Source organism: Mytilus galloprovincialis, chromosome 7 (assembly GCF_965363235.1).
Source record: "Mytilus galloprovincialis chromosome 7, xbMytGall1.hap1.1, whole genome shotgun sequence".
Classification (NCBI taxonomy): Eukaryota; Metazoa; Mollusca; class Bivalvia; order Mytilida; family Mytilidae; genus Mytilus; species Mytilus galloprovincialis.
Window position 1 is genome coordinate 34,795,770 of NC_134844.1, and position 58,956 is coordinate 34,854,725.

General features: G+C 32.3%; 3 protein-coding genes across 4 annotated transcripts; 2 read left to right on the plus strand and 1 right to left on the minus strand.

Annotated features, from left to right (window-relative positions):
• Window positions 1–1,917: 1,917 nt before the first annotated feature.
• On the plus strand, window positions 1,918–5,075 carry LOC143081650 (uncharacterized). The gene is made up of 3 exons (XM_076257415.1): window positions 1,918–2,197; window positions 2,506–2,637; window positions 3,278–5,075. Exons 1-3 carry the CDS (start codon window positions 1,946–1,948, stop codon window positions 3,413–3,415), a joined length of 522 nt encoding a protein of 173 aa, XP_076113530.1. The 5' UTR covers window positions 1,918–1,945; the 3' UTR covers window positions 3,416–5,075.
• Window positions 5,076–10,235: 5,160 nt separating this feature from the next.
• LOC143082851 (uncharacterized) lies at window positions 10,236–18,420 on the plus strand. 2 transcript variants are annotated; one of them, XM_076258808.1, is made up of 4 exons: window positions 10,236–10,359; window positions 14,149–14,399; window positions 17,149–17,280; window positions 17,669–18,420. In XM_076258808.1, the coding sequence occupies exons 2-4, from the start codon at window positions 14,172–14,174 to the stop codon at window positions 17,825–17,827; spliced, it is 519 nt and encodes a 172-aa protein (XP_076114923.1). In that variant the 5' UTR covers window positions 10,236–10,359; window positions 14,149–14,171; the 3' UTR covers window positions 17,828–18,420. The 2 variants fall into 2 exon arrangements, with proteins under 2 accessions (XP_076114923.1, XP_076114924.1); XM_076258809.1 differs by having other exon boundaries at window positions 10,260–10,282.
• A 2,842-nt stretch (window positions 18,421–21,262) lies between these two features.
• Window positions 21,263–38,675, minus strand: LOC143082853 (proline-rich transmembrane protein 1-like). Its single transcript, XM_076258810.1, has 4 exons — window positions 38,439–38,675; window positions 32,129–32,373; window positions 25,929–26,066; window positions 21,263–21,852 (listed from the first exon to the last, which is right to left on the minus strand). The coding sequence occupies exons 1-4, from the start codon at window positions 38,455–38,457 to the stop codon at window positions 21,685–21,687; spliced, it is 570 nt and encodes a 189-aa protein (XP_076114925.1). The 5' UTR covers window positions 38,458–38,675; the 3' UTR covers window positions 21,263–21,684.
• Between the last annotated feature and the right edge of the window lie 20,281 nt (window positions 38,676–58,956).

Consider the following 58,956-nt stretch of genomic DNA (forward strand, 5'->3'; position numbering starts at 1 on the left):
ACAAGCTTGTGTGAAAGGGATAGATATTTATGTCAAATTTATCATTAACATTGTTGACAGCCGTTTTTACTGCTTTACTGTTTGCCAATCGATATTCTTCGTCTGCTTTTGATAGCGGTTCTGATGAAGTTCTTACTGTCGTCTATAATGAATAATGTGATTCTTTATGTGTTACAAGGCTTTGTTGTGCAATAAAATATTGTCATGACTTGTTTTGTGTTTTGATTTTGAATTTTAAAGTGGATGTGTGATTTTAGACGGGGAATTAAGGTACTTTGACATCAATTAGAGTATAAAGGTATTTATCAGAGAAGTTTTTTTGTTGTTTTAGAAAATGCATTTTACACATGTGCTTGATTTCTTACTGCTGATATGGTGCAAACATTTATGTATTGGTGTTGTCACATTCTAAAAATGATTACATTTATTGTTATCATTATTATTTAGATGTTTTCGTTTATTGTAAGAACACTGTCCAATTCTCTCGTTTCATCTGATAATTTATTATTGTGCATGTGACTATTTTTAAAAACAACTTAACATTAGATGTACGTGATAATCTTTTATACCATACCGTTGAATCGACAACATATTTATTGAGTTAGGTGAAAAGAAATTTCAACAGACAATCGGAATGCTAATTGGTCATTTGTGTGAACCAGTAGTACAAGCAGACTTGTTTGTGTTCAGATATTTAATCAGAAATCGCACAAAAGCTTCTCATTTACTGTACGAAAGAAACAAAAAACATTTTGCATAGTTCTTAAAAAAAGAAAAATCATAAAAATAATAAACTCCGAGGAAAATTCAAAACGAAAAGTCCCTGATCAAATAGTTAAATCAAAGACTCCAACATATAAAACGAAGGACAACAACTGTCCTATTACTGGCATTTTCTTAAGTAGAGAAAAGGTGGATCAAACCTTGGTTTATAGCTGATTAAACCTCTCCCTTGTATGACAGTCGCATTAAAATCTATTATATCGATAACGATGTGTGAACAAAACTCACAAACACAAAAGGTAAAAATGTCAAAATCTGGATATAGCAGTCAGCATCATGTTTTAATCTTAATCACTATACAAACAAACAAATATGTAAACAAGCATCTACCATGGCACAATAACACAATGACGGGGTGTATAAGTACAGAGCAACATCATATGTATCAAAGAAACTCAAAAAGTCATGTAGAGAAAGCATATGAACAATCCCAATAACATAGTGACGGATGCATAAATACAGAGCCACGTCATATTTAACAAAGAAACATAAAAAATGATATACAAGAATACAAAAAAAAAAAAAAAAAAATAACAGAAAAATAAACAATGACGGGATGTACAAGTACAGTGCCACATCAAATGGATACCATCAAAACAGTCGTAAAATAAGATTTATTAGACAAATACAAGAATACTATAACCTTTTTTACATGTAAGATGATAAACAACGTCAGTATCCAGATTCTACACTACAAGACCATCGTGTTTTATTTGTGATTTAGATTCTGATAATTTGTCAACAAGGTATTGGTACCTTTTTTAACTTAAAGAAAAATACAGTTTAGGAAGGAGTTTTTCTCTTACAAGGCTTTACCACAGCTGTGACAATGACTGCACTCTATATAGGTGTCGATTGTGTAATGTTTGTTAACATATTGATTCTTTTGTTCACCTAAATATTTGACTGCATTATATATAATGCCGTATATTGAAAAATTAAATCGAAGGCAATATTGGTCAAATTCATAAAATTGAAACTACCAAATCAATGCTACTAATAAATGTTAAGAGCCATATGTTACGTCATCAGTTAATATATATTATGAATTGTTTGCAAGTTATTTTCTTACTTAAAATATTTATGTGTTTTTCTCTTTTCTCTCTGAAACATATTTATTCACTTTAATAGAAATTACAGGGGTTCCAATAGCAGCTGAAGCATGGCGAGCTCTTCTGAACAACCACCGCCATATTCGCCACCCGATCAACAACAAGGGCAACAACCAAGACAACAACCAGAACAACAACCAGGGCAACAATATATTCACAGATTTGTTCAACAGAACCCACTGGGTTTCTTTCAATCCAATCCTCCCAAAGAAGGATACAGTGATATTTCCAGTGGCTATGGATATACTCAGCAACCCCAGATGGCGCCACCAATGATGAATACCACAACTACTAATGTAGTAGTAAGTACTGTTTTGAATACCAGAAGGCTGCAATGGTAGCAATTTTGATGATTATATATTTTGTATGTATTGATACTTTGAAAATTGTGATTATTCTATAATTTGAATGCATTATTTTTTCACGCATTATTATCTAGATTGAATAAAACGTAAAGCTAAAGAGTTGTATACTGATATATGAATTGATGAAAATTAAAATTAAAAAATGAAAGTTTAGGTTGTATTTAATACTTGGTCATGGCTATATTGAAATACATCGAAATAACTTCCACAGTGAAAATTAATATCATGATTTTTTAATTCGACAGGTGTGTCAGCCACAAGCAGGACAAACAATAATCATAAATCCAGCTCCGTACAGCTATATGACACCAGCAGTTTTGACCTGTTTGTTTTGTTGCTGGGTCACTGGTATTGGAGCTATCGTTGCGGCATCTATGGTAATAAATAAATCATGTTAATTTAATATCAAATTAATTTTATCAAGCAAACAAATAAGACGATATCAAAATCATTAGTTGAAGAATTACGAAATCCTTATGAACATGAAAGGACAAAAGGAAACCCCAAAACAAAAATCAACAAATCTTTTAATAATAAACATTATGACAAAGATAACTGTTTGAAAGTTTCACATTCACTAAATACAAGAACATGCCAACGAGGTAATAAAAAAATATAATTTGAAATAATGAAAAACCACAGAAAAATGAGCATAACACAAATTACAAAAAAAACCCTGAAATTAAGATTTCAGAAACCAGAATTGGATTGTGAGTGATTTTGCATGGTAACTAATTTCCTTTACAATATATTTGTACGACATGTTGTTATTCATAGTCAAAATTCGACAATAGATTGTACTCAAACAACGAAAACAATAGAACATTTTTGTACCTACTACAAGTCGAACATATCCATTGTCATGTGTGACACAGAATTTCATAACGGTCTAATGCTTTAAAGTTTTATTGTTCTTGGGCAAATAATGTTTTATCGAAACAACGTAGTATTCTCCCTTTTGTAGTCATTTTTTGTCAACAGTTGTTATTACATGTAACTCTCCTTTATTATTTACAGTCTCAAAGTCAAGCTATTGAAATGAAATACGACGAGGCAAGAAAGTCAGCGGCCATAGCTAGAATCCTTACTCTTGTGACCATTTGTTGTGGTATTGGTGGTTATATTATTCTTATAGCAGTGACAGCAACCAAGTAATACAGCTGAATTGGAGTTAGCCCGGTGATTCTGTTTTAGACAACAGAAATCTCATTGTTATAAAAGTAACATTTAATTAATGGAAATGTTATTTGACTAATTTGTAAATAGTCGAATTGTTGATGTTTCCGTAACAACACGTGCATGTGTGCAAATGTTAAAACATTTTTGGGTGTAAATAGTGTCACATTTCAAAATTGTTTTATTCTGCAATCATCAAACTTTTTTCAGAAATAAGGATACAAATAAATGTAAGGCGTTTTTTATTTTTATTTTTTCTTGTAAATATAATATTTTGTTATCAAACTCCTATGTAGGAAGAGCCTTAATATTACTGCTAAAATCTCAGTTCATTTTGGAATCGTCTTTGGAATACATGATTGTTTTATGCCTATTTTTTTTTTTTAAGGAAAATAGTTCAAAACTAAAAACAATGCAAAACATTACATAGAAATTGCAGGATGAAATAAATGTCAAAGCGGAAAATACATTAAATCTGACTTGTTTCGAAAGTCTCGCTTTGTTTATTAAGGTGGTACCCAACACTTTCAATAAAGTTAATTTGGCTCCTTTAATTTTCAAAAAAAATTGTCAAAGTATTTACTTTGACCCTCTAACAAAAATATAAAAATTTCAAAAAATTTGAACCAACCGTTTTGTCAGAAAAATTACACTGGTTATGTAGCAATTTGACAAACACCCATTTTGATCATTGAGAAGCTTAATATTCCTTTTACAACACAACGTAATTAAAACGATTAGCTGACTTTACAGATTTATCTTCCTGTAGTGTAAGGTATCATCTTAAGCTAAAGATAGTACACATACATCTTATATTTTCAGACAAAGCACAGATATTATATATATGTTTTTCCTAGAAAATTAATATTCAATCTTACAATATTTTAATAATGTCTTGAAATTGGGTTTTTTTTAATATGTAGAGTATTTCATCATACTATTATTTGTATATACATGAAGAGGATAAGACGACAGTGGAATAAACCGTATGACAGCCAATATAATGATAATTGAACTCGTACTTTGTTATTTTTAAAAGAGAACGATTTCTTTTTAAAGACAAATTGAAAACTGTAATTCATATTCAATTTAACTGATATTTTTTTTAATTGAAGTCAAGTCATGCATGTTACTTCAAAAAATGTTTAATTGTTTAATCATGTCAATTGTTCAAAATGTCTTAATATAATTTGAAGTCATATGATATCGCAATTATAAAATTTAGATTATGAAATCGGTTTTTTTCAAATGATATTATTTGTGACTGTACTAATTGTTTGGATTGTAATTTGAATGGTATTTCTCGCTGCTGAATTGGTTATGTTGGGTTTATTGTTATTTGTTAAATTGTCATATCTTTATATCGTTATTTGCTGTTTATAATGTTAAATTACTTGAAACACTAAGGTTGTTCTGAGCTCTGGTATAGATTGTTTAAATGATATGTGATCACGACTTTTTCGGAATCTGCAACTTCGAGATGTTACCTTCCAATGTGTTGAATAAAGCGTCACTTATGAGTCAAATTATTATCCTGGTATTTTATTATACGGTACCATACAGGTATATCACTGTAATTTCTTATATGTACTTTCTCATTCCACTGATCCAGATTTGATATGGAAAGGCTGAGATGTCAAAGTCTAGTATGGAAGTGTCTTGTATAGTCCCAAATATCGATAGTGGAATTATTATAGTGTGTTGTTCTTAAAATGGAATATCTTCTTCATTATCTCCTGACTTCATTTACAACATTTTAAGATCTACATCATATATATTATATTTCTATGGTTTGTTCATTGATTGGCTGATTTAATAGATGATTGGTTTATTGCAAATTATGTTAAGCATTTACGGACGAGATCAAATGAAAGTTAAAATGAAATATATGTTTTGTCGATCTGGATATTAACGAGCTGAATATTTTGGCTGCTTTGAAACGGAGACTATACCGCTATGGGTTCAAAACCATAAAAACATTTGTCTAATTACACATCAGTGTATAACACAAATGGAAAGGTTAATTGTTGTGTGCAGTTACCTCAAATATTGTCAATAGCATATCAACCCACAGTTTGATCGAAGGTAGATAAATCAAGAAACTTATAAATGAGTCTTAGAGAGAAACAAAAACCCACACCAGACAAAAAGGAAAGCCCAATTTCCCCAAAAAAACATCTACATATAACCTTAGATTTAAAAACAGCGAATTACACCAAAATCCTTGGGAAATCCTAATGTTGCTCATAGTGAGATAGTTCAAACCCGGTAAAAAGTAAAATGTGTTAGAAGAGGAAGGGATTGTTGTAACGACAATACGATAGTTTCGGGATACGATAGCTAGTTTAATCTGTCGTGTGACTTCAATCATCAGAATGACCAGAATGTAGACGTCATCACTTCCAACACATTTTGACCGTACGGTTGAAAACAATTGATGCTCATGAATAAATTAATTTAAGACAATTTGTTTTCTTATTTGAATTGTTTTACGTGTTATCAGGCTCATTGTTGAATGCAGTAAAGTGCTGCTGAACATTTTTTTCTAATTGCAATTGCAAGTCATACAACATCTCCTTATTTTGATATTAGAACTTATTACACATTAAAAAGTAATTATTTCGTTCTAAACAATGGTTTCTTTCTATAAAAAAATAACACTATTCTAATTTGCAAAAATGTTGATAAAATCATTTGGAACAGAGAAATGGAAACAGTATCTGTTTGAGAGTATTTTCAGAAAATAATTTTCACTTTACGTGACAAAATACACAAACATGTTTGCTTGGTTATAAAATATAATAAAAAAAACTCCTATAGTTAAAACATCCTTTTCTGTATGTTTTGGGGTGAAAATTGAATCATAGTATCTGATTTATTATTGTTTGTTTTATTCGCATTGGAAAACATTCCATGCATACTCAGGAGCATAGTAAATTAACAATAGACCAGGATGAAGGGTTTTTGGGATAGAGAATATAAACTTCGACTGTTAATAAAGCAATATTGGATAAGGGCACACATTTAGCATAAACAAATCCTAAAGGAGGTGTTCCAAAAGTTCTATACCATGTGTGGCACTTTTTCTATTAAACGCATTGAGTTTTCCATCCCCATCCTGGCTGCATACTCATGATATAGTAATCAAGGAACCATATATCATATGTATTTACTTTATAAATGCATTGTATTGAAAAAAGGGCAAATGAACCCATGTTTAGTTGACCCTGTTAGCAAATGGTATAAGGCAAAAGTGTTATATTTGGCGGACAGTTCATAATCATATATCATATGTAATATTTATATTTAATGCATCATTGTAGAATAAATTCGACTTACAATCAAATGGGATATCAATGATTTTTATTTATCAAATTGATTTTGACTGTTTTGGGAAGTGGGATAAGGAATAGATCAGCTATGAGCAGACCTACGAATTCAACAACATTATGTAGCCAATATAGTAGTATATTTATATAAATATCAATGTATATCCTTTGAGAATTGTAAGAAAATTGGCCTCACCAAAACGTTAGTGTTCACATCGCTTAGATTTGCATGTGAAGCGATGACCTTATTCATTCTATTTTTCGTCTTCAGCGCAGAATATTCCGGAAGGGAAGCACAATATCTGAGGAATGTTCAAACTCTAAGTCGAAAAAAAAACTGACAATGTCCGGACACAAATCGAAAAACAAAGATTAAGAAGCATGCATTTAAAGACTGTCATTCCTCTTTATTTAATCAGTTGGTGTATCATAGTTTGTTTGTATGAATAAATCTAAAAGATATATCAAATAAAATTTTGGCAATGGTTCAAAACACATTTACAAAATATAAAAATATAATAGAAGACTACAGTTCTGTCAACAAAATCTTATTTATAAATATAGATTATACAGACGGTATAAATTGTTAAAACCTTCGTGCTTCATCAAACAAAAATTGTTCAATTGAATAGAAGTTACGAAGTATTTGCAGGTATTGGGGTCTAATTTGTGATTTAAGTTTGGTTCACAAGCGGTTATGTGTTTTTTTATTGGAAACTGTAAATGTAAAATAATGATTTAAAACTGCAGTTTCACGAGATTAAGAAAAAATTACATTATCCATTAAAAAAACCACCAAAAGCCCAGCTGACCATTCAAAAACATCTTATATCTCCCCCACTTTTTTCTGTGGTCCTGTGTTTACTTTGATGACCTTGAGTTTTGTGCACTTGTTTGTTTTTTCAAAGTTTTTTGCGACGTCTGTACTAAAGCGTTTTTATTTCCTCTCTGTATCTTTTGTTTACTGTTACATAGATCATTCAAAAGTTAAGACATTTATATTAGATGAACAGGGGAATGTGAAACTGTTTTTTGTATTCAAACAAATTTTATAAAATAAACGTTTATTTCCATGTATTTATCAAATGTGTGTTTTGACTACAGATGAGATAACTACCAAAATAGAATCCCACATGAACACAGCCAATACCGTAAAGTCAACTTTTCGTGTGGATTTCTTTTCTTGATAAGAACGATGAGTTTGATCTAATCAATTTAAGCATGCCTAAAGAACTTTTGAGTTGATGCTAGGGGTAAGATTTATAATTTTTATGCAATAACAGGTGTTAATGTACTTCCCAGTATGTCCTGTGATATAACACAAATACTGGTTGGAAAAAGTTCCAAATCCTGTTAAGCAGTACACTGTAATCAGTGAAAAATCTTTCGATTTATAGTGTTATACGTATGTATCCCCTTGGACTTGGAATTACTTTTATTCTTGATGTTTTTTCCTCAATTTGTTCCACAAGCAAGTATCTCATACAAATTTAAAACTTTCACGGATATAGCAAGTAGAGCAAGGCATATTTCATCTGAAAATACTTCAATCAGTCAGTCTATTGAAAAAAGATTTAACCAAAATGTATTACAATTATGTTTAAGTTATGTAAATAGTGATAAGCCTTTATCATTAATCTCCTTGAATTTCCGGTCGGATAGGCCAACTTTTTAGAATGTATTAATAAACCTATTGGCATATGTATTGAATAAATCTCAATTCATAATTGTAATATGAAAATAGAATAATTGGTTGATAATTATTTTACAACCCGTTTAACTATATATGTAAACGTTCTTACATTTCAAATTTTCAAGATACAAGATACAAGTAACACTGAAAATGTAGGTATGTTGCATGTGTAGCTGAACCCTTTTAAAGTGTTTTACCTCCACCCTTTTCCATCCCCCCAAAAAAAACAAAAGAAGGGTTTTTATTTGAAGGAAAATTTATTTTTACATATGAAACATTGATATTTGAAATTTAATGATCCCATGACAACAGCAGTAATGAGAATTCTTAACCCGACAATAGAACAGACATTAGCAGAAGGTCACCAATAGGTCTTCAATGCAAAGAGAAACTCCCGCACCAGGAGGTGTCCTTCAACTAGCCCCTAACCAAATATCTTTACTAGTTCAGTGATAATGGACGTCATACTAAACTAACACTTATGAATACATGTACATGTATTTTAAAATGTGAAATTAATGTAAATAAAATATCAATGTGCTAAGGATTTTTACGCATTTGGTAGAGTCAGCATGAGTTTTGATTTTTGCTTGTAATAGATGCCTCTGTAGAAAAAGAAAATGGTTGATGATTTTCGACTATAAGCGTTTCCTCAATCATTCAGTTCTGCCTTATCTAAGGATCTCGTCCATAGAAAATGATTTTAATTGTTTTGTCTCCTTTCCTTAGTGTTTCGTGATAGTTGAAAGAACACCATTTCCTTTGGTTGTATGGTTGTTATGGTTGTATCGTTTGTATTTATGTTGGCGTTTGTTTTTGTTGCAGTTCAAGTGATCTGTTTCAATAGGGTTTTGTTTTTAACCCACATTTGTTTTTTTCTCTTAATCGTTTAATCACTTTTGAATAGCGATATACTACTTTTAATACCTTTCTTTGGTAGATTAGATGTTTGTTTTTTTTAATGTTTCATATTTTCTCATTAAGCTGAAAAATTTACGTCTTGGCTGCTTCTGATAGTTAGTGGTCCAGGTAATGTAGTTTGTTCGCTAATAAAAAGGAAAAGTCAATATCGGACATATTATATTAACATCTACAATGTACATATAATAGGCACCATACGTGTGTTTCAGTTGTAATAAATTGTCTTATTTTGTCTTGTCCTGAAATACTTGACCTTTGATCTAAGTTGTAAGATAAGATTTTGTTCTGGTCAGCAGAAGCTAATCCAATGACGATCTCATTTCACCAATGAAAAAGTATCTTACATCTAATACCTTATTTATTATATGTCCGTTATCTAACGAAAAATGATGCTTGTAATTCTGAATGCCAGACGCACATTTCTTCTATAAAAGATAAATCAGTGACTCTCGAATAAAGGAAATTGAAAGACTTAATCAAGTACTAAGTTGAATAGAAGTAAGCTAAAAAAAACCGACAGGGCTGGCCAAAATACAACTATGGTAATCTAGTCTATTGTAGAATATCTTTAGTTTTCAGAAAAATTCAAAGGTTTTTTAAAAAGTTATGCTACCAGTGCAGAACATTATTATTTTAACAAGATTACGCATGACAGTTTGGGAAAATATTTCATATTCTATTTCTTTTTGTTAGGATTTTGTATGAGCTATTTTCATAACATTAACATACTAGAATTTACCTGTTACTCAGTCTTTATTGTATTATATTTTGTTAGTTTGCCTAAATTTTAAAAGATAATTATCAAATCTAGGCATGGGTTCAAAACACATTCATATAAGGTTTTACTAGAAAGTCTGCAGTTCTTTTGGAAGACTATTTTATTGGCGAATTAATGTAACACAGGTACGAGATTTATACGCAGTTGTGAATCATTAAACAAACAATCTTCGTTTGAAATACAAGTTACGTTCTATCTTCAGGTAGGGTTTTAATTCCTTATTTGAGTCTTATTAATTGAAATTAATATTGCATGGCTTTTTTTCATGCGAATCCATAATTATGATTTGAAACTTCAGTTTCGGCAATTGTAAGTTTAGGAAAATCTCGAGTTTCAATCGAAGAAACAAATACATTGTATACAATGTTGACATTAGTTGATTAATATCTGCTGGTTCTTCGTGCAACGTCGTGGAAATATTTTTTCTTTTCGTCGTTTCTTGACAAAGTATTTTTTCTAATTATCTAGAGTTTTGAGTTTTAAATTCCCCTAAGAGGCATCAGTGGCCAAGTGTGCTAAGTAACTTTACTGTACTCCCTTGCCGGGCACACTGATGTTGTGAGTTATGATCCCGCTCTTGCAGATGCACACTACTCCCATCGTAATTTATTAGAATTGTCACTTTTCCTATCGAAGGCCGGTGTTTTTTCCGGCCATTCCGGTTTCCTCCAGCAGTAAAAACTGGCAACCACGAAAAAGCCCAAAAGCGGCGCTAAATAATGGCGTTAAAACACCAACAATCAATTAATAAATGTCTACTTGGTATATTCTGTCTCTTTTTCATGCACACCATAGCAGTTCGCAAACATAGAGATTCATTAATTTCTTATTCGAACAAATATATATTACAAGAACATTTAAACATATTAAAACGGTTTTAAGCGTAATTTATGATAAGAATTGGGAATCTGTTTTTATGGAAGTATGTGCTACAGTTTTGAAAATACTTCCATTAATTATTTAAACTGCAATTGCTGTCAACCTAATTAAAAGACCATCAAATCACGATATGTATCTAGGAGATTGTATTGTGACAGAGAATTACTGTTTTAATATTTTTTCTGTAAAACTTAATACTTAGCTGGGGACGGAGAAATTTCTACCACTATGGCCAGCGACATCAAACCTGCAGTTGTTGAACGATCTAATACTAATGTTTTTTTTTAAAGAAGCCAAACTGGAGGAGTTCGCATCCTTTTCAAAGCCAACCAATTATGAAGTTTAAGATTATTGAACCTAGAAATTATAAATAGACCTGTTCTAAATCTGTTTAAGGCCGTTTGTTTTCTTCGAAGAACAATGTCTTTATAGCAAAGTTGATCATGAGCTAAAATGAATTTAGCTATCTCTATTCAACTGCTATAAGTCTTAAACAGTTTTGATAATGTATACATCATTTTATATGTCTAGCTTTCATATTTTGATTGAGGTAAATCTAGAAAAAACAAAAAGTAAACATTGCAAGGAATCGTTTAAGAAAATAGCCCCTGTCTGCAATAAATTAATGGAAAGTTAACTCTTTAATTATTCAGTTTGTATAGCTAAATTATTTTTATTCTATAGAAAAATGAAACATATATTTCAATTGAACGTTGCCGTATTTTTTCAATTGAATACAGTTTTCATGCTTCAAGGGTTTCAAATATCTTTTTTGCACTGAGACATCAAATTCAAAGGACTGGTGTACTTCCTTGTTCACTGAACCAAAGCTTATGTTTGCCAATAACAAACGATTGATCGATAGATAAATATGCTTACAAATTATAATGTAACCTTTACGTAAGTAAGTCGGATAAAATAATATATATCTATTAGCTTATATCTTTGATTTTTGCGATTAAATGTTCCCAATTTACCACAATAGACATAGTTATCTTATGATCTTTTTTTTTAAGTGCTTCGGATCTATACGTTATTCAGTTGTTTTAAAAAAAAATCCAGTAATGTAATGAACATAAAGAAGAAACACAAGTTAGATATCTTGCAAAAGAAGTTTACTTTTGATGAATATTGTATTTCCTTCTATTAAGTTCTTTTTGGTCATTTGGTCATATAGATCAAAACGTTTGTATGTATTTATACAACCCTTACCGTCACATATCATGTTGTCCGAGTTCCCGGTGATAGTTAACAAAGAATACATGTATTTTACTTGTTATAAAATTATTTTCTTTTACTTCTGAAATTGTACGTGTGTTTTCAACATTAGATTGGAGTTTATTTTTAAAATATTAAACCGATTTCACTTTAACGCATTACAGTTCTATTTGAGATCGATTGCGAATATTTAAGTGATCAGAACTTGTTTCAAAATATATGATTTTCTAATAGAAGTAATCGTGATTATTTTTTGATAAAAAGGCAACATCTTTAATTTTCCCAGTTAAGATGTACTTTTTTATCATGTGGTTTTCCATGTTGTTATGTTATGCTATTGTTTCAGAAAAAGGGAGAAGGTTTAGTACCATTAAAACTTTAATCCCGCTGCAAATGTTTGCCCCTGTCCTTAGTCAGGAATCTGATGTACAGTAATTGTCGTTTGTTTATGTAATTAATACGTGTTTCTCGTTTCTCGTTTTTTATATAGATAAGACCGTTGTTTTTTTTTTCGTTTGAATGGTTTTACACTAGTAAATTTGGGGCCCTTTATAGCTTTTTGTTCGGTGTGAGCCAAGGCTCCGTGTTGAAGGCCGTACATTGACCTAAAATGGTTTACTTTTATAAATTGTTATTTGGATGGAGGGTTGTCTCACTGGCACTCACACCACATCTTCCTATATCTATTTTCATACAATTTCAAAATTGTCTTAAACTTTTAAAAAAAATCTGGTAATTGTGTATAAGCCTTTATACATATATTTAGTAGGGAACACTCCCAGGAAGAAAGTAAAATATTGGTTCTCTATATAGCTTTTTAACCTAGGGTTTGTTCTGTGTATTTGGAGGACGTGTTTTCAATAAACAAACAACGTTTACCCTAAAACCAAGTTGCCTAACTAATAAACTGTTTTGGAACAGAAGTGTACTATTGTGTTTTTTTTTGTTTCGTTCTAAATATGCTATTCCTGATGCAATAATTCAAACTAGAAATATTTTAAAACAGTCAATATGTGTCTGACCAACTTAACAACTAATAACTTACGAGCGGTTGAACAAACATAAAGTTATTACGTTAATTAGTATACGGGAAAATGTTGACTACAAATGATATGTTCATTTAACATTTAGAAACGTTCCAGTTTTGACAAGCAGGTAAAAGATATTTGGAAGATCTGTACAATGTGTTGCTTACATGTACTTCTTCTAAAGAATGTAAAGTGATAAATATATATATATATTTATATAGCCCCCCATTTCAATTTCATTTAACTTCATTTACCGGTATACAAATAATGCCCTTTTACTGAGTAATTCAAAGGATGCTCGAAATAAAAGATATCACAGATACAGTAAAGACTGGCTGATATCGGAATTTGCAAAAATTTGTATCACAAATGAAAATAGATACGCTCTACTTGTCGTCTATGGTTTTTCTTAAATTGTGATATTCCCAAATCCAAATTATAATCGTAGTTTTTGAAATTGAAATGTGCCACACGACTGGTTCAACTGCTAGTAGAGGAGTTGCTTACCTTACGATTTGTGTTTTGTCATTACTAAAGGTCTTTAAGTCGCATTTCTCTTTGTTCATGTCGTTGTTTGTTAATTTTAACCCTTCTTTTTAAATATGTATTGGACCATGGTATTTTCCTAAATGTAAAATCATGGTAGGGGTTTAACAATATAGAGAAATAGTTTCAACATTGGATTACAAAACCTTTTAATCAAGTGATTATATGCACCAATCCAATAGGCTTATTTTTTTCTTTCTGATATATCATATCTAGAATATTCTCACTACTGAGATTGTGTTGATTGCCGGAATTCATTATTTGTTATTCTCTTTGATATATCTTGACATGAATTTAAAAAAAATTTAAACCATGAATAGGAAGTCAAACGGCAACTAAAGACATGGCAACACCTTCTCAACAACCTCCACCTTATGGCTCACCAAACCAGCCACCATTACAACAGCAAGGGCAACAATATGTTCACCAATATGTTCAACAGAACCCACATGGATTCGTTCAATCACAGCCCCCACGAGAAGGATTCAGTGATATTTCCGGTGGATATGGATATAACCAACCACCCCATTCACCCCAACCAATGGTAAACACATCATCGACTAGTGTAGTGGTAAGTACAAGGGAAAACAAACAATACAACATGACAGAAAACAAAATGTATCAGTCTATCAATATGCACAGTTTTTCGTGGACAGAATCGACTAGCATACAAAATATTTAACCGGATGTCATTGATGAGATACATAACTTACATAACTGGATTTGTTTGTGTTAATTTTTTTAACTTTCGACTCAAGGACTATAAAACTTAGAATAGAAATGAGAAATGAGTCAAAACAAGTAATAACCCAACCAAAGATCAAGAAACAGCCGAAAGCCGCTAAAGGGTCTTCAACATAGCGGGAAAAAAATCCCGTTTCCGGAGGCGGGCTTTAGCTGGTTCCTCAACAAATATGTGTATTAGTTCTTTGAAAATTGACTTCACACTAGACGCCAAAACGTATAAATGGACTTAAATTAAAGAAAACATACAAGACTAGCAATGACCAGATGTTCATGACTATATTACAATCAATATGTTCGTCCATTCATTCGTTCAACAAATACTTATTACCCCTCACTTAAATACTACTGAACACAACTCATATTTGGTACGAGGTTGCCAGTGGAGATTTATATTTACTAATTGATGATACCTTTTATTTTTCAATATGGTGAATGATTTCTTTTTGAAAATGTCGTCAGCATTTTACCCATTAAACTAGAAGGACTTCGTATTTGGCAAGCAGTGGTAATTTTAAACCTGTATCTGCTTTTTGAATGTATCAAACACCTAATTCCCTATTTCAGACACTTTGACATACACATGTACAAATAAGGGTGCTACTCTTAGTACGACAATGTGTGATTTCTTGTTTATTTGACCTTCAAACGAGTGCTTCTGAAGATTCTTGAGTACAAAAGTATGTGACAGATATCTTTAATTAGGAATAGTATTTATGTACTTTTTTGTACAACTAACCTCCAGGAAACCATTGCAATCGAATATGTAATTTAAAATTTAAGTTGAATTTTTCAGCAAAAGTCATGGTACGGTATAGTTTTGGCATAAAATGACTACCACATTTTTTAGACTTATGGGAAAGTAGCAAGTAATGCTTAAGATTCCAGATTTAACAAAGAAAGCCGTTGATTAGTGATTTTTTTCCGTTGTACTAGTATATGGGGATTGAAAATGCATTCGGTTGTATTTTTATTGTGATTAATAAAAGCTAAAAGCATAAAAGCAGCATAAGACGTTCATGGACTAAAGATGTTTTTGTACCTTTTGATTAATCCTTACTTTGTAGGATATATTAAAATACAATTTGCTTTATAGAATATATAGAAGTACATGTAAGATCCTTTTCAAAAATTATCTGTCACCTTTTATGTGAAAGTTTTGTTTAAATATGCATTCACATATTTCTGTACCAAAAACCCAGAAAACATTATTGTTTAATAAACTGAATGTGACTTTTTTCCTTTTTAAACTGGTTATGTTAAGCATTCCTGTCAAGTTTTGTCATAATCAGTTCAATAGTTTTAGAAATATATAGTTTAATAAAAGGCGACATCTACAGCGATTCGAGCAAAATTTCTCCGACAAATCAAAATCAATCCGCATCATGATAGAATATGGTGTTGACCAATAAATGATCAAATATTTATCTGATCATCTGCCTACAAACAGTTGAATATGATACGAAAGATGATTTTAGGGAGATAAATACCACTAATGAACCTCTTTGTCTTCTTTACAATGTCTCTTTCGGTCTATTTATACCTCTCATTTCATCAAAATTTCAACTTTTCAGGTCATTAAATCAAAATAATGGGGTAACTTTCACTCATTTATGATAGACTTGTTATAGGAAATGAGTAGTTGAAGTATTTAAGCAGAATGAACGAACAATCCGTATAAAAGTTAACTGTCTTCAAGGAGGTTTCAATAAGTCCTTACGTAAAAAAATAACTTACGCCGCATTCCAGAGAGGGACACAAAAGGCCTCTCTTTTAGTAAATAATTTGTTTTACAGCATTAAAAAAAAAATTATAACAGTTACTATATATTTATTCAATTATTTCTTAGGAAAATGTTCTATCATAGTATAATATAAGAAATAAGGAGATAAAGCTCCCCAAAACACTAAGTATGGCTTATTCTGTGAACTGAATATTCATGATAGAGTTCTATTTCATGGAAATTTTCTAATAAAATGTGTTTTGGAGACTCAATCCACTCAGAATATTTCATTTTTTGTAATATATAACTTAAATGACAAGAAATTTTAACACATAAGAGTACTCACAAGGTCAAAGGTGTATGTATAATTTCCCATATTAGGTGTAATACCATGATTTCTCCTATTAGTCTTTGTTAAATTTGCACTTTTCAAAAAAATGTGCAGAATTTATCTTTGTTTCAGATAAGAAATTCTTTGCATGAGTAAAGTTTTATTCTGTCCAGTACTATAGAACAATTTCACAGAACATTTCATTGCGTATAAGAAAATAACGATCACTGGAAGTTGACCAATTAAAGTTCCTCCTTATTAAACCTGTGTACAAGTTTTAGTAACCATGCAAGCTCAAGTTTACAAAATATTCTAAAGAAACCTATAAACAAATAATGGTGCTCTGAAATACCAAGACATATTTTAATGGCAAAGAAAATGTTTTACTACAATAAAATGTAAGATTAATTACCTACAACTGTCAAATTCATGGAAATATTTTTTTTCGACCTAACTTTGTATAAAGCCGGATGTACCATGATTTGGTGGTATTACACCTACCAGAAACTTTTCTTTTTACAGGTTTCACAACCACAATGTGGACCAACTATACTTGTTAACCCTGCTCCGTACAGCTACATGACACCAGCAGTATTGACCTGCATATTTTGTTGTTGGATCACTGGGATTGGAGCTATCATTGCGGCAGCTATGGTAATGCATACATAATTTATCAGTTAAAAATGTTGCATGTTATTTTACAAATGTTTGTATTAATCCTGTAAAACGATATGCAACTGTCATGCGGGAATACATATCACAATGCAATTTAAAAAAAAAGCAAAGAAAAGGAACAGCATAAAGGAAAAAAAAAAACACATTGAAAATAATTGTTTGCACACTATACAGAAACTTCAATTTAGACTTGGCTTAACAAATTAAATTAAAAAAAACACCAATCTATTTCATGCATTTTTAAATTTTGTTGACTGGTTTCATTAAAAGAAAACTTGGATAGCATTTTCGAGAAATTAAATTCTTTTGAATAAATTTGTAACTGTTCATAACATCAATAAAACCTAATATTATATTTAATTTACAGTCCCAAGGTCAAGCCAGTGAAATGAAATATGACGAGGCGAGAAAATCAGCTACCATAGCTAAAATACTTACTCTCGTAACCTTATGCTGCGGTATTGGTGGTTATGTTATCTGTATTGTTGTTGCAGTGGCAGGCAGTAGCAATAAAGATGGGTACTAAGAGAACATTGTTTTGCTGATTTATAAACATATAACTATAGGACAAGGAAATAATTACATGTGTTGTGTGATTAAGTTAGTGTACATAGTTGAAAGCATGGGTTTGTCTTCCCCGGTTTAACGCTATTTTATGTATATTTCTTGGGATTTTGGCTGGAATCACGCCATATGTCATTAACATATCAACCGATATTGATTTTTTGTCTAAAGCTGTTTTAGCAGGCTTTAAATTATTCGAGAAAAAATATCAACAAATAAGAGGACGAGTCACCCTTGTGAACAATATTACTTCTTTTCAATTATCTTTTACATCACTTAGTGTAAACACCTTTGCTTTAAGGTTACCTATTTCGCAATATTTCTGATTATATTAATTAACTTGCATCACATATCATAATAGCATTTTTTAAGCTTAACTTTTTACTTAGTATGCTACACATAAAAAGAAGATGTGGTAGTTCATTTTACTATTTTAACTTTGCTAAACTCATTACATTGATATCTTGCTTGATTCATTTTCTTTGTATTTTACCATAACATGCATTTGTGTATTTAGTTTGTGATAGATTTTCAATAAATGGATTGTTTATCTAAGTCTTCTGCGAGTTAAATTAGAGAGGGCTCCGCTGCATTATGTTCACCTGTTTTCATGAACAACTTTATCAATTGACATTTTTGGAAGATGGAATTTAAGAAAAATTCTTTGACCAAAACAATCCACTTTTATTTATTAATTAGTTTCCCACATTTAAATATATCAATACTTACGCAGTAATTTTTAGTCAAACGAATATTCAATGCTTTCCATAACTAAAAAAAAGCGCCGTATCCAATGTCACTAACAGAAACTAGAATCGACACCATGCGGGACAGGACAATTTGTCGCTTCAAACGAGACCCCCCCCCCTCAAAAAAAAAACAAAAAACAAACAAACAAACAACCAAAACTACAACAAGAAAAATATTAATTAGTCCAATTTTAGTAAATAAAAAGCATTGCGCGAATGCACATGCAAAGTATTACTAGAACCAAGTTTGCACATATACATTGTACAGGAAATAGAAGAATACTCCCACAATGCATTGGCATTCCTTTCAAGTTTCAAAGCCTTATGGAGCTGATATCGGGTCTGATATCAGGTCATCTTGCGTTAAAAAGGTTGTCAAATTTTTTATCAACAACCACTACTAGGAAGAACAACTGTTTAGTTACATTACACTTAATTTTATAGTTGTCTAAAAACAAATAGTTGTAATTTATGCATGGGGACGGGTAAGGAGTTACGAGGGGACACTAATTGCTATATTAATTTGGTCAGAATAACTCGACAGTTTCATCATTTCTTTTCTAAAGTGTCCTTTTGATGAGGGCCTTGATGGGGTTTACAGTATACAACTATAAAGACACAAATGACCTCAAATGGAAAAGAATAGTTCAAACTTGCCTCTTAATTCACTACAAACCATTAAAAGTCTGAAATGGCCTATATCTGTACTCGACTGTACTGAGTTTTACTCGACCAGTCTGAATTCGTCTGAGATTTACTTGATAATACTCGACTGAATTCTGAACCATACTTAACAGTCTGAATGTGTACTTGACCAGTACTTAACCATTTTATACGAGTCTAAACTGTACTCGACCAGGTCTGAACCGTACTCGACCTAGTCTGAACCATACTCGACCTAGTCTGAACCATGCTTGACCTAGTCTCAACCATACTCGACCAAGTCTTAACCAAACTAGACCTATTCTTTGTATCTATTAACTGAATTTTATCAATTTAGGATTTTTTTTAATAAAAATGAAATTTAAACAACAACTTGAAATTAAAAATGTATTCAATACAGTATTGAAATTAAAATTTCACAATAATCAATCATAATATAACTTCAACTCAATATTAATCAACACTTACATAATAATGTATATCAACTTTTAAAATATAAATGAAACAAGCTGATCAAATTATCTAAAAAAATGAATTGTGACTAATATTTTCAATATTATTCTAATCTTATGAATATTTCGGAAGTATTTTATGGTAATTGGACTATTTGCACCATTAACTTAAGCCTAGTATAGATTTATGTTGTCTGTTGACTTAATGCAGTGAATGTTTTTTTATTAAGATATATATAAAATAGTATATAAAACAACTTAATAAATTTTTAAAAAATGAGAGCTTAATTGTTTTGTTTTATTAAACCAAGAATTTAATATAATCATTATAATAGAATTTCCCTAGCAATCCTTGATAGCCTTTTTAAAAAAGGAAATGTATTCCAAAGTAACAATAAACATTTTTTTAAATTAATTTAAGTATTTTTTGTCAAATTAACATAGCATACATAAAACACTTTAATATGTTCTAATTAACTCAGTACATGTGTGTTTTACAGGTAAAAAGAAAGCCCTATTTTCTTAAATTCGTGTATTACTTATCTAGTACATACATGTATATTCGAAAGGCCTTGTTATTTAATTTAAACAGGATGTTGCAATTTTGAATCAATGTTATTTAGAATTTAATACCTCTAACCAGGTGTGATCTTATTTATGAGCTTGCCCCAAGCAGAGGTTATACTTTATATTTCACCACTAATCAGAAAAATAATTTTCTTTATTTATTCAATTTTATCCCTTTTTTGATATAAGTTATATATAATATATTTTTTTTTAACCTAAATATAATCAGAGATATATTTCTTATATAAGGTTAAAATCTTTTATAAATTTTGTTGGCTGTTGTTATATATATGTCAGTTAAAAAAAGATTTATTTAAACAGTTAAAAAAGTAGAGGGTTTTTGGTCTAGTATGGTTCAGACTGGTCGAGTATTGTTCAGACCTTTGGTTAAGTATGGTTTAGACTGAAAAAATAGGTCGAGTACATGTCAAGAATGGGTTAAGACTGTTTCAGACTGGTCGAGTAATAGTTCAGACTATTTTCAACAGCAAAGATAAGGGTCAAGTATGATTCAGTACAGTCAAGTATGGTTCAGACTGGGGTCGAGTAATGTCAAGTAAAAGTCAGACCAATTCAGACTGGTCGAGTAAAAATCAGTACAGTCGAGTACAGATATAGGCCATTTCAGACTTTAATGGTTTGTAGTGATTGAAAGAGCAGAAAAGCATAGTTTGTTAAAATATGAGGAATAGATAACAATAGGCGAAATAAGACTGCAGAAAACGACCAGACAACTTAAAGAGATCACTGAACTGTGACTAAGTAAACATAAAAGGAAATGTCAATATACTTATTGACATACGCACGAAGCTGGAAATTACTGGAAAACATTACGACTTGATGTTATGTTTTACACATAGAAGATCCAGATAAAAACTAATTCGAATATTATATCTATTTTCACTTATTTTTTGAAACTGCACGATTTTTAAATGTGGTATTTGGTATTTCAAAAATACAAAACGGTTCAGGAAGATTTTCTTCATTAAATTTTCTGTACTTCATTGGTGGCACACATTTTGGTTTTTGACACGCTTACTCTTCATTTGAACAGTTTGACAAAACTTTATGTTGTTTAAATACCTTGATAAAAATTTTGAATTTGTATAAAACCTTTTATATAACAAATATACCAAAATACAAAAGTTTATAAAACTATATTCAGCTTTAACAATTGCATCAATTTAAATGTAAATAATGTATTGTACAACAATATTATACAATATAGTGTCATTAAAAATTATCAATAGAAACCTCATGCATATAAAATTTATAAAAAGGTATTATAACAGTGTACGAGATTAAATGTTACCAAAAGGTAATATAACATGCATCTATATATGTGTATTGTAACATAGACTTTGATTCAAGTACTGCTGCTTCCTTTCTCATTTATAGTACTGATGTTGGGTTGGTGAATATATCACAACCCTTAACACTATAACACCGACGACACAAATTGCACCTAGGACAACAGTTAGTATTGTCAGGTTTCTGGCTGTCCTGGCTGACTTCTCAGCACTCTGCATGTTTCCACTATCGGCGGCACTGTTGGACTGAAAAATAGATAATATCACCATGAAATATCTTCCTGTGAACTTTTTCGATCGAATTTTTATTGAATATTGAGAATACATCTGGTCAGTTTTTTATCCTTAATTGGTGCTTTGAGCGGGAAATTACCAAATTGGTATACGAGTTTAGCTCACTTAATATTAAAGGAACAGCTTTCAACACTATAATATTAAAATTCACTGTCGTAAAAATCATCGTGTTTATTTTTCATACATAGATCTTATTCTTTGATCCAGTTTGGCATTCCTATTGGTCCTTTTTTTGATTATATTAGCTTTTGTTACGTTTCTATTAGGCCACGATTTTCAATCACCGGAAGAGGGGTGAAACTTAAAGGGAAACAAGTAGTTCAAGCGGATCGTTAAAGAATATGCATCGAGTAGACAGATCAGTATTAATCAATTTTACGTATCTCAAAATATATTTGACATTCTAGATAGTGCTAGAGCATGTTTCGCTATTTAAAGATGACCAAAATGGCCGAGAGAGATAAGTAACAATATCTAATCTTTTTGTTTTCTCAAACATCCGTTTAAGTGTTCTATTTGTAATATATGATTCTTTTCTTTATACATTGTATAATTGAAAACTGGACTTAGATACATGATGTTTTGTTTGAGTTGTTAGTGGCTTAGAACTAGCTGTCAGTAACTGCGATCTGTACTTGGTGTCTTTTTGTTGTTGTGATGTACAAGTACCCGGCCACGTCAACTTGTATTTGTAGCATTTGTATTTTATCCATCTGATGGTTTAATCCTTTTTCAACTGATTTTTATAGTTCGTTCCTATGTTGTACTGTTTCACCACTGTCCAAGGTAAATGGAGGGTTAGGATCTCGCTAACATGTTTAACCCCGCCACAAATTCTATAAATTTGTCTGTCCCTAGCCAGAAGCCTGTAATTCAGTGGTTGTCGTTTGTTTATGTGTTACATATTTGTTTTCGTTAAATTTTGTACATAAATTAGGCCGTTTTAATTGTTTTACAATGTCATGTAGGGGCCTTTTATAGCTGATTAATTTTATGGGCTTTGCTCATTGTTGAAGGCTGTACAGTGATATATAGTTGTTGATGTCTGTGTCAGTTTGGTCTCTTTGTAAAGTTGTCTCATTGGCAATCATACCACATCGCTTTATTATTTTTTATATTAGATGACTAATTCCTCTATATAGCTGTGCTGGATACATGCCTAAAATGATTCAATGTCAGAGGAAATTGTTCATATTTCATAGGTTACATTTTGTATTAGTCTTATATAAAACCCCATTAAACATGAGTCTCATAGAGATCAAGAGACATATACTCAAGTTATTGTCCAGAAACCAGATTTGTTACTCTTTTTGGCGCCTTAATTCCTAAATAGTTTTGTCCATAATTACCAAAATTAATCCAACCCTTTCTTTTTAAGACATGGGACCTTGTCTATCAATTCCATAGATATCCATACTCTTGTACACAAATTATTGTCATAATACTAGTCAAATGATTGTTTTATCCCTTATTCCTAATATTTAGGACAATAATGCGTGAATAAATCCATCTTTCTTTTTGCGGTGTAGAATCTTGTGGTATAATTTCATAGTGATCTATTAACTTATACTCGATTTATTGTCTGGAAACTAAATGTGTTTGGAAATGAACGACAACGTCATGACATGAATTCTGGTATCTTTGATGAGTTTATTGACAACTACTGGTTTAATGCAACTGCTGGCGGAGTATTAGTTCCCCGAAAAGATTACCTGAGTTGTATTTGGCAAAATTGTTAGGAATCTTTGGTCCTCAATGCTTTTCAATTTTATTTGGGTTTTTTTTTTTAATTTTTTATTCGAGCGTCACTGATGAGTCTTTTGTTAACGAAACGCGTGTCTGGCGTTAATAAGATATTTCAATTCTGGTATATATGATGAGTTTATTTATATGAAACGACCAAAATTTTGCAGAAATTTTGTTGTCGTATAACAAAAACTCCATAGAACTTGTGTCTTTCATCTAGGTCTTTGTCTGTGAATGATCAGCAATAGACACTTTCCAACCTTGTCGACAATAATGGAATTCATTAGAAAAATAACTATTGTGTTGATCTTGTATCGCTTATCATTTTGTCTGTTTAATTTATCTTTATCTTCTTAGTTTTTGCTCAAAACACAAATGAGGGTGATAAATCATCACTCTAGGGCAATCACTACTATACATAGTCTACTAACTATATCGGCAAAACTTGATCTGTTTCTGGATTTTGCCTTGCTTCCCAATTTTTTTATTTTCAAAGCTATTTTTTACCCGTTATATTTTTATCATGAAAGACAAGATGTAAAATGGTTGGTAAAATTCGCCTTCAAAGGGCAAAAACTCCAATAAAGAGTCTCGAAAAAAATCCTCTATATTGTCTTAAATGTAGATCTGGTCTTTTTATTTTTACCAGGTAACGTTATCTACTATCTGTTGTAAATTTTAAGATATAAGGCAAACACGCATATTGGTAAAAATCGTATTGAAAGAGCAATAACTAAAATTAAGAGTAGACTGACGATTTCTACCATGAATACTTCTTTGTTGACCTTGTCTTACTGATCAGTTCTGTAGCTTAAAGTAAGCTCACAATTTAGTCAATTAAGATTGCATTCGAGTGCAGGTGGTGTAATTGGACATATTTTTGCAATCGATACCCCAATGATGGTTGTTGCCAATTTTACTTAAATGTGGTATGTGGTCCAACAGTTCAGGGGATAATAGTTTTGTAAAAGTTAACGAAGTGATGAGAAAAGCTCACTTGCCCTTTTGTGCGAGATAATCTAAAACTGTTTTCACTTATTTATTACATTTCTAATACAGAGTAATACCACAATGTAGCTTTACTGAAATGAAACATCCCTTGTATTTCTTTTCTATCAAAACGTGTGATTGATTGATGCTTGCTAAATGGCGCGTCTGCCCGAAAGATTATCTCAGTTTAAACATTTTGCAGCCATAATTATAATATATGTATATAAATTTTATATAATTACCTAGCTTTAAACCCAGTTTTAAAGTCATATAAAACGAGTGACTGGTAAAAATTATTCTTATCTAATTCATGAACCAATGCATGTTTATATCATAAACTTAGTACTATGTGCACGAATTTATCATTTTTTATGCAAACATATCGTATTATCGTCATTTTTTTTTTCTCTCTGTCTGTTATGACGTGAAAATATATCAGCTACCCAATTGTCGTGTTTTGAAGCCGTTTTTTACCGATTGTAACCTTTTGGTAAACAATCATCAAAAACGCAAGGATATTGGGCACGTGTATAACATGTACAATCAGATAATAGTTTATTTCAATGACAGTTAGAACCATGCGTATTGCAATTAACGGATATTTAAAGGAGGGTCACGCTAATGTCAATTGCATACGGTAAATATGTCGACGAATTGCTTTCTGGAAGCAAGCAATTTAAAAAAAAGTAAACTTCTTCTAAATGTGGACAAATTAAAGAATTTTCCTCAGAAAAAGTATATGTACAGAAGTTTTATAATGAAAAGTATTCATTTAGTTATAAACAAAAATGTGTTCTCATTTTCTATGTTCAGTGGACCGTAAAAATGACAATTAAAAAGATCATATTATAGTGAACATGTGTACTAAGTTTTAAGTTGGTTCGACTTCAACTTTATCAAAAACTACCTCGACCAAAATCTTTAACCTGAAGCAGTTCATACGGACGAACGAACGGATGAACGGACGGACAAACGAACGAACGAACGGACGCACAGACCAGAAAGCATAATGCCCATAAATGGGGCATAAAAACATATGCATCATTTTTTTTTAGGTTTCATATGACTGTAATCCACCATTTTCTACATAAGAAAATTAATGTACTAAATCAGGAATATGACAGTTGTTATCCATTTGTTTGATGTGTTTGAGCTTTTGATTTTGCCCTTAATTTTGATAAGGTACTTTCCGTTTTGAATTTTCCTCGGAGTTCAGTATGTTAGTGATTTTACTTTTTACCTTGTAATCAACAATAAACATATGCATGATCAATTTTGCAGGCGCTACTTACATTAAATGCAGCTACTATAGCGCATATTCCTGTTGGCCAGAAGCAACAAAGACATGCCAGGATAGCAGGAATTATCCAGTTCGATGGTCTTGTTTGGGCTATAGTCACTATCGTTGTTGAAGGCACTGGCTGTGAAACCTGATAAAAAAAGAATTTGCCTTTAGAATATATTTGCTCCTTTGAATCCGGTGACTCCGTTGTACCATATAACTAAACGCAGCTAATATCAAGCAGTATGTTGGCCTTAGTTTACTTGGAATTAATCTTGCTATTGTTTTGCTGCTATAATAACAGTTTCTGTTTTAGTATTTTACATACTGAATCAAATGAATTATATTAAACCTGATACTTCCTTTCACTAATAAGAACAGATTTGTTACCATAAGCATTCCCATTCTGTTATTAATTTAAACGTATTCTAATTAACTGTTATTAGGAAGTATTGTTCTATGTTAACTAATTTAACACTTGGTTATTAGCTCTGATAACTGGTGAAAGTATTTATAGTTCTAATAATTGATGTTAGTCATGCTTGTTTTGTAAACTTAAATGGTAATAGTTCTAACTACTGGTGTTATGCATGCTTGTTTTGTTAACTAAAATACTGTAAGTTCAGATAACTGATGTTAGGCATGCTTGTTTTGTTAAGTTAAAGGCTGCTAGTTCAGATAACTGATGTTAGGCATGCTTGTTTTGTTAACTTAAAGACTGTAAGTTCAGATAAGTGATGTTAGCCATGCTTGTTTTGTTAAGTTAAAGGTTGCTAGTTCAGATAACTGATATTAGGCATGCTTGTTTTGTTAACTAAAAGACTGTAAGTTCGGATAACTGATGTTAGGCATGCTTGTTTTGTTAATTTAAGGCTGTTAGTACTGATAACTGATGGTAGGCATGCGTGTTATATTAACTGAAAGGCGGTTAGAATTGATAACTGAAGTTGACATGCTTATTCGGTTAATTGAAAAACCACTACTGATGCTAACGAATGTGAGTCATGCTTGGTTTTTTTTATTTGGAAGGCTGCTATGTCTGATAATAAACTCATCATAGATACCAGGATTAAAATTTTATATTTACCCCAGACGCGCGTTTCGTCTACAAAAACTCATCAGTGACGCTCGAATCAAAAAATGTTTTAAAGGCCAAATAAAGTACGAAGTTGAAGAGCATTGAAGACCAAATATTCCTGAAATTTTGCCAAATGCAGCTAAAGTAATCTATGCCTGAGGTTAAAATGCCTTAGTTTTTCACAAATTCAAAGTTTTGTTAACAGGTAATTTATAAATATGAGCATATCAATGATAACTCAAGTCAACACAGAAGTGCTGACTACTGGGCTGGTGATACCCTCGGGGAATTAAAACTCCGCCAGCAGTGGCATCGAACAAGTGGTTATCAATAGACTCATCATAGATACCAGAATTCATGTCATGACGTTGTCGTTCATTTCCGAACTCATTTAGTTTCCAGACAATAAATCAAGTATAAGTTAATAGATCAATCACTATGAAATTGTTCCACAAGGTTCTACACCACAAAAAGAAAGATGGGATTGATTTACGCATTATTGTCCTAAATACTAGGAATAAGGGCTAAAACAAGCATTTGTCTAGTATCATGACAATAATTTGTGTACAAGAGTATAGATCTCTATAGAATTGATAGACAAGGTCCCATGTCCTAAAAGAAAGGGTTGGATTGATTTTGGTTATTATGGACAAAACTATATAGAAATTAAGGCGCAAAAAAGGGTAGTTTTTCAAAAACTCAAAATTGTGTTAACAGTTAATTTATAAATATGAGCATAGCAATGATTACTCAAGTCAACACAGAAGTGCTGACTACTGGGCTGGTGATACACTCGAGTAAATAAATCTCCATAAGCAGTGGCATGATAACTGGTGCTAGTTCTGATAACTGATGTAAGACATGTTGGTTTTGTTTACGTAAAGGCTGCTAGTTTTGATAACTGATGTTATGCATGTTAATTTTGTAACTGATAGTAAAAACTCTTATGTTATCTGGTAATACTAAGGATTTCTGTTCTGTTATCTTATATTAAGCAGGTTTGTGATGTGCTTTAATGTTTCAGAAGCTGGTTCTGTAATATTATGTAAAACATTTAATGTGTTGTTAACCGCCCGGCCACCTGGCATTTTCATTTCATTTTTATGAAGCTCAGGTGGTCGTGTGGTCTAGCGGGACGGCTATAGTGCAATCCGGCCACCGAAAGCTTCATTGTTATGAAGCCCATGTGGTCGTGTGGTGTAGCTACAGTGCAGGTGATTTGGTGTCAGGATATCTCAGTAGCATGGGTTCGAATCCTGGCGAGGAAAAACAAAAAATTTAGACGAGTTGTATATATATATATATATTACAACTCGTCTAAACATCAACCCAACAATGTTAGATCTGTAAATTTGCTTTCGCAAATTTTTGGTTCTTCCCTCGCCGGGATTCGAACCCATGCTACTGTGATATCGTGACACCAAATCGCCTGCACTGCAGCCGTCCCGCTAGACCACACGACCACCTGGGCTCTCAAAAAAAGAGCTTTCGCTGGCCGTGTGTTACCTTTCCTCGTCAGTTTTAATCTAGCGGCGTACTACAGTACATGATATAGAAGGCATGAAGATGTTATTGTTACAGATCAGCTAAATTATCTATAGTAAAGGATCCTACAAATTAAAGTAATATACAGTCACAGAAAATAATTATATTTATAAGTACGTCTGAGTCAGTGACAACTCTACAACAGATGTATCCATCGGATCGCCATCAGTGATCGTGATACATATATTATACAACTCGTCTAAACATCAACCCAACAATGTTAGATCTGTAAGTTTGCTTTCGCAAATTATATATATATATAACCATGTTAGTTTCGTTATCTGATGCACAAGTAGTTCATGATAGTGTTTGCGAAGATTTTGTAAAAACATTTTCCATTTACATGTATCATGTCCCCTTAATGATGCCGAGTAAAAACATGAAATCAGAGACTTCATATAATGTCATTAATTTTATTATAAGTGATTTTATTTATGTGTTAACTCGTCCATGCATGCTCACACAAAGCTTGAATAATACAATAGTCATGGATTTCACTGATGGCTCTTTTTCTTCAAAAGAAAAACCGGGAAATAAAAAAAAGTTCATAGTGCAAGTATGACACAGACTTTTAAATCGCTCTCTTCTTGGAATTCTTTTAGGAGTACAATATATATATATAACAAGAAAATTAGACGCGGAAAATACCAAAGGGGCATTCAATACTTAGAAATATACTAGAAAATAATAGCGCCATGGCAAATAAACACTGTAAAAATAAATACGAATCCGAAAAATTCGTAAGAGTTCTGCAGAAACCAGTGTCTTGTTTACTTTTGCTGTTTACTGATTTCTAAAAGGGTTGAAACATTACTTTATAGAATGGGAAAAAAATAATTAACAATTTTCCTGTAGATACTATCTTTTGATTGTAAGAAGCTTCTGTCCAAGATTGGTAAAAATCCAGGATGGTTTATGATAAAATTGAGAAAGGAAATGGTGAATGTGTCATAGCGACAACAACCCGACAATAGAACAGACAACAGCCGAAGGCCACAAATGCGTCTTCAATGTAGCGAGACACTCCCGCACCCGAAGACGTCCTTAAGCTTGCCCCTTAAAAAAATGTGTACTAGTACAGTGATAATGGACGTCATACTAAACTCCGAATTATACACAAGAAACTAAAATAAAAAAATCATACAAGACTAACAAAGGCCAGAGGCTCATGACTTGGAACCATCGCAAAATTGCGCCGGGGTTAAACATGTCTATGAGATCTCAACCCTCCCTCTATACCTCTAGCCAATGTAGAAAAGTAAACGCATAACAATACCAACATTAAAATTCAGTTCAAGAGAAGTCCGAGTCCGATGTCAAAAGATGTAACAAAAGAAAAGAAACAAAATGACAATCATACATAAATAACAACAGACTACTAGCATTTAATTGACATGCCAGCTCCAGACCTCAATTAAACTGATTGAAAGATTATGTCTTCATCATATGAATATCAGGCATAATCCCTCCCGTTAGGGGTTTAATATCAAACTATCATAAAATATATGAGAAGAAAATAACCCAGGCCATACCAACAACTGTTTTTTTTTTTTTAAATAAATGTGTTTAGTTCCGATGCAAAGACCATATATTAAGTGAACCAATATTAAAGCAAAAATATGCAATCTTTAATGACTTGACAACAGTATCGTAACTGTATCCTTTCTTAATAAGTCTATTTAAAGGTTTTGTTAGCTTCTGAAGTGAATACTGAATTTTTTGTGCTTTGTAAAGAATATTACTATAAAATATTGATTGTGAAATACCTGAACGTATAAGATTTCTGTATGTTGAGTTATATTTACGAATTATTTCTTTATACCGATGATAACATTTAGTAAATGTTTTGATGTAATAATTTTTCAGTAATACATAAATTTCTCTCTAAGAATCTAATAAATGTTTTAAAAACTCTAACTGCAGACTGTATATAGTGTTCATTTCTAAGTAATATACGGAAAAACAGGAAATAAATTTTACAAAATTTCCTGCTTGATACTAACTTTTGATCATAAACAAACGTCTGTCTAAATTTGGTACAAATCCAGGATAGTTTGAGAAAGTAATTAGAATTTTAAAAACTTTAACCACAGGGAACTAAGTCCATTAAAAAATAAAAAACGGATAAACAGGATTTTATTTACAAAATTTAATCTAGATACTATCTCATGACCATAAACAAGCTTCTATTTAAATTTGGTGGAAATCCAGTATAGTTTCAGAAAGTTATTAAAATTTCAAAAACTTTAACCATAGAGTGAAATGTGTAGACGTCGTCGTCTTCAGCGGCGGTGTTGACGATGGCATTAGGATTGCTATGTCTCGCTTTTGCGACTAAAGTTGCAGGCTCGACAATAAGGATAATAATAAACAAAATACCACACAATACAATAAAGAGAGAGTTACACGAACCCCACAAAAATGTGTTTGGCTGATTTTGTTGGTCCTTTCACAACTTACCAATTTACTTTACGGAGTAATACTTTATCTCGTGACTGATACGGTGAACGGTTTTTCTTTCCTTTGTTTTCTTTCTTTCTTTTGGGGAAATCAAATAGCGTATAAAAAGTACCAGACTTATAATTTGCCACAACGGACTCACGTTTCGTCTACACAAGACTCGCCAGTGCTGTTCGAATCTAAACAGTTTAAAGGCCAAATCAAATACGATGTTAAAGGGCATTACAAACCGAAAATTCAGAAAAGTTGTACAAAATACGGCTAAAGCAATCTATTCCTAGAGTATACGTAGACAGACCTTAGTGTTTTGAATGATACAACATTTTATGAACAATGAAGATATCAATCATATGCCATTATAAAAGTGATGACAACTGGGCTTGTGATACCCTAGGGGGACTAAAAGTCAAATGGTAGTAGCATCTATCAAACAGTGGAATAGAACATGGAATTAACGGGAAGATACATATGCACAATTAAATAATAGCAAATCTTAAAAGGTAAAAGAAAAGAATAAATGATACGTTTGTCTAATCACCATTTAAAGCTATTCAAGGAAAAGTAATGAAGGAGATAGATGCTTGATTGATTGCTGTATTTATTGACCTAATCTGTAAAACTTTATAATTAATTTAAAATCAAAGATTACTACATTTATGTATGAAGGTCCTGATTCACAGCTCCCTTGTATTACTACAAATAAGAACCGTTCAATCCCTACCCAATCCTAACCCGTAGAATGTGTTCTCTGATAGTATTTTAAAACTACATAATTGAACGACAATTGAGGGGCCTCGCTGGTCGAGTGCTATAAGTTGAATAACTGTATCACTAGCTTGTCAACACTGCAGTTGTGAGTTCGAATCCCGTATGTGGCAGGTGCACCCGACTTCAATCTTAATTGACTAGCATTGCTTATTTTCCTACCGAAGGTCGATGGTTCATTTCATAAAAACTGACCGCCACGAAAAAACACAATAGTACTGAAAGTGGCGTTAAACACATATGAATTAACCAATCAATTGAACGGCAATAGGTTCTATATTTGGGATATAACATCTTTTAAAATTAGTTTGAATTAGTCTTGTTTACTTTTCATAATTTTTTTTTTTAATTTTTAAACTTACAACAACATTTTGTCCTTGACCTCCGTACATCGGTTGTTGTCCGTAATGTTGTGTTTGAGGATAACCCTGCTGTTCATAGCCTTGGGCAACGGATTGGTATCCAGTTCCATGACTGTACCCTTGTGAAGGTTGAAGCTGTGAATAACCATGGGGTTGACTATACCCCTGAGGATACTGTTCATATTGTTGATTTTGTGGTGCTGTAGACGCATATGGTGGCGGAGGACTTTGTGCTGGACATTTGTCTGAAATACACATGATGTATACTAGACATTGTGATTCATTGGCCGGGTTTGGCTTTCGATTTGTTTTACCTGATTTTGATTTTATCAGTCTCTCGATGTCTTTATCAGCTTCTAGATTTTCCAATAGTTTGATCTGGATCATAACTGAAGTATATTTGGTACAATAAACTAAATATTTTACTGTTATTATATAATCATCATACATGACATTTCAATTAAATAACCGGCCATTAAAGTTATACATGTATATGCAGAACCTCGTCAACAGCTCGCATTTGTCTCTTTAAAACCCAGGATTTATTATCCGCGAATCAAAAAGAGATACTTTCAGCAAAAGCCGCCAACTGATGTCGCTGCGCAGAAAAATGAATCCCTGCAGAAGACGATCTGATAGGAAATCGTGGTTTTTTTGAAATTTTAAGAAATTAAACGTTTCATGAACGGTATACTTGATATTATAAATTTTAAAATTATTTGAAAAATACATATAGTCAAAGTAATATGTCGTTGAAAAAGCAATTCGGTTTCCGGAATCGCCATGTTTTAACTTCGACTGACAACTGTTATTGACAAATGTTCAGCTCAGGACGACTTGACCTATGCCCGGTTTACCTTAGAAATAAATATATGACAAGTTTATTTTGATAAACTGGAACTTGGAAAAAAAGAACTAGGATGGTCACGTGACGTTACCATTCGTTTTTACACGAGCACAATTTCAGAACACATCACATCTGCAAGGACTCACTATTACTGTTTTTAAAACTTCTCTGCTCTTTATCAACACAGCTGAGAATTAGGACAAACTTTTCACACAGGCATAGACAGACAACATGGCATTGAAATGAATAAAAATATGTTATTTTTTGTGATTTATTTTCCCTTTTCGTGTCTCACTGATGTCTTGCAGTACCTAAATTTCCAAAATATGAACAAAAGTAATCTTATTTCTTAAAAATCACACAGTTATTCTGGATTCAGCACATTATGCATAGAAAAATATGTAGAGAGGTCTCTCAATAATATCCCTTAATCAGTGGATTCATTTTTTGGGATGTCCAGGTGTAAATTATTGTCATATGTTACCATCAGGATTTGTCCAGAATGACATGACTCTAGTGTTAATATCCTGAGATCTGATCTATTATAGATAAAAGATCGTGGACACACAGTCTGAACCTAGTCAAGGTTTTATTTTGTACCTTATTGGTGTAATTGTAAAAGAATGAAAATGATATCACACCATAATATAGTATTGTGTGTGCTTATTCTGTGCTCACCTTCAAGCAATCTTTCGTTATTGGTTTCATAGATATTATAAGCTCCAATCTACATCCAATTTACCTAAATTAGTTTCTATTTATGATGATTTAGTCCGTACCTGCATATGATGAGGATGTATATATCAGGTCAACATGGTAATATTTTTCAATTCTTCATTCAGATCCAGAATGAGTTTGTGATACTTGTCACTGGCCATTATTCAACTTATTCAACATTCAACAAATTAATCAATAATTTAGTAATAATATGAACAGCCTGAAATTCAGGTAGACTGAGGAATAAATTTTAACTTTTCAAGCTATTATAAATAAAATGATTAACAGTGATATAAAATTAACTGTGATTTTGATTGTTTTTCTCTCATGCGGTTTTCGTTGTTTTAATCAAACAAATGTAAAAGTTTAAGTATTTCCTACAGCTCTTGTGAAAATGTTAAAGGACCTTTTATAAATAAAACAAATAGTAATGCTTAAATCAAACAAAGTTAAAATTTAAGTATTTCCTACAATTGTTGTGAAATTGTCATAGAGGACATTTAATGAAACAAAACGTTAACAAGTATTTCCGCACAAGCTAAAATTTCCTGTTATCAATTTCATATTGTTTGACTCGGTGTGATGTACAGCTTAAAATATTGCATACACACCTGGCTATTGTCGAAGACTATATGTTGTACGCTATAAATGTGTCATTTGGTTGCTGTCTCGTCGGTATATACCGAACATTTTTTTAAATGTAATCATTTGTTAGATTATCATTCAGGTAATCAGCCTCTAAGTCTAACAAGTCTGTTATATTGTAGTATACTGTAGAGATCCAATGTGAATATCAGTTGTCGTTCAGTACATTTAAGGCAATTTTAAGATGAATCAGCTTGTCAAAAATTGAACAATCTTCATAATAAAGAAATGTCACGCTTTGGGATGTGGAATCAGAAACATTTATATGCTTATATTGGTATAAACAGAGGGTTAAAAAAGTGAAACAGCTGACTGCTCACACTGCAAAATGCAACTCTATCGAAAGTTTTGAAAACTAAAAAAACCAGCAATCGATTCTTTACTGCCCAGTGTCAATGAATTGCAATAAAAAAACAAACACAGAATATCACAAATAGATTGAAGAAAAAATTCCACCTTTCGGAATTTTTTTGATGACGTTTTTAATCCCCCCCCAAACGCAGACACGAACTGACTATGACCTGATACCATTAAAGGCACAAATCCGATGCCTTTAAATCGACTTAAATACAATCAACAGTTCACAAAACACAACACAGAAAACTAAAAACTGAACAATACAAACTGGGGGGTCTTAATTGTTCCGTTGGGATAAGCAGACCCTGTTCCACAAATGGCACCCGTCGTGTTTATCAAGTAAGTTAGAACTTGGTGATAAATTTGTAAAATCACATCCGACAAAAAAAGGCCGGGGTTATGTGGCTACGATAATTGGAACATATATGTCGTATAAATTTTCCATAACGGTCAACCAACTAGTCGAAGTGACGATTTCAACTTCATTACTTGGATTTCTTGGTTTTATAGCTGTATTTTTCTATCAAGGCAATTATTATTAAAAATGTAGGCTCTGCAATATCGTATCGACTGAAAGATAAATACTTCATACGCAGGCGCTTCTAGAATGTTGCTGAATAGAGTTGGAAATATCACAATTTGGAAACCATCTCTTTTGTCGTAAAGTTTTGTTCTCAATCGACCCTCATTAACAATTTCTATATGTTAGTCAAGATATAAGGCAGACAAAACTGTATCTGTTGTATGCTTTATTGCAAGCTCGATGGGACAAATGCGTTCAACATAGTCAACAAACTTTAAATAATTCAGTGAGAGAACATCGGCTTTATACCGTCAAATGAAGTTAAAGGATAATGCTAACTTCTTTTCATTCATCTTAAGTAGCCCCTGTATGACGTTAGTATGAAGTTAGTCTCATGTGAATAAAAGAACACGTCGGCAAAAAAAGGAGCACAGTTAGTTCTTGTTGGAATGAATAAAGATTGCTTTTTCAGTAAACACTTCCTCCAAACGTAACACGTTTATTACCAATCAATCTTGATAATGTCAATTTCAGACAACTGTTGTTTGAATAAGAGTAAGTTTTTGCAAAGTACAACTTATTCTTCCTTAAAACCAGACATTAATATTTATGTTGGCCATTTTTGTTTTATGAAACATCGCAGGACTAATTCTCTCAATTTGGCTCGTTTGCTTAGAATGGGGAATGCATGTGTAAAGGATATATACATGTAGGAACGTCAAATGTTTCAATACTATTGCAAGAGAAAGGAGACTTTTAAAGTATCCACATCTGATTTACGCCACTCCTAAATTATTAGGTTTTGCAATGCCTTTGAAGCCCGGTTTTAGTTTGCTGATACAATTGATGTTGAATAATTTTTAAATTGATTTCATGGAACAATTTGAAGATTGGCAATATAACGTTGTTTTGCAATGACACTTATGTGATTTTGGTTTGCAATGAAGAAATATAGGACACTTATGTAATTAAGGTTTCCAGTGAAGAAATATCCAGTTCTTCACCTTTGGTTGATTTTTATAAGGAACATAGAACTGACCTGTGATTACTCAGGATTTCCTCCATGGCGAGTGTCGATAGGGGTAAATATTAAGTTTCCAAGAACTGATCATACCTCATTCTTTTATCACGCAGTAATATGTTTGCAATCAAAACGGTGTTGCTTTGGGCTTTATATACATGGACAATAATATATTTGCTATGGAAGTAGGACAGGTGCTTAGCAAAATTTAGGTCTTTAAAGATCGATGTAGCATGTGTATTCATAGACCCATTCTAATTTGTATCACTTTACCACAGCCTTAGATATAGGAAGATGAGGTGTGAGTGCCAAGAAGACAACTATCCATCCAAATAAAAATTTATTAAAGTAAACCATTATAGGTCAATGTACAGCCTTAAACACGGAGCCTTGGCTCACACCGAACAAAAAGCTATAAAGGGTCCCACAATTACTAGTATAAAATCATTCAAACGGGAAAACCAACGGTCTAATCTATATAAAATACGAGAAAAGAGAAACACGTATAAATTACATAACCAAACGACAACTAATGTACATCAGATTCAGGAATTAGTACAGGTGCAAACATTTGAAGCGAGATTAAACGTTTTAAAGGTACCAAACCTTCTCCCTTTTTCTGAAACAATAGCATATTATCACAACATAGAAAACCACACGATAAAATATCAATTGGAAGGCTAAACTCAATCAAAAAACGTAAATTAACACACTATGAAAGAATCACCCATTCTGAAATTATCTACGTCTTTTGTTTGCGATTAGTTCATAGCCTGGCATAATACTCGACTGAATTAATCAGTAAGTCGTGTTTCCAACTCTCAACTTTCTTTGCTTTTGCATAGCACATTTCGCAGTGAAATTTTATTGCCAATGTCTAGGTTAGTAGCAAAAACGTGGCAAGTCGGATTATATATGAACGGGGAACTAGTACATGTGCAATCATGAGGTATGTATTCGAAGAAATCAATATTGATATTCTGCAACACGTGTTTGTAATTGTAATATTTAAATGCGATTGGTTTTGTTTAGGTATATACGTGCTGATATCCACGTTATTTGAACTCGAAAATCGTTGAGAATCGTAATTGTCCGAATGCACTTATAGTTAAAATGTAGAGATCTGATATGTGTCTGATAACGTATTCTATTGTTTTCACACCTTAAATCATTTTTAGAAGCGGCTTCGCTTGAAGAGAGTTGTTTATTTATACATATTTTTAATCTGATATTCGAAAATACGCGTATCTTTTTTTGAAATTACCGTCGCAAAGTCTACTAGCTGGTTCCATAACTTTGAAAGGAAGTAGTTGGATTTTTCTTTAAAAACCAGCATGACCTTGTTGACATAGCCACCAAACAATGATCAGTAATTCATTGGATGAATGACAAACAAACTACTGTTTATGTTTACAAAATTTACAAAAACTGTTTACCTTTATTTTAAACAAATAATTTCGTTTGTATAACCACGGGTACTTTTTAATTATATATTTTAACCATGATGATATTTAATCATATTGATAACTTCGATTGAAAGCTCATCAATATAATATTTTATTTCTTATATTTCGCCGAACTGGTATACATCATTGTTTAGAAACCAGCTGACGCAAACCTCCGGATGCGGGATTTTCTCGCTGCATTGAAGACCCATTGGTAGCCTTGGATTGTTTTCTGCTCTTAGGTGGGGTTGATTTTTCTTTGACACACATTTCGAGTTTCTATTCACTATTCTATTACATGCATTATTATTAATTTACACATAGTGACTTGGATTGAGAGTCGTCTCAGTGGCACTCATATCACATATTTTTATTTATATGTTTATAGATTATCATTGATAATCTCAACGAGATTGATTATCTTGCTTGAGCCGAAACGGCGAAAGTGTAAAAAGCAATCGAGTAGATATAACTTATGACAATCTGTTTATCGCTATTTTACCTATGACGACGTTATCAATTTCATTTCAATTTCGTTAGCAACGGCCAGCGCTCCCTTAGTTTCTAGCGATAATGTTCATATCACTCTCGACTCCGTTGATAAAGGAAATTATCAGTCAGCAGGATCAAAGAAAAATTTCGGAAAAAAGCGATAAAAGATATTATTAGTATACTTAAAATTGATGAACACGTGTGTTATCATCTTTCCTAGAACAATCACCAAATTGGTGTATCCATATTTTCCAATGACTTACCTTGATTTTTCTCGCTCATATTACATATATGTTCTCTGCCAACAGTTGTTGTACTGTGTTGTTAACAATCCAGGTGGAAAACTTCAAGTAGCGTGCGGTTACAATGTTATTATTAAATAACTATGTGCTTTTTCATAAGAATATACATGTATATATGTTATATGCAGCATCTGATTCTATCGACAGTTGCACCTAAAACTGCGTTTACATTCATTATTTATTTTCAATTGATTTAAAACAAGGAGACTGATCGACGAATTAAAAACAATTGAATTAAAATGAACTGCAATAAACTAAGTACTTCCCTATATGTATACCGAAACTAATTAATGTGTAAATTCCTTACCATATGAGTATTTGAACCATATGCCAATATGCGGTTATACTCATATAGTTCGACCAATTGAAAGGGTTAATTCGGAAATTATGACAAGCATGTAGCTCATAGCTGTCAACTACAATGACTGACTAAAGTCAAACAATGCAGATATCACAGATTATCGCTATTTTAAGAAATTTTCCTTTGATCTTACTGTATGATAATTTTCGTTCTCAGTGGAGTCAACTGATATGACAATTATCGCTTGAAACTGAGGGAGCACATGCCGTTGTTAATGAAATTAACAAGAAATTAACAACGTCGTCATAGTTAAAATATTAATAAACGGATTATCATTGGTCATTTCAACACGATTGCTTTGCTTTTCTCACATTCGCCGTAGCTCAAGCGAGATATTCAAATATGAAGACAGTCATCAAGATTTTATGCTTTTGATATGATCAACGATAACCTATAATTAAATTTTCAACAAGATCTATAGAAAAAAGATATCACCAAATATATCTCTCTCTCTCTCTCTCTCTCTCTCTCTCTCTCTCTCTCTCTCTCTCTCTCTCTCAACGTCGTCATAGGTAAAATAACGATAAACGGATAATCATTGATGAGTTTATGTATCCCAGTTTCAAATAAATGAAACGAATGGTTCAATTTGTTTGATATACTAGTTTACTGAATCAAATTCAACGGCAGACCAGTGAGGTATCATACATAAAACATATAAAGAAAATATGTGTTTGCATATCAAAAAGTAAAATAACAAAAATTCGGAACTTTAAGGAAAATCCTATACGGAAAGTCCCTACGCAAATGGCAAAATCAAAAGCTGAAACACATCATTCAAATGGATGACAACTATCATATTCCTGACTTGTTACAGGCATTTTCGTATGTAAAAAAACGATAGATAAAATCTGGTTTAATAGCCAGCTAAACCTCTCACTTGTATGACAGTCGCATAAAAGTCCTTTATATTGACAAAGATGTGTAAACAAAACAAATAGACATAATAGATAAAATGTCAAAAATAGGGGTACAGCAGTCAATAACATGTTTTAATCCTAATCACTACATAAACAAGCAATATGTCAGCAACGACAAACAAAAAGGCATATAGGCAAAGCACATTAGCAAAAACGAAAGACAAGAATACTCAAATTTTACCATAGCACAACAACACAATGACGGGATGTACACATATCGAGCCACTTTAAATGGGTCACTATAAAATCAAGCAAATAGGTCAACAACGACAAACAAAAAGGCATACAGACACAGCACAATAACACAATGACGCAATGTACAAGTACCGACCGACGTCAAATGGATACTTTAATGATATTTTATGAAAATTAAAAACTCGTGGACCTTAACAAAATTAAAAATTTTATGTTTATGGATATTTAAATTTGTCTTCTTCTCATTTTTTTTTTATGGTAGAGAACCATTTATTAAAATATACAAGAGAGTTGTCTATATTTGAAAAAGGAAAACTTCCGACGCATAGCTGTAACTTTTTTAATAAGTATAGTCTGTAGAAAGTATTGTAGAATCATTCTTGAAAATGTTTTCGAAATATGAAAATATACGAATTTATAATAGGAGGTGCCCTGTTAGTTTGATCAGACATACTTTTTTGTACTTCCAAATTTCAGGGAACCAGTGCGCACTGATCTGCAAGTTGTTGAATTTTTCAGTACAACTCAGGGTAAAATGTAGTTTTGTCATGAAAAGACTGCCACTTTATTTGAACTTTTGGTTAATTAGGAAGTAATGCTTGGAATTGCAAACTATACATAAAAAGCATTGGATCCGTAAATTAGTGACTTTATTCCTGATATATAATGGGATTGAAACGCATTTGTATTTGCATCGTGATTAATAAACCTGAAAGCAGTAAAAGACGCAGGTGGACTGAATATGTTTTTGTTAAATTTTTTTATCAATCATTGCTTTATATGATATATGGAAATACAATTTAGATCATTTTCTATCACCGTTCATGTGAATTTTTTAAACATTTCTGTACCTGATATTTCATAATTCTTATTTATTTTTATAGGTTTCGTAACCGTTATGTGCACCAACAATACTTGTTAATCCTGCTCAATACAGCTACATGACACCAATATTGACCTGTATATTTTGTTTTTGGATCAATGGAATTGGGGCTATCATTGCGGCAGCTATGGTAATCCATATACTAGCAGTTTTAAAAACACTGTTTCGTGCCTTTTCAGAAACGTTTTTATTTATCACGTAAAAATGGTAAAAATACTTTCATGTGGAAAACAAAATCACAGTACAATTCATAAAAGCATCGAAACGCACAGCAAAAATGAAAAATAACGAAATTCAAATAATTCTAACTAAAAAGGAAACTAAAAATAGACCCCGCCAAAAATTGTTTAAACAAAATTCTAATTTCATGTATGCTGGAGTTTCTTATTGACAACATATTTTTAAATTTTGATGTTGAATTTTTCAACAAAGGTTATGCATTCTTAACTGAACGAACTGTGTGCTTCTCTTTGCCGACCTCGTCTTATTTTCATGCTAGTCCGAGTTCCTTCAGGAACTTGTCAAAAACAAGAAGATCGATAAAGTCAGATCATTTATTTTCATATTCATATATATTGTTGCTGTTCTTTCCATTAATAATCCACACTTTTCTGATCGGGTTCCTTTATTCTGTCTCATGTTTAGTTTTAAACCTCGAATTTGACATGAGCGGTCGACTCATCTTAGTACCAGAAGCTTTGACAATCGATACGACTTTTATTTTAAAACTAATAATTTCACCACCTTAGTAGCCATATACAAACTTCAACTGCATATGGGATATATTTCCCTACCCTTTCGGTATTTCAGAGCTTACAGCTGCTATTCAGACTATGTAAAATGTGACCAGTGTCTGAGCAGAAAGTTGATGAACCAGGGGTATTTCAAAGAATGTCTAGTCCTTTTTCTAAAAGAAACAAACATCGACAGGTACCAAGACCGTCTTGATAAATATTCCATATCAACTTCACAAATAATACACGATTGTCCGGAAGTATAGATTTCTGTTCTGACGTTGTTTATCGTCTGAATAACGAGTTATATTATATCCCTATTTGGCTGTGTAAATTTGACTTTTACTGTTTAGTCTATTTTTGGTAATATACATGTGAGGTTGCTCGATACTTATAAACACCGTCATTAAGTTATTGTTCTATGGTAAATTTTTGTATTCTTGTCTTCCGTTTTTGCTTATGTGCTTTGTCTTTTTGTCTTTTTGTTTTTCCTTTGTTGACAAATGAGTATTGGGCATTAAGGCCCGGTTTTTATCCATGAAAATAAAATGTTTGACAACCATTTCAACTTGGCACATAATGCTTGGAAATGCATAGGGTCATGAAATATAAATGAAAAAAAAAAAACATTTTGATCTGATCACGTCACAAATACGTCAAAATATGTGAAGAATATCAAATTTAATCAGTTTTCTGTCGTTATTTACATTGTGGAAATCAAGAAACAAGAAAAAATTTAGAAGCTTTGTTATAACTTTTGATGTAATCTCACAAAATATAAAGTTTTTTTTTTTGTTGCGGACATACTTTTCCTTTTTAAATCCCCTTATAAGTCGGGGAAAATCAAGGAAAATCAAGAAATTAAAATAAATATGCAATTTTATCAGGATCTGCTTACCCTGCCGGAGCACCTGAGATCACCCCTATTTTTTGGTAGGGTTCGTGTTATTTATTCTTTAGTTTTCTATGTTGTGTCATGTGTACTATTGTTTTTCTGTTTGTCTTTTTCATTTTTAGCCATGGCGTTGTCAGTTTGTTTTAGATTTATGAGTTTGACTGTCCCTTTGGTATCTTTCGTCCCTCTTTTAATCATGGTTTGTTGCAATGTGATACTTATTTTTGTTTTCTGAATACATAGTACCTTAGTCTAATTTGAAAAAAATTTAAGAATATGTACATGTATGATAACTTTTAAATGTGCAGTCATATTTGGGCCAAATAAGGGCCTTATTGCATCTACTCCTTTTTTGTTTTATTTACAAAAAGGTAATTTAAAAGAGGGACCAAAGATACCAGAGGGACAGTCAAACTCCTAAATCGAAAAAAAACTGACAATGCCATGGCTAAAAATGAAAAAGACAAACAATAGTACACATGACACAACATAGAAAACAAAAGAATAAGCAACACGATACCCACCAAAACTAGGGGTGATCACATGTGCTCTGAAAGGGTAAGCAGATCCTGCTCCACATGTGGCACCCGTCGTGTTGCTCATGTTATTACAAACCGGTAATATAACATGCATCGATTTTTGTATAGTAACATAGATTTGGATTCAAGTACTGTTGCTTTACTTCTCATGTATAGTGCGTATATCCGGAAGTTGGCAACACCACATCCCTAAACTCTATAATAATGACGACACAAATTAAACCGAGGACAATAGATAGTATTGTCAGGTTTCTGGCTGTCCTGGCTGACCGTTCAGCACTCTGCATGTTTCCACTAGCGACTGCTCTGTTTGACTGAAGAATAAATAAAACAAATTTCCTTGCACATTTTTTATAACTTTTACAATTAAATATGGAAAATATATCTGGTTAACTTCGTACAATTGTTGCTTTAAGCGGCAAATTACTTAGTTTGTGGAAATGTTTAACTTACTAATTGATAAAAAAACCCAGCTTTTAATGCAGTTCTGATGAAACGTGCTGTCGTATAACTTTTTATGTGCCGCTTTTTCAAGATCGCGAAAATGACATTAAAGGTATAAAAACATTATTTTGATATTTTTTTTCTTTCTCAAACATCCGTTTTGAGCATTACAATATATATCTGTAATTACATGATATTTTTTAATTATACATTGTATAATTGAAGTCTGGACTTGCATGACTAACTCCTCTTTACTTTTGTTTGAAATAAGGCTACAGCGTGTCAATGTCATTGGCTCTTGATCGTTATTTCATACGTTAAGACTTACATAAAACCCCATAAGCATAAAATGTCATAGAGATCATGAGAGTTATACTCAAGTTATTGTCCGGAATGGACAAAATCCTAGTTTTTGTTCCCTTTTTGGCCTCTTTATTCCTAAATACTGTGGTCGATAACCACCAAAATCAATTCCAACCTTCCTTTTGATGTATGAAACTTTGTCTATCAATTTCCATACACTTATACAGTTAATGTCATGATACAAGAAAATAGTTTGCACTCGGATAACTTAGACCTCTAAAGAGTCTATATCGCTCACCTTGCTCTATGTGCATAATCAACAGTGGACTCTCTCCAACAATGAAGACAAGAATGGTATTAATGAGAAAATTTCGTATTGCTGATTATTTTGTCTGTTTAGTTCTCTCTATCTTCCTTAGTTATTTCTCAAAACAGGAAAAAGGTAAATCAATCCTTATATAAGGGCAATCACTCCTATGAAGAGTGATAGTCCAATAATTATATATCGGCAAAATTTGACCTGTGTGTGGATCTTGCTTTGCTGATCGTTTTTGTTATTTAAAGTTTCTATTTATCTATTATATATTTTTATTATACAAGGCAAAACGCAAACAAAAAGGGTAATAACTCCAATAAAGAGTCGTCGGAAATATTCTCTATTTGCCTTACATTTATTATCTTATCTTGCTGACAATTTTTGCTCATTAAAGTTTCTATCTATCTAATATACATTTTAAGGTATAAGGCAAAAACGCAAAATTAGTACAAATCTTCATCAAAGGGCAATAACTTTAACTATGAGTCGAATACAATTAAGACCACCATACTAATTCGGAGATCTTGTCTTACTGATAATTTGTTCAACTAAAAATTTCACTCTATCTATTTCAGTTTTCAAGATGAACGACAGAAATGAAAAATAGTAAATTGCTTGACAGTTTTGACGTCATCAACAATCTGAATATTTTGCCTTGTTAGATTTTCTTTATTTATAACGGTTTTAAAAATAAGAGACAAAACTATTATTTTACACTTATGTATTATTTTCAGCCATGTCAGCCATCTTGGTTGACAGGCGGGGTCATCGGACACATTTTTTTAAAAGTAGATACTCCATTGATGATTAATTTCAGAGGATAACATTTATGTAAAAGTTAAAGGACGACGTCGAGGGACAACTGACAAAAAGTGATGAGAAAGGCTCACTTGGCTTTCGGGCCAGGTGAGCTAAAAATGACACTTCACTTATTAGACCAGCGGTAGAAACACTCACACAAAAACTATCCTTTATTAAATGACTAATCAAAAGCTCAAACACATCAAACGAATTGGGAAAAAAACCTGTCATATTCCTGACTAAGAAAAGGCGTTTCGTTATGTAGAAAATGGTGGATTAAACCTCTCACTTGTATGGGAGTCACATCATTACGTATATAAAACAGAATAATACCACCATGTAGCTTCATTGACATAAAACATCCTTTGTTTTTTTTTCTTTCTATTCTATTTAAAACTTTTGAATGGCTGATGTTTGTTTTATGCCGACTCCACGCAAAAGACTATATCGGTTTAAAATTTTTGATGAACCGTATTATTATAAAGTGCATGTTCTAACTGTGCATTAAACACTTTTAAAAAATACGTATGATCATATTTGCAGGCATTACTTACAATACAAGCAGCTACTATAGCGCTTATTCCTGTTGGCCAGAAGCAACAAAACATGCTAAGAGAGCAGGAATAAACCAGTCAAATGGTTTTCATTGGGCTGTTGTCATTATCATGGTTGACGGCACAGGCTGTGCAACCTACAAAAAGAAATAATTATCTGTGCAAGGTAAATTAACTTAAACATAAAATTCTGTAGTGTTGCTTATTTGAACATCATTATATTTGGGTGGCAAAATACGGCTTAAGCATTCTTTTTCTAGGGTAGACAAACCTTCTTAGTGTTTTGAATGATACAACATTTTATTAACAGTAATTTGCAGACGATGTAATGTATACAATCATATGTCATGTCGTTATAAAAGTAATGACAACTAGGCCGGTGATACCCTCAGGGACTAAACGTCAAATGGCAATAGCATCTATCAAACAGGGGAATAGAACATGGAATAAACTGGAAGGCGCATCTATTCTATTAAATAATATAACATCCTAAAAGACAAAAGAAGATTACGTGATGCGTTGTCCAAAAGATTGTATAGTCATCATTTAGGGCTATTCAAGGTAATAAAAGTGGGCTGAGGATTGATTGTTGTATTTATTGACCTATTACCTGTACAGCTTTATATAATTAATTAAAAATCACAGGATATTTCATATATATATGAAAGTCCTGAGCCACAGCTCCCATGTATTACTGCAAACAAGAACCGTCCAACCCCTACTCAATCCTAACCCTTAGAATGTGTTATCGGATGGTATTTTAAAATTAAATCCTTGAATGACAATTGAGGGGCCCCGCTAGCCGAGTGGTCTAATTTGGATTACTGTATCACTATATAAAAAAGAAGATGTGGTATGATTGCCAATGAGACAACTGTCCACAAGAGATCAAAATGACACAGACATTAACCATTGTAAGTCACCGTACGGCCTTCAACAATGAGCAAAGCCCATAACGCATAGTCAGCTATAAAAGGCCCCGATAAGACAATGTAAAACAATTCAAACGAGAAAACTAACGGCTTTATTTATATTAAAAACATGAGCTAGCCTGTCAACACTGCGGTTTTTAGTTCTAATTCCGTATGTGGCAGGTGTACTCAACTCAAATCTTAATTGACTAGCATTGTCAGTTTTCCTACCGAAGGTCGATGGTTCTGACCGCCACAAAAACAAAACACAAGAGTACTGCAATGACACGATGTTGGATGTGGGATCACAGACATATATGTCTCTGTTGGTATATATGTAACACTCCCAAACGTGTCGATCCCCCAAACGTGTCCGATTCCCAAAAACGTGTCTATTCTCCAAAATGTGTCTATATTATTAAATGTTGCCCAAACGTGTCCGATTTTAGTACCCCCAAACGTGTCCGCTTTTAAACGTCAGAACGCATCACGTCTTTTAGTGCTAATACTTGTATATTAAAAAGGACATTGATATACTCAAATGCGGTAAAGCTTAGCGAAAGGTATTGCGACGTAATCAGTCAAACAAACTTTATTAGATTAACTCTTTATGGAACGATCGTTTTCATTGGTCAATTCAAACCTTCAACCTCACACCTGCGAAAATATATAACGTTGAATGGACTGATCAATATTCACGTAGCTGGTCAAGGTCGTCTAAAGCTTCCATCGTCGTATTTCCATACATGATTGTGTTCTTGATTAAGCAATCACAATTCTAGCTTTTATAAATGTGCATGTGAAATTCATTGGTTTTATAATTTTCGGCAATTGATAGTAAAATTTTAAACTTTAAAATCTTAATAGTTTTCACATCGAAATATTTAATTCAAATTTGTCCTCTGGATCAAGGGACGACATCAAAAGTTCAATGAAAAACTAAAAAAAAAACAATCCACATATTTTTTTTCATTGACTCCCTCCACCCCCCCCCCCCCCTCACAAGTTGCTCATTCTGCCTTTTCTTTCACTCAATGGACTCGATGAATTAGCGTTGTACTTGAAAAATGAAACCGTACTTTTCTACAAACACTTTTCATATTCTTTGACAAGTTTTAGGTATTCGACACAGGATAGTGATTTTTTTTATGATTCCGTTTACTTGAGAAAAAAAATTCCGAAATTGTAAGTAAATTCATAATATGCAACCAACCATGCTTTGTTATAAAAAAACGCTGATGGCAAACCATGTCACAGGGGAATTAAATGTAGTTTATAAACTTATGAAGATGCGGTATGATTGTCAATGAGACGACTCTCCACAAGAGAACAAAATAACACAGAAATTAACAACTATAATAGATAACCGTACGGCTTTCAATAATGAGCAAAGCCCATACCGCAAAGTCAGCCATAAAAGGCCCCGAAATGACAATGTAAAATAATTCAAACGAGAATTGTTCCTTGTAAACTACGACATTTCTCACAAGTATTAATTTATTATTTTGTTCAACACATGCAAAAGAACTGAATAATCTTCGCCGATGTAAATTTTCAATTTATTACAACAACATGCCTTCACTGAATTCATTCAGGTGCACAAATGATACGAATAAAGTTATTTTGTTTCTATTTTGGGGGACAATTTCCTTTCTCCGTTTATGGTACGCTTAGCTACTGTGTGTATGTTTTATAGCATGGAAATAATAAAAGAGGAATGTCAGTGCAACCCATCATTAATTATTGTAATGGATCAGTATTATGAGATACTTATTATAAGTGACTACGACATTGTTAGGATTATAACCTATCGTCAGTATGAAAGAAATTAAAAGTGGTTCATATTTTCATTTGTATAACAGCGGCACATACATTTTATTTTATCCTTATATTTCTCATTATGCGGTACACGATAATTGAGTTGCTGCATGCATAAAGAACTTAGAATATTACTGAATACAAAATATCAGTATAATATTTCGACCCCACTATTTGAAGTTAACAAAAGATTTATTTAATTCTTTTGACCAAAGGTTTGTAAATTAAGGTTTATGTACCCTTCTGTAGCCATTTTTGTACGAATTTTCCAAACCTCAATTGTATCAAAACTAAAGATATAATAAATAATAGAGATAGGCCATTTAGTACATGTTCCAAGGGGAAACTTGATGCAAAGCATTATTTTTCACTGTTTCATTGCATTTGATAGAAAAAGAGAACTTTGTGGCAAATAAATCAAGATTTTTATAGAAAATCCACAGCCTTTAATACAGAGATTTTTGATATAAAATTTGAAACATAAATTACTCACTTGATTTTCTATGATGTGCTAGTGTTTATTTTTTACAAAAAGTTCTAAGTAACCTGTAAATTCCAAAACACCTCGTGCTGAGTCACTAAAGTCGAGCGCACCCTAAAAGGTGTACTTGATTTTGGCCATATTTATACTTGTCTTAACCAATAACTACATTTATAAACTTGTTTTAAGGAAATCAATGCTAGCACTGCATGCAATAATCCTGTATCTATCAGTCATCAAATTGCCAAATATGAGAGTACACGGATAAAGGCTGTGGATTTTCTATAAAAATCTTGATTTATTTGCCACAAAGTCCTCTTTTTCTATTAAATGCAATGAAACAGTAAAAAATAATGCTTTGCATCAAGTTTCCCCTTGGAATATGTACAAAATGGCCTATCTCTATTTTTCATTATATCTGTAGTTTTGATACAATTGAAGTTTGAAAAGTTCGTACAAAAATGGCTACAGAAGGGTACATAAACCTTAAACAAATCCTTGTTTTTACGTTCGTAGTAACATAGTACATTCCATTGTCGGTCACCTGTGTCAATTCACGTGCACACTGACTACATTGTTTTTGTATTTGAATCTTTCGGCCAATGAAATGAGACGTTACAAGTTGTTTGTTTATTATACGCGAGAATGTTATCAATGAACTATCAAATGCTAAACTTCACTGCATTTCACTGTAACGTATACGGCAGTTCTATGACAGTTGATGGAATGGTAATTTATTAACAATTATAGTTTGATCAATGCAGGTTGTTAACGATTATCATGACTGAGAATTTAATCTGTAACATATAAATTAACTTTTGACAGAAATTACTTCTTGCTCAGTTGCAAGTATTGCTTGCTTATTTAGAGCGAACATACAAATAATTTGAGTACAGTTGAATTAATCATTTACTATGTTAAACTTTTTTTTTATTCCTCAGTTCTGGAATTTTTAATTAATTTTAGGTAGGAGCATTACCAAAGTCACAACAACAAGAGACATAACGTCCAGTGCCAAATATTTCATTCGTTATTCCGACATTATGTTAACGATATATTCTGTAGTTGGGTTCTATTATCATACTTGGAATTTAAGATTTGGCCTTAATTTTTACGGTTATTTGTGAATAACACTAGTTGGCCAGGGATTATAATCTAAACAAATAAATGCGAGTAAAGCCCGATTTGTGTATAACTTCAGTAAGAAGCATGCAGCTGATTCAATATCTGTTATGTAATAGAAGCCGTTTTGAATAAAAGTTGCGGAAATTAAAAAAAAAACATGTTGCCTTCCAAAATACAACTGATGGCACATTATGAAAAGTGGAATGCTTCAAAGGTTTTAATGCGCAGATTATACGTAGATAATACGCCTATAGTAGGTAATTTATTTTATCTTTTTGAAATAGTAAAAGATCTTAAAATGAGTATACAATAACAATTAAAAAAACCACACCAAATAACCTACGTATTTATAGTATGACACGAATGGAAGTTCCAGTAAAAGAAAAAAAAATAGCTTTAGATGGACAAGTTTTTGGGGGGTAACCCACTTTTGGTTTAGAATTAAAAATGGACACGCTTTGGCGCCCTTTTACAACTAGACATGTTTTGCAATTCATTGACGTCAATGTGGACACGTTTTGGGGAATCGGACACATTTGGGGGGAAGGACACGTTTCTGAGTGTTACATATATACTAGAGGGTAAAACAATGGGGTATGCTATATAGTGGCAAAAAATGAATGTAGGATATAGGGGTTACAAAAGTTGTATTGTGTATTTACATGCATAAATGCACACAGAAGCTATAGAAAATAGAAATTTGTTATGTTTCGCTCATTTCTATGCTAAGATGTCATGGTACAAGAAGTCAGAATGCAAAAGAACTCTTGCATTCCATTTTTCTTCCAGTATTGTTTGATGCAAGTATTTTTCAATTTCAGTAATTTTCTTAGTCTAAGTAGCATATATTTGAACCACTTGTATTTACATTACCCTACAAAAGAAAACACAAGTAATATATTAAGAAAACACAGGTACACATGTTTGTACTGAGGATTTTGAAAAATTAAAGGATACTTTTTGATAAAAAAGCAATATTTTGGATAAGAGTTCTATTCTTTGTTATGTGTATAGGAAATAATGTATATGCATTATTACACTATCCTCTATTGCAGATGACTGCATCCATATTCACCTGCATAACTTGAAAAATAGTCCTTACATTACCGATTTTTCTAGTCGGACAAATAGTCCAATCGCTATTCATCCGGCTTTTTAGACAAATAGTCCCAGCAGTATTCATCCGGCTAGCTGGACATATATCAACTGTCTATTTGAAAGATTATGATTAAGAGCGCTTAGATGTATGCCTTGATGTAATGAAGACAAGAAAGAACATATAATTTCACGACAGAGATTGTTATACAAGCCTGTGTTTGATTATCAGGAAAATTGCCTGGCATGTCAGGGATTCTAAAGAAAGAGAATAGGCTGAAGAAATATTATAGGCCATGGTTAAAATCAATAAAAGTTGCAAAATGTTAATTAAATCTGATAAGTTCGGTACTCTCAGGTTTTTATATCTTCAATTTATAGAGGTAAAACCAGAGTATAACGATTTTTTCACTAATTCCCGGATGTCAACTTTAGCACTGTTTGTTTCGAATTTATAAAAAAAACTTTTATCGGACCAAATAGATCGATTTTTTTTTACCTGGCAAAGGTTCTGCATCATAGCTTTGTTAGGCGGCCAGACAATTTTCGACAGCTCTGGTTTCGATAAATCATAGATGGAAAATGAAAGTTTAAACGGATTTCGGAAATTCGACGTACAAAATGTTCCCTTGATAAAAAAAATCAGATTTCCGGTAAAGCTGAGTTATCATTTACATATGGCGACTAATAACAGTTTTGTCGACTTTTCATTATTATATCAACGACTGAAATGATCTAAAAATCTATTTGATATTTAAATACCACCCGAAATAAACCCAAACTCTTGCACATGGATTTTTAAATTATTACGGTACGTGAAACGGCTGACTGCTAATAATGTAAAATGCATTTGAAAACTAACAAAAAGCGTTCGATTCTTTACTGCCCAGTGTCAATGAAAAACAATAAAAGAAACACGGAATATCATAAATAGATTGAAGAAAGAATTCCCCCTTTCGGGATTTTTGTGATGACGTATTTACCCACTAGGTAGACACCAACTGGCTATACACTGAAGGCACTAAGGCGATGCCAGTTCACAAAACACAACACAGAATACTAAAAGCAATACAACCAGTGAAACTTTATTGTTCCGTTCGGATAAGAGACCCAGTTCCACAAATGGCACCCGTCTTGTTAATCGATTTAAAACTTGTTGATAAATGTGTTAGGTCAAATTTAAGAAAAAAGGCCGGCATTACTGTAAACCAACTTATTTTCGCGGATACTTTATTTCGCGTTTTACCCTTTCTAGATCACTTCGCGGGTATTTAATTTCGCGATTTTCTGATTTACTTGATGAAGTTTAATAAGGAATAATTGAAGTTTTACATATTCGCGACGATTTAAATTCGCGTTTTTTTTTTCTACTCGCGAAAGTCGCGAAAATAAATCGCTCGCGAAAATAAGTTGGTTTACAGTATATGATTACAACAACTGGAAAATATATGTCGTCGTCTTTAAAACAAATATTCCATAACGGTCAACCAACTAGTCGAAGTGACGATTTCAACTTCATCACTTGCATTCCTTGGTTTAATAGCTGCATTATAAGAAGCAATATTCCATCAAGGAAATTATTATTAAAAATGTAGGCTCTGAAATATTGTGTCGAATGGGAGATAAATAATTCATAAGCTGCTAGGATGTTGCTGAATAGAGTTGGAAATATTACAACTGGGAAACTGAATCCATCTCTTTTGTTATAAAATTTTGTTCTCAATCGACCCTCATTAACAATTTCTAAATGTTACATTGTAGTCAAAATATAAGGAAGACAAAACTTTATCTACTGTATCCTTTATGTCAAGCTCGATGGGATAATTGCGTTCAACATAGTCACCAAATTTTGAATAATTAAGTGAAAGAACATCTGGTATATACCGGAAAATGAAGTTAAAGGATAATGCTAACTTCTTTTCATTCTTCTTAAGTAGCTCCTGTATGATGAAGCAAGTCTCATATGAATAAAAGAACACGCCGACAAGAAGAGAAGCACATTTGGTTTGTGTTGGAATGAATGCAGATTGCTTGTTGAGTAAACACGCACTCAAAACGTAGCACAAATGTTGTCAATCAATGTTGATAGTTTCAGACAATTGTTGTTTGAATAAGAATGATTCTTTTGCAAAGTACGATTTATTCCTCCCTAAAACCAGACATTAATATACACATTTTTGTTTTAATGAAACAACGCAGGACCAATTTTCTCAATTTGTCTCTTTTGTTTGGAATGGGGAATACGTGTGTAAAAAGTAAAATCACAAAAATACTGAACTCCGAGGAAAATTCAAAACGGGAAGTCCCCAATCAAATGGTAAAATCAAAGGATAAAACACGTCAAACGAATGGACAACAACTGTCATACTCCCGACTTGATACAGGCATTTTAAAATGTAGAAAATGGTGGACTGAACCTGGTTTTATAGCGCTAACCCTCTCACTTGTAAGACAGTCGCGTCAAATTTGATAATATCGATAGTGATGTGTGAACAAAACAAACAGACACAATCGGTTAAAATATCACAAATAAAGGTAAAAAGTATAATTCGGTATGTTACATTCTGGAAAAGGGAACGGGATTGTAGTTACGACATAAGGAACATATCCGATATCATTTATATAACAGATATTCCATAACGGTGAACCAACTCGTTATGGTAAAGGATATGAACGTCAAATGTACAGGATAGGAACGTAAATTGTATCAATACTATTGCAAGAGACAAGAGACTACGATGTACTCTAACAGACTTTTGTCATTTTTATGTATCCACATCTGATTTACGCCAGACCTAAAATATAAGGTTTTGCAATGCCTTTGAAGCCCGCTTTTAATTGCTGATAAAATTGTTATCAAAAAAAGTTGCTTTTGGGGAACAATTGGAAGATTAGCAATATAACGTGGTTTTGTAAGGACACTTATGTTATTTAGGTTTCCAGTGAAGGAAAATCCAGTTCTTCACCTTTGGTTGATTTTTAAAAGAAACAGATAACTGACCTGTGATTATTCAGGATTTCTTCATTGGCGAGTGTTGATAGGGGTATATATTGAGTTTCCAAGAATTGATCATACCTCATTCCTTTATCAAGCAGTTTACGTAATGTGTTTACAATTAAAACATTGTTGTTTGGGGCTTTATCTGCAGGGACAACAATATATTTGTTATGCAGGTAGAATAGGTGCTTAGCAAAATTTTGGTCTTTAAATATCGATGTAGCATATGTAATCATAGTGCTGACCCATTCAGTTTGTGTATTCTAATTTGTATCAACGATCTCACACCCTTAACCCATTCGGACAACTTTCTGGGATTTTGCATAATACATTTTGCAGTGAATTGTTATTGCCAATGTTTAGGTCAATAGTAATAACGTGGCGAGTCGCATAATATATGAACTGGGAACTAGTATAAGTGAATTTTGGGGTTTGAAATTGAAGTCGACAATATTGAGATTCTGCAACACGTGTTTGTAATTGAATATTTAAATGCAATTGGTTTTGTATAGGTATATAAGTGCATTATTTGAACTCGAAAATCGGGGTGAAGAATGATAATTGTACGAATGCAGAAATTATTGACAAGTTATGGAGACCCTCATATCATACACTTTAAAAAGCTGCTTCTCTTGAAGAGATAGTTGTTCATTTTTGCATTTGTTTTATTCTGATTAGTCATTGACACTTCCATCACGCTTAAAATACTCTTATCTTTTTTTTTAAATTACCGACGTAAAGTCAAATAGCTAGTTTAGAAACAAGCTGACGCACACCGGATGCGGAATTTTCTTGCTGCATTGAAGACCCCTTGGTGGCCTTCGGTTATTCTCTGCTCTTTGGTCGGGTTGATTTATCTTTGACCCACATTTCCAGTTTCCATTCATTACTTTATTACATGCATAATTGTTAATTTACACATTGTGACTTGGATGGACTTGCACAAATACCACATCTTTTATTTATTTATTTATAGATTATCGTTGATAATCTCAACGAGATTGATTTGTTTTCGCTTAAGCCGAAACGGCGAAAGTGTGAAAATCAATCGAGTTGAGATCACCAATGATAATCTGTTTATCGCTATTTTAACTATGACGACGCTATAAATTTCATGTCAATTTCGTTAGCAACGCCACGTGCCCCCTTAACTTTTTGGCGATATTTTTTTTATATCACTCGGCTCCGCTGAGAAAGGAAATAATCAGTCAGCAGGATCAAAGGACATTTTCGTAAAAAAGCGATATAAAATATTATTAGTTTTTGAAATGGATGAAAACGTGTGTATTATTATCTCTTCCAGAGCAATCACCAAATTAGTGTATCCATATTTTCCAAGGACTTACCTTGATTTTTCTCGCTCATGTTACGTAAACGTTCTCTGCCAGCAGTTGTTGTACTATGTTGTTAACAATCCAGTTGGAAAACCCCAAGTAGCGTGTGTTTACAATGTTATTATTAAAAAACTATGTGTTATTCCATAAGAATATGTCTTATATTCAGCATCTGATGGTATCGACATTTGCACCTAAAACTGTGTTTACATTCATTATTTATTTTCAATTGTTTAAAAATAAAGAGACTGATCGACCAATTAAAAACAACTGAATTTAAATTAACTGCAATAAACTAAGTACTTCCCTATATGAATACCGAAACTAAATAATGGTTATATTCCTGACCATATGAGTATTTAAACCATACGCGTTTGGTAATGACCATATGCGGTTATTTTCATATAGTTCGACCAACTGAAAGGGTTAATTTGGAAATTATGACAAACATTAAAATCATAGCGGTTAACTTCAACGAATCACTTAAGTTATACAATGCAGATATCACACATTATCGCGATTTTACAAAATTTCCCTTTAATCAATCTGTCTAATAATTTTCGTTCTCAGTGGAGTCGAGTGATATGAAAAATATCGATAGAAACTAAGAGAGCACATGCCGTTTTTGATGAAATTAATATGAAATTAACAACGTCGTCATAGGTAAAATATCGATAAACGGATAGGTAAAATATCGATAAACGGATTATCATTGGTCATGTCAACTCGATTGCTTTTCTCACATTCGACGTACCGGCTTAAGCGAGAAAATCAATCTCGTTGAGATGATCAACAACGATAATCTATAATCATTGTTATACTTGATAAATATTATTGAAATATAGAGTACATGTGTATTTTTATGGGCTTTTGCTTGAATTTTTTTTCTCTTAATATTTGAGGTTTATGACATTACCATGAGGAAAATCATACTTTATTTGGTCTTTTGAACTTTTTTCATTCGAGCGTCACTGTTGAGTCTTATGGAGACGAAACGCGCGACTGGCGCAAATACAAAATTTTAATCCTGATATCAATGATGAGTTTATTTATCCCAGTAAATAAATGTACAGAATGATTCAAACGGTTTGATATATACTGAATCAAATTAAACGCCAGACCAGGGAGGTCATAAACAAAAAACATATAAAGAAAATCTGTGTTTGCATATCAAAAAGTAAAACAACAAAAATACCGAACTTCAAGGAAAACTATACACGGAAAGTCCATTAGCAAATGGCAAAATCAAAAGCTCAAACACATCATGCAAATGGATGACAGCTGTCATATTCCTGACTTGGTACAGGTATTTTCTTAATTAGAAAAACTGTAGATTAAATGTTGTCAATAGCTAACTAAACCTCTCACTTGTATGATAGTTGGTAAAATTCCATTATATTGACAAAAAATGTGTGAACAAAACAAACAGACATAATAGGTAAATGTAAAAATGTCAAAAATAGGGGAACGGCAGTCAACATTATGTTTTAATCGTAATCACTACAGAAACAAGCAAATATGTCAACAAGGACAAGTAAAAAGGCATATAGACAAAGCACATTAGCAAAAATGAAAGACAAGAATAAATGTTACCATAGCACAATGACGGGATGTACACGTACCAAGTCACGTCAAATGGACTACTACAAAAACAAACAAATAGGCATATTATAGACAAAACACAATAACACAGTGATGCAATGTACAAGTACCGACCGACGTCAAATGGATACTTTAATTATATGGTATGCAAATTAAAAACTCATGGACTTTAAAAGTTTATGTTGATGAATATTTACATTTCATTTTCATTCACCAATGGTAGAGAACCACTTATTAGAACATATGGGCGTTTTTCATTAAAAGCGTAACTTTCAGGCCTAATATGGAGAATCAACTTGTCTAAAATTTAATTTCAAGAGTTATTGTGAATACCTTTATTATAGATCTGTTTGTAAACAAAAAGTGCAATCTTAAATACTCTTTAAAATGATAATATTTTCATAATTTGTGTACTGTTTCGTAGGGGACTTTTGTCCCCTACGAAACTGCTTCTAAACACACATGTTTTTGCAAATTTAAATGTTTCCTATAGCCATTCCAGTTTGTTTACTTTATATACATATGAAAATACAATTTACATCATCTTCTGTCACCGTTCATGTGAAGAATTTAAACATTTCTGTACCAGATATTTCATCATTCTTATCTTTATTTGTTTTGCAACTGTATTGTGGACCAACAATACTTGTTAACCCTGCTCCATACAGCTATATTACACCAGCAGTATTGACTTGTATATTTTGTTGTTGGATCACTGGGATTGGAGCTATCATTGCAGCAGCTATAGTAATGTACATACTAGCAGTTTTAAAACACTGTTACATGCCTTTTCAAAAACGTTTTTTATTTATCATGTAAAATGGTAAAAATTCTATCATGTGGAAATCAAAATCACAGTGCAATTCATAAAGCAAAGAAACGCACAGCTAAAAAGAAAAATCACGCAATTAAAATAGTTCTTACTATAATGCATACGAAAAATATACCCCGTCAAAAATTATTTAAACAAAATTCTAATTTCATGTTGTTTTTTTTTTTTGTTTTTAGTTGTAGAAACTACATGTAGTTAAATAAATGGAATCTTGGATATTTTTTGACGAGAACCATATCATTTTGGGTTAATTTGTTACTCCTCACACCACCAATCACATCTACTATTTCTTTAATTTACAGTCCCAAGGTCAAACAAGTGAAATGAAGTTTTATGAGGCGAGAAAATCGGCTACCATGGCTAAAATCCTTACTCTTGTAACCTTATGCTGCGGCCTTGGTGGTTATGTTATCGTTATAGCTGTTGCAGTAGCAGGTAGAAATACATATGTGTACTAGGAGAACATTGTTTTGTTATTATTTGATTTATAAACAGATAACTATAGGACAAACAATTCCAACATTTATCAAATGTGCTGTTTTAATAATTTCTTGTACATAGTCGATTGCGTGGGTTTTGTCTACACATCATGTTGCTGTTATGTTTCGGAGACAGTCCTCGAGATTATTATTGCTGAAACCAAGCTACATTTCGTTACATTATGAACACAAAGTGTATTGATTATTTTTCTTTTGTCAATGATCTTTTTATAGGGTATAGTTATCCGAGTTGAAGGCATTACCAAAGTAAAATGTGTCACAAGACTACTTTTAACCCCAACACCCCTGATTGCATATATCAATTTGATTTCATCATTCTGATGTTTTTAGGACATAAGGTTGTCTGCTGTCTATGATATCAATATGAAAAAGAATTCACCAAAGATACCAGGCTCAACTTCTAACTCCCTGCATTTGAGGAACTAGTTCTCAATTATGTCATTTATATCAAAGACTGAACAACAGGTGAAATTAGGGAATATTTCGTACAAGCAGTATTTTACAAAGATGCTTTGGTGGGAAACATATTTTTGGGGGCTTGACTTTTTGCGTATAAACTGCCCAAAAAGTCCATGCAAACTATGATGACATCAAAGATTGAAAAATATTCCCATTATTGCTTTAAAGAAGTCCTCTGATAACTCTCCTTCATTTTTTTGGTTGCAATAATAAATCAAAAACTAATCCGTTTACCATCTGCAGAAGGAATGTAGTATATTTCTATCCAAATTGTGTTTTACGATTTGATTTTGCCATTTGATTACAGACTTTTGGTTAAGAATTTTCCTCGGAGTCAGTTTTTTCTGATTTTGCTTTTTTTTATCAAACATATTCATTT

What these genes read in the sequence shown, in the direction of transcription:
- LOC143081650 (XM_076257415.1), top strand. Translation starts at nt 1,946, where the DNA reads ATGGCGAGCTCTTCTGAACAACCACCGCCATATTCGCCACCCGATCAA. An exon ending in CCACAACTACTAATGTAGTA is followed by an intron (nt 2,198 to 2,505) that starts GTAAGTACTGTT and finishes TTAATTCGACAG; the next exon opens with GTGTGTCAGCCACAAGCAGG. An exon ending in CTATCGTTGCGGCATCTATG is followed by an intron (nt 2,638 to 3,277) that starts GTAATAAATAAA and finishes TATTATTTACAG; the next exon opens with TCTCAAAGTCAAGCTATTGA.
- LOC143082851 (XM_076258808.1), top strand. Translation starts at nt 14,172, where the DNA reads ATGGCAACACCTTCTCAACAACCTCCACCTTATGGCTCACCAAACCAG. An exon ending in CATCATCGACTAGTGTAGTG is followed by an intron (nt 14,400 to 17,148) that starts GTAAGTACAAGG and finishes TTCTTTTTACAG; the next exon opens with GTTTCACAACCACAATGTGG. An exon ending in CTATCATTGCGGCAGCTATG is followed by an intron (nt 17,281 to 17,668) that starts GTAATGCATACA and finishes TTTAATTTACAG; the next exon opens with TCCCAAGGTCAAGCCAGTGA.
- LOC143082853 (XM_076258810.1), bottom strand. An exon ending in GTCAAGGACAAAATGTTGTT is followed by an intron (nt 26,067 to 32,128) that starts GTAAGTTTAAAA and finishes TTTTTTTATCAG; the next exon opens with GTTTCACAGCCAGTGCCTTC. An exon ending in CTATAGTAGCTGCATTTAAT is followed by an intron (nt 21,853 to 25,928) that starts GTAAGTAGCGCC and finishes TCTATTTTTCAG; the next exon opens with TCCAACAGTGCCGCCGATAG.